The following is a 72,089-nucleotide window of genomic DNA, read 5'->3' as shown; positions in this document are numbered from 1 at the left end:
AATATGTCCAGTCGGCGTTTAAGGGTTAATTGCTCTTTTTTTTTTTTTTTTTTTTTTTTTTTGTTCAAACTGATTTTAATATGTTTTGAAGGTTTATAGGATTTTCCTTTGATAAACACGCCTTATTTTGCAGGATGTAAGATAATATTTGATACCCCTAGATGGATCTTACAATTACACTGGATACAGATCAATGTTTTTCATAACTATAGAGGTATCTGTAAGCGCTCGCTTATCCGGACTTCTCATTAGGGAAGTTCGAACAACAGACGGTGAGTCGTAAATACAGGATATTACCTGTACTAAAATAATAAAACAAGATATTTCTAATTTTACGGCGCGTACAGTCGGACTTTTATCACCACTACTTATAATAAACTTACGTATTAAAAAAAACGAAAACCTGCTCTGATTACTTGATACGGTCATGTGATGCATAGGGAAATTCCTTTTTAATTTTTTCAACATCGCTCTCCCTTTCCGCTGAAGTCGCTTAAATGGAATGTGCTTTGCTTTGAAAACTCGGCAGATTTAACTGACCCTGACCGTCTGACTGGATGACATAGTAACCAAGTATGCTTTAAGCACGATTTGTTTGTTTCTGAAAGGGCTACTGTTTACCTATTTCTTTTTGTAATAATTAGGATCCTTCTCTTTATTACCATCGACAACGTATTGTATGTTTTTAGCATTATGTTGCTGCTAGTTATGTATAAAACAACGAACATATGAATGACGAACTATAAAGAATTGAGCGATTACTATTAAAATAAGTTATCTCTACTGCGTTATCGTGTACTTGCTGTTGTTTACTTCATTCTTTGCTAAAATTTGAAATAGTGAGGGATCCTGGTCAGCGTATTTAGCCTAATGAAAGTTTTTTATAGACATATTATTCCTTGCAATCCAGCCGTATTTTTTAAAGTTAAGTTGAGTCATTGAGGTTAGATTTTTTTTTATATATATAACTAAAAAAAACTCAAGGCTAAAACTGCGATCGGGACTTTGCAAAGGAGCATTTATTGTCATGACCCGAAATAGTTACCTCTAATTTATCTAGATTTGTACGGGTGTTCCACTTGTTTTTGTGTGTTTTCTAATCACTACGGTGCCTAACGACCCTATCCATGCATCTGTATAAATACAGACGTCCACTGCGTAAACGCATATTCACGTTTAATATGATTTGTTACGTAAGGATTAATAATCACCCAAAATGATAAAGTTAACATAGTATATGATTATGATATTCAGTAGAACTTCGGAAAACAGACACTCAAAGATAAAAAAACTCGCAGTAGCGAAATCTCAATGATGTAGATAATTTCTGTAAAAAGGTAAGATTAAGAATGTCTCGTAACTTCAGCCATAGGAATAACGAAATTCGACCTGCAAAGGAAACACTCAAAGTTACTCCAAATGAATAAAAAATTGTACTTAGCTTGCTTTTGTGGGAAGTCACGGTGTTCCGATAACGACACACGGCCTTGGTCCTCCTTCTCTATTTAGCAGATGACCTGGTTTTTTGGCTTGAGTTTCCCCAGTGCGCGATGTTTGGATGATTCGAGCCCTTGTAGATCCGATGCTGCAGACGCGTTCGGTTTGTTTCTTGAAGTGCCGGAAACGCTCACTAACGATGTTTTCTTGAATTATTATAATGAGAAGACGAAGCTTGCGTTGCCGTAGTAAGGAAGGACACGTTCGGTTTTTGTTTCTTGAAGTTATTCACTAAACGATGATACTAAGTTGCTTGAAGAATCTGCTGCTTCTGTCGTCGTTGACTTCATGATTTATTATTCTGGTTTTACTTCGGAGAAATTGTAGAGTTCTTCTGTGACGCTTCCACCCCTTTTAGGCGCGTACAGTCGCTGCCACCACTTTTAGGGCTGTTGCCTTGTATGATAAGGCGCCCTATGAGGTAATGTTAGACTTGCGATAATCTTACGCTAAGTCGGTTGGTATTGCACTTCCATATTTATTGGAGTGTCTTGGGGTTTGTAGATCACTTACGAAGTCGGTATTATCTTCCTTGTTATTACGACGATGTGTTAAACTCATGATGATTCAGTGATTAGGTGAGGACCTAGTAGAAACCACGAAGTACAAAAATACTTATATTCTCTGAATTTACATGGTGAAGATCAGGTATGATTGTACAAGTCTTCTAATGACGATAGCTTGATCGCTTCTGCCAATGATGATGGCTAATTCTATTCTCTCTACATGATAAAGCTTAGGTAAAGAGGTACAGGTCTTCTAATGACGACAGCTAACTCTCTTCTCTCGTTCTACATCTCGGTAACAATTCATAAAGGAGCAGACAGTAGCTTGAACATACGAACATACAATCAGATGACATAGTTACATACGAACATACAATCAGATGACATAGTTACTAATCACGTAGGCCGCTTGAGCTATAGGTCACGGTGTTTGTCTCAAGCAGGAAGCTTGGACTAAAGTTTATAAACAATTGAATGAACACATGTGACGGCATGTTATCTTAGCCTACTTTTATTGTATACGTCATCTTTAGCGTCTCTAGTCTGATCACATTCCTGCAAGCAATCTGGTTGACCTCTTTAGTTTTAGTCTTTTATATATATGGACTAAATTTCCATATTTTTATTATGTAAACACTTACATATCTTCCTTATTATCATAACACACACAATTCACTGTCATATCACACACACAATGTTCACAGGGTACAGAGGTTCAACTGACACAATGTTGCGTCCAGTGGTTAGTTCCTAACTGTTCTTTTCTGAGATTTCAAGTGAAGTCTCAACCTATTCTTTCAATTTGGGCTCCTCTCTATTTTCTACTGGGATACACCCTACTTTTCCACGAGTGGTTTTTCCAACTTCCGGTGCTACCCCTGTACGAATCTTACTGGTTGCCGTAATCTATCGTAACCACGCACTGTATGTGTCAAAGTTCAGATTTTCCACTTTAATCATCACCTAATTGTTTTGGAGAAGGTGCTGGGTTTTATTGCTCTCTCTTTTTAAACAACTACGACTGCAATCTGTTTCTACCACTCTTTCTACCTTTCCTTCGCCTTCATCTACCATAATTCTACTAGTACATTTCCTAGCTAATTTTCCCTACATAAGTTTTCTTCTGCCTTAATGCTTTACACTGAGGCATCTTGCAGAGACAAGGACGGAGCCACCGACCTCATGACATCTGGGTTAAGATGGCACGACATCAAGAATGCAGAGCTCATAGCATAGTGCTTCCTATGTCTTGAGAGGGTTGGGGTAGTAGCTTGGTAGAGCCCCTAGAGTGAAGCGAACCATCCCGGTCCGAAACAGAGGCTTTAACCTTATGCAAGACCAACTGAACGTGCCCCGACAAAGGAAACTGAAGAGATGATTTGGGATCCTGTGTAGCTCCCACCAAGGTTTCCAAGCAAGAAGGAGTGTAAGACGACCGAGCCTGAGTCCTACTTTCCAAATTGTTAAACCCACGAATGAGATCAAAAACTTCCGAAAAGGAAGACAAAAACTCTTGCGCGTCTCCCTCCTCCTGCTCCGGCAACAGAGACCGACCACGAGAAGAATGTGTAGGCTCCTCTAAGGCACCTTCCCCACCAAAATTAATGGAAGAGTCGGCAGACAAACAGCCCAAAACCCCAACTAACCTGTCCGGGCTGGGTCCATGCGTCGGTTTCTGAAACGAACCCACTATAACACTAGGAACATTACTTACCCCAACAGATGACTCATTAACATGTCCGTGAATAGTCACGGGCGTGGCAGACGTACAAACGTGTAAACACTCGAGATCGAAGGAGAATCCCTTACAGTCAAATTCTTGGAAGCACCAGTGATAGAGGCAGGCAAACACTCCTGCTGCACCAACTCAGCGCTCACTACCTTCGACCTCTTGACAGGCGCCTTGAGATCCTTACAGCAACGAATAGGCCTTGGAGAAGGAGCGCTTGCATCATGTGCATGGGCAGGGGAGGTTGCAACATGCTCGTGAAGTGCATGGACGGGGGAGGTTGCAACACGCCTGTGATTCGAAGCAGAGGACTAAGCAGCCCTTGCAGACTGCACAAGGGAAGGTACACTAACACTTTCCAAAACGCCAACACTCTCAAGAACATGTCCGCGTTGTTCCTCCCTCATAGGCGAAGAAAAAGCAAAAAGTCCTTAGCCTTCCAACTCTTGATATGCCGACGTGGCATAGAGGGGGAAGAGGGAGAGGAAGACAGCACTGGTTTCTTATGTAAACTCTTTGCAGGAGGCAGGGACAAAGCAACACATTTCCTACCAGTCCTCCCAACCTAAAAGGCAGCCAACTTCACATCCAAAACAGAGTCCAACCTCTGAAGCACTGCCTGGCATATAACCTCAGACTGATGTGCCAGAGAAGGCTCCGATAACATGGAAGGGAGATGTAGTGAACTGGGCGGCAGGGATGACGTCACGGCTGAGAGAGGCGGAGCAGAGGAGACGACTGGGAGTGATGTCATCGATGGGAGTGATGTCACAAGTGGTGGTGACGTCACGGCTTCCCCTTGGTGTGAAGGGGAATCAGACGCCACTGCCGGAGGAATACACAACGACGGACCCCTTGAAATCATCAATGGGGCTGACGCCACGGTGTCTTTCCGACTCGAAGAAGAGGCAGCAGTCACTGGCAGAGCAATACAGGATGGCCGACCTCAGCTACCCACGAAGACGAGGCCGGGAGGAGGGGGGATGGCCTGGCCAGCCTGAGGAGGGGGGAAGCGAGCCTCCATAAAGTGTGCTAGCAACCCCTCCAAGGACGGGGGACCCCCTAGCCTGAGCGTCTTTCAAATCGCCGCCATCTTGGATACCTCAGACTCTGGAATAAAGGAGAATGATGAAAAAGCCTCCCCCTTCCCGGGAATCAAATTAACTCCCGAAGTTGATTGGGTGACATTACAAACATCAGCCTGGTGGCCTCCCGATACTTCCAGCGACGAATCAATGGAAGAAAAGGAAGGAGACACAGGAACAACGCTACTATGGGGGTTGAATACTGAGGAGACGAAGCATCAGGAAGAGGCCAAAAACCTTCCCAAGAAGGAAGAGTCGAAACACGTTGACGAGGCCAAGAAGGAGCAGAAGAAGCAATAATATCAGCCAAACACACAACAATAAACACAAGCGAAACGGGCAATGAACCGGGAAAAGGCCAAGAGAGGTTAACACGACTCTCGCCCAGGCGGTCAAAGAAAAGACTGATGCAATGGCGTAGGTGCATCATCCTTGACCACTCTTCACCCGAGCTACGGTTTTAGGACAGTTGCGTACTGGACATTTGCGTCCCGACGATTGTTGTTGACCTGGATATCTGTGTACCTGGACATTTGCGTCTGGGACATTTGCGTACCTCCAGTATTATTTTGACGTTACCTTTTTTTTTTTCTCTCTCTCTCTCTCTCTCTCTCTCTCTCTCAATTACACCTTACCTTCATTCTAAACAAGCTGAAAGGTAGTTACCAAAAATAATAATAATAATAAAAACCTTTCCTAAAGCAAAAGGGTTGTTACTATGAATTAAACACAAAAAGTTGCATTGGTAAACAGCTAAAGATAGGTACCATAAAAAAGCAATTCCAGTTCTCCCAGCGGTGTGTACCACTAACATCTATTGGAATTAGGTTTTCATACATTATTTCTTATTTCGGAAATCATGGCTAAGTTCCGGAAATCTAACACTGGTGGATAAATATTTGTAGACGAGGAAAATTACAGCTACCACTATCATAAGAAAAACTCTGATGAAACAAAAACATACTGGAGGTGTGTAGTGCGATCTTGTAAAGCAAGAATTCATACAGTGAACGATGCAGTTACGGCACACCACAATGAGCATTGTCATGGCTCCTCAGCTGCAGAAGTCAGAGCACAAGCAGCTTTGTCCCATTTGAAAACTTCTTCAGTGTCAACATATGAACCATCAAGAAGTCTTATCGGAGAAACGATCGCTAAAGAAGATGAGTATTCCATTTCAAAACTGCCATGTCTTTCATCAATGGGAAGAAATATACATTGATGGAGACAAAAGGCACATAATGCACCTCCAATCCCACGGCAAATAAATAATTTTGAGATTCCGGAATCCTACTGTTTTCTCGCGACTGGGGAAAAGTTCCTTGCGTTTGATTCTAACATAGATGACAAGAGCAGAATACTGATCTTTGCAACTGATAACGGCTTAGAAGATTTAGCAAATTCTCCTAACTGGGCAGCAGATGGCACTTTTAAAGTCAGTCCATCAGTATTTTATCAACTATATTGTATCCATACGCAAGAGGATACATTTAGTATTCCCAGAGTTTTTGCCCCCTCCTCCTGGGAAAGACAAAGGAAATATATATTTTGTCTTTTCACATATTTATTGCAACTTGAACCGCAACTTAATCCAAAATCTTTATTAACTGACTTTGAGATTGGAGCTCAGAAAGGTTTTATTGAAAAGTTTCCAGAAGCATCAATAAGTTCATGTCTCTTTCACTTATCTAAGTCTATTTTTAAAAAAAAATCTGTGACCTAGGATTCAGACAACGATACAAAGATGAAGCATTCAATTTAAAAATCAGATGTTTTTCTGCATTGTCATTTCTTCCTTTAAGTGATGTCATTGAAGGTTTCATTGACTTATCTGACGATACTGATTTACCATCAGAATTTATCGCATATTTTGAGATGACTTATATTGGCCAAGTAAGAGGAAGAGGAGGATTAAGGATGGAACCAGTTTTTGCTATACCGTCATGGAATGTTCGAGAAAGAGTTATTAACCAGTTGCCTAGATCTAATAATAGTTTAGAGGGATTGCATTAATGCCTTGCAATATTCTTTATCCTGTTAACACCCCTATATTTGGAAGTTAATTGAAACATTGAAAAAGGAGGAGGCCATTGCGTTAAAGAAAAAAAGCTACTTTCAACGAGAAATTCTTGCACGGCAAAAAAATAAAAACTGCCTAATGAAAGAATAACCGGGCAATTATTGGATAAATATTCTCCTGAAGACAAGATCAAGTTTTTGAAGGGGATAGCTCACAGTATTCATACATTTGAATTATTTTTTAAACTTGAAAATTTAAATTTTTTAACCTTAATTATTATTACTTTTTTGTTAAATTTGTAACATCTTTTTTTAAAACCAAAATAAATAAATTTGCAATTCCAACAAATCTATTTCGTTTAACCCTTTAATATTAGATGTTGATTACACTACTTTGCTTTTTTATATGTAGGGTAATAATAACTTTTGAAAAAAGTCATGGTACTCAAATGTCCAGGTACGCAACTGTCCAGGACGCAAATGTCCAGTAAACAACTGTCCAGCCACCCCGAGCTACACATGCGTTGCCAGATATCACACGATTCTTGCTTTCATCTGCTTTTTAACCAGATCCAGCTAGGCGCTAGAAATTATCCTATTGTTAAGACTGAAGGTTTGTTTGCGTATGAACAAAATAATAATAATCAGAATTATAATTATTAATATTATTATGGTATTACTTCATTATTATAATAATTACACATGTGCATACACATATTCATACAAATATTATAGCTAGCCCTAGTGTGTACCTTTGTCAGTAGAATATGTAGCAAGCTTATATATTACATATACATATAGAGGCAGTCCCCGATTATCGACAGGGGTTCCATTCCCAGGGGTGTGCTGATAAGCGACAACAGCCATTAACCAAAACTCTGTGATTTATGGCACCATAACGGCATCAATAACCAGTTATCAGTGTCATAAGCACCCTTATGGCACCTCTGTTAGGTATCTCATAGTGCCATAACTATTATTGGTGCCTTATGGCACCATAAGGTGGCAACATAAGGCGCCAATTACCTGAACTCAGCCCGTTATGGTGCCATAATTCGCCTATTTTATGGCACTAGACAAGCGCCATAAAACCAGTCGCCAATAACCGGGGACTGCCTCTATAATTACCTACGACTGTGGAGTTGGTGTGCTGTCAAAGTCCAGGATATATCATTAGTGCCACACTAAGCAATAAAGGTTGAGAACCTATGTTATAACTGGTGAAGATGGAAGTGAACTATATGAGAGAGCAAAACACAAGACTTGTGTTATCAGTACTGCTCTGAAATCCATGCCCTCCAGAATCCAATTAAGGGATTTTGACGTAAGGAAAAATCTATTTCTGGGCGATTGGCTCGTGTCGCCAGCGAAATATCCTTTAATCTATTATTTCTAGGGTAAATGTACTAACACATACCAGAGAATAAATAAATAAAGAAAAAGGTCAGTACAACTGACTCGCTCACCCTCCAAGAGGGTGTCGGTATGAACACTATGGCGAGTGAGACCACTACCACGAGCCAAATGCCAATAGAATTCTCCCACTACAAAATCCCCCAGAGGAGAGCCGACCACAGAGTGGGCAGCAACTACTACTACTCCATCCCATGCTCCCGACTGCTGCGCCTCTGGTGGCCATCCTGAAGTTAGCATACAATCTTGGGCGATGGGATGGGTAGGGCGGGATTTCGCTGGCGACACGAGCCAATAGCCCAGAAATAGATTTTTCCTTATGTCAAAATCCCTTTTCTGGGCTCAGCTCGTGTCGCTGCGCGAAATCGTACCAGAGAAATAGCACAAGATTGTAAACAGAAATCAACAAAACAAAAAGAGGTCTCAAATAAAAGGGGTAAAATAAAATAAAAGAATATAATTGCTAATAAGGATACCTATACACAATGATACAAAATAGAAATATGCTTAAATTAAACTTAATTCTAATAATATTTCTTAACTTAAGGTAATTTACATATATACAGGGTAACTATGGCATATATGGTACCAAAATGGTATCTGTGTAAAGATATGTATCGGAAATCCAGAGCAATTAACATAATAAGTTGAACAAAACAAACTCAACAATAATAATATATAAAGGAATGTATATAACTTAATATACAAAACCCGTAACCATTACAAATAAGATGTATCCCCTAGCATAAAAATAATCGGGGATGACAATCCGAAGAGATCAATATCCACAATCAATTGTGAGTGCCCCTAGCAAAAAAATAAGGGACACCCACACATCATCATAAAAGCAGCTAAGACACAAGGTAACCGTAGATGAACAAGGCAGGAATAGACGAACTGTTGGGTGAGGCAGGTAAAAGAAAGGAGGACTGGATCTTCTACTAAAGATTAGGTAGAGTCAGGGGAAACTATGTTACCCGCTGCTACTGCTGAAAATTTCAGAGCTTCCAAGGACTTTAAGTAATGACGTTTGAACACTGTCGGCGATTTCCATCCAGTATACTTTTTCAACTCATCGAAGATTTCATAGTTGGAAATAGTTAATTGAGGTGGCTACTGCCCTGACATCATGTGCTTTTGGAAAAGAGTCAGGATTGGCTTGTTTAATGAAGTACAGGATTTGTTGTCTGATGCCTTTAATAGATAAAGTACCACCTTTTTCTCTCTTAAAGAGAGGACCCGATGAGGATGAGGAGGTCCTAGACAGAAAGGCTCGTAAGGTTGAAACTGGGCAAAGAGATACATCTTGTGGAAGGGTAGTACCTTCCATGGTTCCCACCTCATCAAAGGATCTTCATTCTAGCTATAAACTACGTTCCGGAGAAAGTAGCACTTCCCCTGTGGGAAGGAACTGAATATGATCCGGATCTCTGGATAAAGCCGACAGTTCTGAAATTCTAGCTCCTGAGGCCAAGCTTAATAAAAATAGTTTTTCTTAAGAGCATTATAAACGAGCATGTGTCATTATCAGTTTCTGAAGCCAGCTTTAGAACATTGTTTAAGAACCATGATACTGACGTAGGCCTTACAGAAGGTCTAAGTCTAGCACACGCCTTGGGAATAGACGAGAAGTATGGAATCTGTCAAGTCTATGTTGAAACCAAATTGAAAAATCTTTTTCAAGGCTGACTTGTTTGTCGTAATCGTGCTAGCTGCTAAGCCTTTTTCAAATAAGGATCTGAAAAAGGATATAGCTGAATTGATTTGTCATGATCCTAATATCTGATTCTCTCAGGAAGGTTGCTAACTTTTTGACAGCAGCATCATACTGTCTCAAAGTTGAATCTCTTTTATCGATTCCAAGAAGAGAATATTTTGAGGGTCAATATTCGCATCCCTTTTCGCTGCAAACTTCATGAAATCCATCAAGTTAGGGTTTTGAGAATCCCTGAGGAAGCGAACACAGTCTTCGTTTGTACTGACTGGGAGAGCCTGACTGGGAATCCGAAGAGGGCGAAGACCCAGTTCCAGAATTAGAGGGTACCTAATTGCTCTTCGGCCAGTCTGGGGGCTACTAGAGCCACTTGACCCTTGAATGTCCTGAGTTTGTTCAATACCTTCATGAGAAGATTCACTGGAGGAAAGACATAAATCTTCTCCCAGTTGTTCCAGTCTAGAGCCAGGGCGTCCGTGGCATAGGCCAGAGGGTCCAGGTTGGGGCCACATAACATGGGAGTTTGTGGTTCGCTTGAGATGCGAAGAGATCCACTTGTAGACCTGGAACTCTCTGAAGAATCCATTGGAACGAACTGTTGTCCAGTGACCATCCGACTCTAGAGGTACTGATCGGGATAGAGCATCTGCTATGACGTTTCTCACTCCAGCTATATGGGTGGAGGAGAGATGCCAACTGAACTTGTCCGCCAGGGAGAAGATGGCTACCATGACATGATTTAGATGACGTGATTTGGAGCCTCCTCTGTTTATACAATGTACTACCACTGCACTGTCCAAGACTAGCTTTACATGGGAGTACTTTGGCGGACGTAACCTTTTCAGAGTCAAGAACACTGCCATTGCTTCCAGTACGTTTATATGGAACTGACGGAACTGAGGTGACCACGTTCCTTGAACTTTCTTGAACTGGGAATATCCTCCCCAACCGCTTAATGAAGCGTCTGTGTGGATGGTAATCCCTGGTGGAGGAAACTGAAGGGGCACTGATACCGACAAGTTCTTGACTTTCGCCCACGGCCGGAAGTCGATTCCGTAGAATCAGAGGGACTGAGGATAATTTGTCCCTGGACCTGACATTTGCTCGTGAGCGCCAGATTCTGGTTAGGTCTTTCAGTTTGGCTTTCATCAGGATGTTTTGTCACTGATGCAAACTGGAGTGAACCCAGGATCCTTTCCTGAGTTCTTCTTGACGCCAGTTTGTGACTCAGAAATGCTTGACTGACTTCGCTATTTCTTTCCTCTTGGTTGATGGAATCGACAGAGTATGGGAGGATAGATTCCATTGAATGCCCAGCCACTGAAAGTTTGACTCTGGAGTGAGTCTTGACTTGGTCCTGTTTATCTTGAAGCCTAGATATTCCAGGAACTGAATCACTTTCAGTGTTGCTCTGTTGCATTCCTCGACTGTTGAAGCCCAGATCAACCAATCGTCGAGATACGCTACTACCATAACCCCTTGCGATCTTAGTTGTTGAACTACTACTTCCGCCAGCTTCGTGAACACCCTGGGTGCTACGTTGAGCCCGAAAGGAACTACCTAGAAGGAGAATGTCTGGTCTCCTATCTTGAAGCCCAGATTACGGACGGAAGTGTCTTGCAATAGGGATATGATAGTAAGCGTCTGTAAGATCGATAGAGGTGGTGACGGCCCCACGGGAAGTAAGGTCCGCACCTGTGAGATCGTGAGCATCTTGAACTTGTCGCAGCGAATGGCTAAGTTTAAGCGGGACAAGTCTAAGATTACCCTTCTTTTTTGTGAGCCTTTCTTTGGCACGCTGAACAAGCGACCTTAAAATTTTAACCTGTTGACTCTCGCTATAGCTCCTTTCTGAAGGAGATCCTCCGCATACTCCGTCAATTCCTTGGAAGGAAGTTGGCGGAAAGGTGGCTGGATGGGGGTGGGCTCGCTAACCAGCTCCAACCCAGGCCTTTTGACACAATGCTCTGAGCCCACTTGCTGAAGTTCCACCGGTGGCGAAAGTGAAACAGCCTCCCTCCTACCTGAAAATCCTCATTGGTTTGGTAGCCTCCTCGGCCTCCCCTGAAATGCTTTCCCTCTTATTAAAGGGACCTCCCGATCCTCTCCCACGAAAGGATCGCTTACCTCTGCCTCCCTTACCCGAGCGGTCATACTTCTGGGAAGCTTGACCCTCGAAGACCTGATTGTAGGCTGGAGAGAGAGCGTAAGAGGTGGAGGGTTGAGGCTGAGGGGAGATAACATAAATCGGCTGCGATTGAGCCTTTGAGGTAGAAGTTGGGCTGTTTGCACCAACCGGGAAACAGCGGAACCTGCTGAGAAAAGCGTGGCTGTTTCTTCTGGTAGGGCTGGAAACGTCTGGGTTTCCTTTGAGCCTTACCCTTACCGGCTTGATCCTGTCGTCTCTTGGCCGTAAGACCCCAACGGTCTTTAAGGCTTTGGTTCAATCTCGTAGCCTCTGCCTGAACCTCCTTCACCATCGCTTCTGGGAAGAGGTCTGCTCCCCAGATGCTTGACGTAAGCAACTTATTCGGCTCGTGCCGAATTGTTGCTTCTTGTAGGACATGTTTCCTACAATTCGTCCTAGCAGTGGCGAACTCAAACATATCCGACTGCACCGTTTGAGTCAAAGATTTGGTAAGAAGCTTAAAGAGTGGCTCCGACCCATAGGCAATGGTAGCCACCTCGGTCATAGCCATGGAATTAATAGACCTGGCTAACCGCGATTTGGCATCGAATTCCGCCTGAATAAGGCTATCTGGAAGCCTAGGTAGCTTCTCACCAAACTGCTCCATAGCACAGTCTGGTTTGAGTTTGCCAGCTGAGAAGGTGTTGGGCAAATCTTCCCACAATTCACCGGCTGAAGGAAGTAAAGGAGACGTAGGATCTGCTTCCTTCAGCTGAGGCATGGAATCCCCCTTCTGGGCTGCTGGAATGGTGGTTGTCGCGATCTTTGTCAAGAAAGGGAGCGGGGTATCTCTTCCACCTCGTAAAGATCGTAAACGGACTCTTAAAAGGTTGGATTTTCGTGTTGGAACAATCCATGTCCTCTAGACACCTGAGCCATTCTCTCTGAGCCTGGTCTCGTGAATAGAGAACTGTCCTCTTTTGGTACCTTATCGTCCCGAGTCATGGCTGAGGCGGTGAGCCTGGCGTAGCCGATGAACGGAGGCTGAAGGTCTTCCGGGTAGAACTCGAAGTCTTCAATCCTCCGAGTTCCACATTCCGGGATAGAGATAAAGCCCGTCTTGGAAGGGGGTGGGCTTAGACGCTACTTCTCCAAGGGTTGTTCATTGAGAACGGAGGTAGAGAGTCATACGGGGGTAATTGGGCTCCCCCTGTGCTGAAAGGTGGAGAAGAGGCTAGTGGAGCTTGGCTCAGTCCGGCTATAATGTTGTCCTGAGAGGTGATCCTATCAGACAACCGGGAGATCATTTGTTCCATGCTGTTTTTCAGAGAACCAACCAGATCGCCCACTTGTTGCAACAGACCAGCGTTGGAGTCCAAAGCCGGAGCTGCTGCGGAGGTGGAAGGGTGGCTCTGAACCGGAACCAAAGGTAGCGGAACTGACGACTCCGCTGGAGTATAGGATCTCTCCCTGGCAGGATTTACTCCTAGAGGACTTAGAGCCGGACCAGAAGCTTTAGATCTTTCTGCTCCGGGATTTCTAGCCGGAGACTTACGAGAAGAAGACGACGGCCGACACCAGTCTTTTTAGACGACGACGACGTCTTCGTCAAGTTTTTCACTGCTTGACCTTTGACCTTGGGTCTAACGGAAGCGTCAGGAGAAGTATATAGTTCATTACCTGTAAAGCCTTGGAAGGATGGAGAGGTGCAGGGGTAGAAGATCCAGTTGCATCCAAGGGCATCCCTTGGGTGTCCAACGTACCTACCTCGACCAACAGGTCGTCTACACCTACCATAGGTTCAACATTATATCGAGCGTCGCGACTTCCGAGGAGATGTCTTGGCCTTGGTCCGTCAACGAGGCAGCCAGCTGTTGCTGGATGAAAGTGCGATAGTCGGGGCCGCCTCTGCTGGGTCGACGTAGCCTGTAGCCTTGCCTCCGGGGAAGATTAGTACCGCCAACTTCTTCTCAAGAATGTAGGGCATACCCTTGGCGGCGTTCTTCCCAAAACCGCCGACCCAGGCCCGCAGGGTTGCCAGTGCGTTATCCTCACAGCCGGAGCCTGGAAGAGAGGGTATTGATTAGATTTTAAGATTAAACTTAAACTAAAACCAATTTAAAAGCTTAACTTAAAATTATAGGGGCTACAAAACCCCATGAATTTTATCTTAAGTTAGGGAGATTAATGTAAAAACTTAAGCACTATAACAAATGAGGACCAGTTAACGGAGTTGGAATACTTACCCCGTCTAAGAGCTGGCTCACCAGATCATAACAGATGGTACACGTCTCGTGGTACCAGACCTGGATGTCCCCGTGCGGAGTCGCGCATGGAGCATGGGACCGGCAAACTTCATGTCCACATGGGTCTTGAAGTGTGGCGGCGCATCCCGGATGCTCACAGTTGGTGGTCTGTAAGTGAAAAGACACATGAGTATCTTAAAGACTATCATTACAGGCTAAAGGCAGAAGAACTCCGTTGCATGCCGGAGCTCGGAAAAATTTGGGCATAACCCCTCCCTTATCGCCTGAATAGGCTATAACCCCGGAGAGATCCGGTGAGACAGGTAAGGGAGGGGGGATGGTTTAAGGTAGCTTAAGATAAACTTACTAGTTTAACATAATAGATCTTAAACCTATAAAACTCGAACGTACCGGACTAAGTCCAGTGCGTGGCGGAGTGTCGTAACTCAGCGAGACGGAGTGGTTAGAAGGGACCAACTGTATCGCCCCGGTCCACCCTGCTGGGTGGACTAGCACCTTTCCGCTGGATGCCAGGTCTCCGGTAGTAAAGGAGCCCTAGTAAGGTGGGAAAGAGCGAGAGGACATACAGACTTGGGCTAGCAACGGAGCGACGGAGTAGCAACGGAGGGGGGAAAGGCCAGTCCCCCCCCACCTTACCATCCGCCGGACCGAGAAGCCGCCGGAGAGGTCGAATCCAGTCTGGGTCTGTCCCGTCCCTCTACTCCCTCCGCCTGGGGGAGAGAAAAGGCAGGCTCGGGTATGCGGAGCGAGGCATGGGCAGACCGACCCACCCCCCCGACTCTATGGAAGAGCGGGAGGGGGGGAAGGTGACTGGACAGGCGTCTGGCTGCGCCCCGTGATCACGTAGTGACCACGGGGTGGCGGTAAGTACAAAACAATGGACAACAAAGCCTAGAAACATAACCAGCTGATCAGAGAGATGCTATCGGGAAGCAACCGAACTGAAGAGCGGTAGCATATAGCCCTATGGGCCACAACCTAGGCTAAGCAAAGCCAGACGCCTAACTAACCTGAACAAATATCATATAAAATAATTCAAATGAATAATTATGAAAGAAAGAAAACAAAATAGTAGGAGAAAAAATCCAGGAGTGTACGACTAACCCGAAGGAAAGTCTACCACTCAAAGCTAGCCGAGGCCGATACCAAGAGCCGTGGCAGGGTCCTGGATGGAAGGAGCCTACATAAGGTAAAAGACATGCATGCATGACAAAACCGTGTAGACCGTACCCTAAACAAAGCGGATGATTTAAAATAGAGCGTACTTAAGTAAGGGGATGTTCTGGGTATGGGCGACCAAGAACGAACCCACCACGAGGCAGAACCATGCTGCCATGCTTCCGACCTAGAGTTCGTATTTATACCTAAAAAACGGCAAATACGGGCTCAGGGCCGGAAAAAACCAAATAGCAATAAACACTGAGTACTTAACTTAGCTGCTGCGATGGCTGCACGCTCCATGATAAAGAAATCCAAAGAAAAGGGCACAAAAACACAGAGTAAAAAAGGGCACGTGTGTATCGTGTGCGCTAACTGAAAAGGATGTCCACCAGAGGCGCAGCAGTCGGGAGCATAGGATGGAGTAGTAGTAGTTGCTGCCCACTCTGTGGGTCGGCTCTCCTCTTGGGGGATTTTGTAGTGGGAGAATTCTATTGGCATTTGGCTCGTGGTAGTGGTCTCCACTCGCCATAGTGTTCATACCGACACCCTCTTGGAGGGTGAGCGAGTCAGTTGTACTGACCTTTTTCTTTATTTATTTATTCTCTGGTATGTGTTAGTACATTTACCCTAGAAATAATAGATTAAAGGATATTTCGCGCAGCGACACGAGCTGAGCCCAGAAAACAATGCCATGAATTATTCTCCCTGGGGTGGTGTGACAGGCCAAAGCCATCTCCATTTCTATTCATCACTATCTCATTTGCATATGGGATTTCAGTAATTTCCCACACAGTACCACTTCTCACTTTATCCTGTCATATAACTCTGAATCTTTTTCTCATGCAGGCAAAATACTTTAGATACATAGGCACAATTTCATTGTCAAAATGATATTGTTATAATACAATAAAGTTTCATACATACTTACCTGGCAGATATATACATAGCTAAGACTCCGTCGTCCCCGACAGAAATTCAAATTTCGCGCCACTCGCTACAGGTAGGTCAGGTGATCTACCGGCCTGCCTGGCGGCAGGACTAGGAACCATTCCAGTTTTCTACTCATATATTTTCTCTTCCACCTGTCTCCTTGCGGGGAGGCTGGGTGGGTGCCCCTAATCGTATATATCTGTCCAGGTAAGTATGTATGAAACTTTGTATTATAACAATATCATTTTCATACAATCAACTTACCTGTCAGATATATACATAGCTGATTGGCACCCTTCGGTGGAGGGTAAGAGCAGCTATTACTGGAATAGACAGGTAAACAACATCTGTTGTAGGTATAAAATAAAAACCTTGGTTCCTACCTGATAGGTGGTAGACTTCGTGGGTGTTTGTCCCGTAGTCTGCATCACCTCAAGAAACTTTAGCGAGATATGTGATCTATGGCCAAGAATTCTTGTGGGTCTGCCGAAGGGGTCTTATCCACTTACTCGGCAGAGCACACAACCAATCCCGACCACCTGATCCTAACCACCATGTTAGTATTAATAATTGCTCCGAGTTATCCCCAACTCTTCGCAACAACCGTAACTCAAACCAAATTGCACACGCACACAATAATTTTTCAAAAAAAATATTCATCTATTAAAAGATATCACAAGAGTTCCTTACTGAACGGAAGTGACTGGCCGCTTGTGCGGTATCTGCACTTGTTCAGCAGAAAGTCTAGAACATATCTATTAGACTTAAGTAGTAAAAAAAAAAAATTAAGGATTGTTGTCAGCTCCTGTACCCAGGATTGTGCCCGCAGACACAAAAGGACCTAAGGAAAAACATTTTTCATAGGTCACACGCACGTCCTTCAAATAGTGAGAAGCAAACACAGAATTACATCTCCAATACGTCGCTTCCAAAATATTCTTCAGTGACATATTTCTCTGAAAAGAGAGAGACGTCGCCACTGCTCTCACTTCATGAGCTCTTACTCTCAGGAGTTTTAAAGAATCATCCGTGCAAGCCTTATGAGCGTCCGTAATTACGTTCCTGACAAAAAAGGCTAAGGCATTCTTAGACATAGGTCTTGATGGATCCTTCACTGAGCACCAAAGACCTTGTCTAGAACCTCCCAACTGTTCCTTTTTCTGTAAGTAAAACTTTAACGCCCTTACTGGGCAAAGAGACCTCTCCGGTTCCCTGCCGACGAGACCCGATAATCCTTTTACCTCGAAGTTTCTCGGCCAGGGATTCGAAGGATTTTCATTTTTCGCCAAGAATAATTCCTTGAAGGAACAGATGGCTGAATCTATATTGAACCCGACTTTGTCACTAAGGGCGTGCAGTTCACTAACTCTTTTCGCCGTCGCCAGTGACAAAAGAAATAAACATTTTCTCGTTATATCACGAAACGAGGCCAAATGTAGGGGTTCAAATCTCTCTGAAGCCAAGAACTTCAGCACTACGTCTAGATTCCAGTTAGGGGGAGAAGTAATCTTAGACTTCTTGGTCTCAAAAGACCTAATCAGATCATGTAGATCTTTATCGTTTCCCAAATCTAGGCCTCTATTCCTAAAGACGGCCGATAGCATACTCCTATAGCCCTTTATCGTGGCTACGGAGAGCTGCGATTCTTCTCTCAGAAATAACAGAAAATCAGCTATTTCTGTTACAGAGGTACTGGAGGAGGACAACTTCTTCGACTTACACCACCTTCTAAAAACTTCCCACTTGGATTGGTAAACCCGGATAGTGGAAGTTCTCCGGGCTCTAGCGATCGAGCTTGCTGCTTTGCTAGAAAAGCCTCTCGCTCTGACAAGTCTTTCGATAGTCGAAAGGCAGTCAGAGCGAGAGCGGGGAGGTTTTGATGAAACCTCTCGAAGTGTGGTTGTCTGAGAAGATCCTTCCTTTGTGGAAGGATCTGGGGAAGTCTACTATCCACTCCAGTACCTCTGGGAACCACTCTTGAGCTGGCCAAAAGGGGGCTATCAGGGTCATTCTTGTCCCTTTGAAGTCACAAACTTCCTGAGCACTTGCCCCAGAATCTTGAATGGGGGAAATGCGTAAACGTTACCTGAGACCAATCTAGCAGGAAGGCGTTCTACTGCTAGAGCTCTGGGATCTTCCACTACTGAACAGAAGACTTCCAGTCTCTTCGAGAGGAACGTGGCAAAGAGGTCGACATGAGGAGTCCCCCAAAGAGACCAGAGATTGCGGCAAACGTCTGAGTGGAGGGTCCATTCGGTATGAAGGACCTGGTTCCTCCTGCTCAGCCTGTCCGCTCTCACGTTCCTTACTCCCTGAACGAACCTCGTCAATAGAGAGATGTTCCTTTGCGATGTCCACAACAGCAGGTCTCTTGCGAGTTCGTAAAGGGCATACGAGTGAGTACCTCCTTGCTTCCGAATGTATGCCAGAGCGGTTGTATTGTCCGCATTCACTTGTACTATTTTGTTGCACACTAACGGTTCGAAGCTCTTTAGAGCTAGGTGTACAGCCAAACAGTTTCTTTGCAGTTTATGTGCCAGGACACTTGAAGAGCATTCCAAGTGCCTGACACTTCTCTCTTTCCCAAAGTTGCTCCCCAACCTTTTTTCCGACGCGTCGAAAACAATACAAGGTTTGGGCTCTGTATTTCCAGGGAAGTACCCTTGTTTTCCCTCAGTGGGAGTAACCACCATTCTAAATGACGTTTCATCAGATCTGGAATGGGAAAACTGTCCGGAGAGGAGTCCTGTCTTCATGTTCCACGAACTTCTGAGGAAGAACTGAAGAGGACGGAGATGAAGTCTTCCTAGATGAAAGAACTGTTCGAGCGAGGAAAGGGTCCCTAACAGGCTCAACCATTCCCTCGCCGAAGTACGTTCCTTCCTTATGAAGAGAGAGACTTTTTCTAAACCTCTCGCTAGTCTCTCTTGAGAAGGAAATACTCGAAAACCCCGAGAATCCATCCGAATCCCCAGATAGACCAAGTTCTGGCTGGGGATCAGTGGGACTTCTCGAGGTTCACGAGTAATCCTAATGTCCTTATCAGGTTTAGTGTCACAGTCAGGTCCTCCAAACACTGTTTCTCTGACTTTGCTCTGATAGCCAGTCGTCTAGGTATAGAGATATACTGATTCCTTTCAGATGAAGCCATCTCGCCACATTTTTCAAAAGGTTCGTGAAAACCTGAGGCGCCGTAGACAGGCCGAAACACAAGGCTCTGAATTGGAAGATCCTTCCCCCCGTCATGAAACGGAGGTACTTCTTCGACGAAGGATGGATCGGACGTGAAAATAGGCGTCCTGGAGATCCAGAGACACCATCCAATCCCCTTGGCGAAGAGCCGCAAGGACTGAAGCAGAGGTTTCCATGGAGAACTTCTGTTTCTGAACAAACTTGTTCAGAGCGCTGACATCCAGAACTGGTCTCCAGCCCCCCGAGGCTTTCGCAACCAAGAAAAGACGATTGTAAAACCCTGGGGAGCTTTGATCCAGCACTAGTTCTATAGCTCTCTTGTCCCACATCTGATCCACCATTTGTTGAAGAGTATCTTTCAACACAGGGTCCTTGTAATTGGCGGACAATTCCCTCGGAGTTGACGTCAGGGGGAGGATTGTCCAGGAAAGGAATGAGGTATCCCTTCTGAAGCACCGACATCGACCAAGCGTCTGTGTCGATGAGAGTCCAGGCTTCCGCAAATCCCCGGAGCCTGGCACCTACTGGTGTTTGGAGGAGCGCCACTTCACTTTCCCCTTTTAAAGGGGCGGAACGAGGCTCGACCTCTCTTCTCGGTCGTTTTCCTTTTAGCGGTAACTCTAGTGGGAGGGCCTCCTAGAAAGGGCCGAACAGGAGTAGACACCCCTTTCTTTTCTCCCACCATCACTGGTCTCTTCTTCCTGGAAGATTGCAGGAGAAGATCCTGTGTCGCTTTCTCCGTCAGAGATCGGGAAATATCCCTCACCAACTGTGAAGGGAACAGAAAATCAGACCTAGGGGCGAATAACAAAGCTGCTCTTTGGCGAATGTGATACTGCTTTCATCAAGAAAGCGCTAAAAACAGATCTCTTCTTCAAGAGACCTGCTCCAAATAAGGAAGAAACTTCCCCTGAGCCGTCCTGTACCGCCTTGTCAATACATGACAAAATTGCAAGGAGTACGTCCGGTTCTAGCCCGCCCTTCAGGGGCATGAGCTTCTTGGACATACCCAAAAGGGACCAATCTAGGAAGTTAAAGACTTCTAGAATGTGAAAAAGTCCCTTGAGGAGATGATCCAACTCTGAAAGACCCCAAGTAATCTTAGCAGTGTGAAGGCTATGTCTCCTGGATGCATCTACCAGACTGGAAAAGTCAGCTTCAGCTGAAAAGCTGGGAGTGTGAGACCCATATTCTCCCCAGTCTGGTACCAAATCCCTCTCTTGCCCGTAAGTCTAGCGGGAGGCATGCAAAACACTGTCCTTACTAGTTCTTTCTTAGTTAGCATCCAGCTATCCAGCGATTGCAGAGCTCTCTTCATAGAAATCGTCGGTCTCATCTTCAAGAAAGCCGACGATTTCGGCGTCTTAGAGCATGAAAAAAGTGAACGAGGCGAAGGAGGAGCAGCAGGGATCAATGCATCTCCGTATTCCTGGAGTAGGAGAGCTGTCAAAACTTTGTAGTTAGACAGTCCTTCTTTGCCGTGAGACTCGTCCTCTGAGTCCTCTTCCAAAATCGGATCAGAAGGAGAGGCCACTTCCCGTTCCGGGTCTTCCTGTTCAAAAACTCTCTCTACGGGAGACAAACTCCTAATAGGAGAGGGGCTAAGAGTGTGTAAAGAGCTCCTATGCTTGGCTGGCTCTTCGTACTTGGCTGGCTCTTCGCGCTTGGCTGGCGCCTCGCGCTTGGCTGGCGCCTCGCGCTGGCTGGCGCCTCTCGCCTGGCTGGCGTCTCGCGCTTGGCTGGAGGCTGGCGTCTCCGCGCCTGGCTGAACTCCTCGCGCTTGGCTGGCGCCTCGCGCCTGGCAGGATCCTCGCGCCTGGCAGGATCCTCGCGCCTGGCTGGCGTCTCGCGCCTGACTGACTCCTCGCGCCTGGTTGGAGTCTCGCGCCTTTCTGGTGCCACATCCTTGTATGTCAGATGCTTGTCTGGCGCCTCGCGCTTGGCTGAATCCTCACGCCTGGTTGTTACCTCGCGCTCGGCTGAAGCTGCTGGTCTGGCAGACGTATCCCATCTGGGAGTATCCTCGCGCCTGTAAAGCGTTTCTCGCTTGTCTGACGCTCTAATCCTAGAAGACGCTTCTCGTCTGTAGGACGCCTCGCGCTTGACTGGCGCGACGCGCTTGTCTGGCGAATCAAAATCGTCCAAAGAGTCTCTATCCGAGTAATTCTCAAAAGACTCACGTCCCACAGGAGCCTCACTCCTGGCGGGAGAAGGAAGACGAGTCTTCTTGACCGGCAGTCTCACGTCTTTCTTACGAGGAGGATCCTTAGAAAGGACTCCTACCAAGGCGGATAGCTGTTCCTGCACCGCCAAAATGATCCTCTTGGAAGCCTCTCCTGCGTCTTCCTTGAACGGGAGAGGGAGACCTCGAAGGAGTTTTGCCCACATCATGGGACGTCAAAACCCTCTTCGCCTTCTTGATGGAAGGAGGCGCTTCTTCCGAAAAGCGTTCTGGGCTTGAATCCAACACAGGATCTCTCCAGTGCCTTTTCAGGGGCTGAATCAGTCTGAATCCTTCCACCCTCGTTTAGGAGAGGGAGAAGCGGACGAAGAGAAGCACTCTCTGAGGACGCTTTTCCGATAGCGGTCCTGAGCAGTCTGTCTATATACAGCACCTGCTGAAGGGACGCCTGACCGGGGGGGAATTCTCCACAACCTCCGTACGGCTTTCGACTTTCCTTCTCCTCTGGGCTTGGGAGCTTGGAAGAGGTCTAGGCCTGGGAGCGTCGCAGAGACGGTCAGACGCCCCCTCCACAACACTGGGGACACTCACTTCACTATAATCACTTTCACAGTCCTTACCTTTCATGGTAGCCATTTTGGATCTCATCCTGTGAAGAGTAGCCTTCAGTTCAGCAATTTCCGAGGCCGAATCTGAATGTAAAGCCAGTGAGGGCCCTGATACAGAATCATAATTAAGAGAAGAGTTAGAATTATCCAAAGGCTCAATAGGCCTTGTACTACTACCCGCAATCTTAGATGTAGCCCTTCTGACTCTATCCCTTTCTAACTTCTTCAAGTAGAAGTTAGAGTTTTCCATTCCTCAACATTCAACCTCTCACACTCATGACAGGTGTTAGAAATAGAACAATCAAAACCCCTACATTTGCGACATACAGTGTGAGGATCAACCGAAGCTTTCGGTATCCTCACCTTGCAGCCTACATTCACACACATTCTCACACAAACACTTGAATCAGACATTCTTGAAGTAAAATCAAAAGCAAGTCCAAATCCAGTCCACAGTAGCGAATGCCAAAACAACGATCCAGGTAGTTGGATTGTCTAGAAAAGCGAATTCCAGTCAAGAGGTGGCAGCAACGATGTTGATACCACCGGCGACAGAAAATATATGAATAGAAAACGGGAATGGTTCCTAGTCCTGCCGCCCAGGGCAGGCCGGTAGATCACCTGACCTACCTGTAGCGAGTGGCGCGAAATTTGAATTTCTGTCGGGGACGACGGAGTCTTAGCTATGTATATATCTGACAGGTAAGTTGATTGTATGAAACCATAATTTATATGTATGGCAGTATAGACTTCAGTGATAGCAAGTCCTTCATAAAGTAAATAAAGTAAATACCTACCGCATATAATACGGAAACATTTAAATGCCTGTACATAACCAAGACTAGACTCCTGTATCACTCTCTGACAGTTTCCAAAATTATTTACGGAAAAAGTTACAAGGATTAGTCAACAGTGTACCTCCATTAATAACAAACCCCCTATTTGATAGGATCTCAATCATCCTACGCTTCACTGGTTATTCACTAATGCAAGGATCATTTTGATTTTTTAATGTGAATTTCGATAAAGCATAAAATCCTAAAAATTCTGAAAGAATTCTTACAGAACGATATCACCAGAAAACCCTAAATACACTTAGAAGCATAGACAACTGTAATAAAGCATACTCACGTCAAGAAAAGAACCTTATACAAATGACATCCAGACCATTCAGTAGAATTCCTCAAGATATGAAAAGAGAAAAATTTACATATTCAAGAAGACAAGGTGTCCAAAAATAAAAAAACAGCAGACACACAAAACACAATTCATTTAAGAAAAATATCAAAATATTTGTGGCCAGTGTAAGGACAATGTGACAGCTGATAGGAACAATGCTTAAAGACTACAAGTATTCATTAGACCTTGGATAAAAAGAATCCAAAAGGATAATGATGACCAATTCTTTTTTTTTTTTTTTTTTTTTGGGGGGGGGGGGGGGGGGGGGAGAGAGAGAGGAGTTAGGTTTGAAGATGTCTGAGCACCTTCACCAAAAGTTACCATCTTTTTAGCTGCTCCTGATTTTCCAACTACTATGTTTTTAATTCTATATTTCTCACTCATATATATATATATATTCTTTAATTTTCATTCTTTATAATAGTTTTCCAAGTAGTTTTTCACTTTTACTTAACTCATGACTCTTACAAATATGGCGGACAACAGCCTAGATATGAAATTGTAGGATGTTTTTCTCATATCTATTGTTTTGTTGACATTCCTTTTATAAATCTGACAACTTTGTTTAAACTTTAGTGTTGGCAGTGGGAGTTATGTGTTCTTTTAGGCAATGTTTCAGCTGAAGTATTGAGGTAATTACACAGTAAGATTATTTCTTGGCTAAAGACATGAACTGTATAGTTTTCTGACTGCTTATTACCTATAGTACCTATGTTTTATCAGTTTTTGAACTTTAGTAGCTACCCTACCTATTGCTGGTAAACTACCCCTGCATTCTTCATTTTTTGAATTGCAAGACCTACACACCTGGCCTTAAATACCCTAGAATATCCGCATCTACTTATAGGATAGGCTACTGTGAGGCATGGGGTCGGGGCCCATGCTGGTGACAAAAGCCAGCTTATCCTAGGCTAAAATCAACCAACAACCTCTTTTCACAGACTCTTATTGGTTCCTACCCATGAGGGTAGAAGGGTCTAGTCCCGCACCAATTAGCCCATGGTGGACTGCAGTTGTTGTTGTCGATTTTTTTGGGGGGAGGGGGTAAGAGATTATCCTAGTAAGCGAAGTTAACAGAGTGAGTGAAAAATGCCGGGAACAGGATCCAAAAGAGTGAGTGATAAACGATGGGAACAGGATCCACAAATGAAAACAAACCCAACCTTCCCCAGAATGTCAAGTCCTGACTAACCAGACCTGAACAAACTTTCCTAACCTAATTTAGGGTACCGTGCCCTGACCTGGCTGGGGGCTTCACCACCCTGGACTACCTAAAGTAACACTAAACATTGGAGACAATGGACTAACCTATTGCTGGGAGGTAATGTTGTTCTGCAAACTACCCAAATTAGTCCCGTTGCTCTAGAAATACCCAACCAATGAGAATGGTTAAAAACGATATACATGAAATAAAGCTCAAGATGTCAAATTATCCTAGCCGGAGAATTATGGACAGGCCTACACTGATGTGTGCATAATTAGCACACACTGACCCTGATAATAAAAACATAACCTAACTTAGGATAATAGGTCTGAGCAACCCTTTGGACCTTTGATTCCGCATTGAAATTTTGAGAAACATCTAAAAAGTTTCAGAAAATGCCACACAAATGGTAGGTATTGTTCATGAGGCCTCACGTATATATAAGTGGTAAAATCAGTGCAACATGTTTTAGGTAATTTGTATTTCCTTTACTAGAATACTGTTCTCTAGTGCAGATGCCTACTTCTGCCAGAGATTTATCTCTTTCAGATAGAGTTGTTCATGGTGGTAGGCTTCTATTTCCCAACATGTAATATGTAGTGGTTGTGACTTGGACCACCGACAGATGGTCTCGTTTGTCACTTATTCATAAGTTATATTTCAATAAAGTTCTTCCACATTCACAAGTGATCCCTGATCCCCTTTATCTGCCAAAAGCAATTAGATTCACTGAACAGCAGCACCAATATGCAGTAAATGTGCCTCGCTGGTGAACTTCTCAGTTCCAGAGGTCCTTTATTCCTCACAACATTGGACTGCTGAACAGTTTCCCAGAGGATGTTGTGCAATTGGAACTTCAGAAGTTCAAGTGAATATACAATGCATTACTAACCTGATACTGTTCTCATTGCATTTTAGTACATTTTTATGTATTACGTAATTTATTTTTGTCTTTTCAATAAGTAACATATGTTTCTGTATTTCCCTTTACCCTCCTCTTACTTCTTCCTAATGAACACCATATTCTCTGGAAGCCTGAATTTTAAGTCAATGGCCCCTGTTGGCTTATTCCTTATGAATAGATTTCATCTACTGTATAATAATAATACCCAACAACCCAGCCTGACCTAGAGCGCTCAGTCCCCAAAACCAGACCTAACCTAAATCCTACCTGGCTAGTTTTGCCTTGCCAATGGATCCCCACTCAACCTAAATTTACCTCCTTCTTGCCTTCCCCATCTGAGGATTGGTGGAAGCACAGAAGGCCCAGGAGGCAGATCTCCGCAAAATGCTAAGAAGTCTTGTCACAGCCATCACTTTACCACTATTCCATGACCATTCCCTGCTTGTACCCAGTCCCTGGTGTGTTCCAGAACACCTATGGGCATTGTAAAGAGAGGAGGACCAAGTTTGATATACTTCTCATGTTGGCGATTCTCTGGAACCAGGGAAAGAAGTGTGTGTAGTACTTCCTTGGTCAAGTTAATTCCTTAGAGCTAGTTTGGTATATGCTAGGCTGGGCTCATCATCAGTCCCTGAACCATAATGAGCATGGCCTCAATCATGCAGCAGAGTCAGCCTCTGTTCTGAGTATACACGTGTTCGTACGTGTTCATCTATGAACTGGTGATAGGATTCACTCTAAACACTTATCATGTAGTCTACTATGGCTTTTCCCTCTTATTGGTAGAAGGTCCTTCTTTGTCTGCTTTGGATTCTCTTCCCACTGAATCGATGCAAGCCGAGTTGGAGAGGCATTTTTGCAATGCCATCAGAATCAGATATAGGCTGAATGACTGCAGGGAATCACCCAGTGTCCCCAATGTCCCTTTCATTGAGTGCACCTCTCAGGTTTGCCCCATTGTTCTTTTGGCTACCATAGTTCCATTCATGTTGAGCATGATGTCTCACTTTTAAACTACTGCATTACAAATTATGATGAAAACTAATTTGTAATTACGTAGTATGTTAGTGAAGCTGAGGATTCAAAATATTTATGAAACAGCATACAATAAATAAAAATTGGAGTTTATAATGTATACCCAAGAACTCCAAAAATTTAGCTCAATAATCTTGTATTTCAGGTTCGTTCAGAATGTCACGGGCCAGTGTGGGTCGGTACAGGTGGTTGAGTGGGGCTTCTTTTGGACTGCTACTAGCTGATCTCATCTGTAATTCTCTCTTCCTTCTATTTTATCATGACACATTGATTACTCTCCTGATATACATGTAAGTATCTAGTACTGTATCTCCTTTTCTCTTTTTTTCATAGTGTACTACAGTATACTGCATGAACAAATTGATACCATATTCATATTTCACATATGTATACTTTTTGCCTACACTCAGGACACTGCATTTATGATAGACTACTGTATGAATTTATCATTATAAAAAGCTAGACAGTATTTGCTTTTTGATTAATACCAAACAAGACAGATTCTGTAGAAGCATTAGTTGTTCATACACGAAACAATCCTTCGGTCTTAACATTAGGATTTACTAGCGCCAAGCTGGAAACCGGTAGAATTAAAATTACACTTGTGAGATCCAGGGACTAATGGCATCTATACCAGGTCACGGGGCATGTATACCCAGAATGCCCACGGCTACCTGTGACCCACCAGTTATTTCCTACCGCCTTTAAGATAAGACGTGTTACTGTCTATCTGATTTAAAGCCGGTTTTTCAGTTTGCCCGTTCTTTATCCATTTCATTTTTTTTTTTTCATTCCTTTTCTTTCTTCAAGTGTGATCAGTGTGTGGTAAGAGTGTATACGTGGTATGATGGAGAATTTTGCCTCAACATCGGGAATCGTCTACCGTTTCGAAGAGGAGACAAAGGAAATGCCCAGGAGTCAGTGGCTTTTCCATGTTCTAGGTTTCCCCTAACTTCGGTGTCGACGGATCCTCATCCAACGTGTACGGTTACTAATCCGTATGTACGGTTACTAATCCGTGTTCTGTTTGTCGCGGTGGTCGGTGGAACAGTGGAAGAAGTTAATTCTATGGGAAAAGCCAATACAAAAGGAAGGGGTAACGCCATCTTTGGATGACCAAACCTTACCGGCTTCTTTTGTATCGGCAATAAACCAGGCTGCTCCATATGTTTCTCCACCTGCTTTTGATTTGTCTCATACCCCTTCGGTTTCTCCTAGCGGTTCTGTATCGGAAACGTCAGGAGGGGCCTTGGGTAATCTTATGAATAATTTGCACTCTCCTTTGTTCCCAGCAAGTAGAGGGGGAGATCCGCCATCTTTGTTCCAGGCTGCCTGGCTACTCAAGGTGCGCAATAGGTTAGATGGTACGTGGTCAGCGCTAGGCCTACCAGGCGTACCAACCTTGGATGGTCTGCTTGCGCATTATATGACGTCACGGTTCCAGCAGGGTCCGGCAGCGCTGAATGTTCCTCATCCCCGGGCTTGCAATTTATGGGAATTAATGCCGCGGCTTCACCATCCCACTCAGTGTTTACAGCAATGCAGAACGTGGGAGGTAGTTTGGCAGCAAACGTGCGGTTGCCAGCAGAAACCTCTCAGTCTCTCCCTACGAGAGGGATGATGTCACAACATACGTCACACTCCGATATGGCAGGCGTGATGACGTCACAGACCGATTCTCGGCCTTTTTCGCTGCACCCAGACGCTAATACGCCTTCTGACCCGTCAATGCAAACTGTAATGCAGAAATTACAGGATATAGAGAAGAGAATGAATAAGAGAGACAAAAAGTGTGATTCGCCTTCTTCGTCTTCTTCCTCTAGTTCGGCGTCATCGCTAAGTCCGATAACGTCACGGCGAGCGCCAGTCAAGCGTTGGAGGAGGATTCGGGAGTTCCTGGCGGATCCTCGGGCTAAGCAAGAGAAGAATCAATTCTTCCTCATCTTCAGACCAAGACTGTCATTTCCAAGTCAGCAAGAAGGTCGGAAAGTCAGTGGCTATTAAGCACAAGGTTGGCAGATGAAGCCGTTCGCAAGAATCCGAACAAGCGAGAGAGCTGACGGCCGGCGGGCTAGCGGCCGAGGCGGAGTTGCCAGTTCGGATCGCAAAAACTGCGATACCTCTGGTAAAATCGACGTTGGCGGCGAAAGGTGCAGCAGAGGATGGAATGCAGGTCCCAGTTTCACCCGTAAGGCCGTTCAAAATACGTACGAAGGACGATAACGCTCCTATTGAAAGTACGAAAAATAGAGAGTTGGCAACCTCGGCGGATACGTTCGTGGAAGGCAGTGTCCGTCTGGATAGAAGGTCGGGCAGGCCGGGCTCGCCGACGCTCGAAAACGATGCCAATACTAATAGAGACGAACTTATCTCTGTCTTAAGGGAGCCTTCATCTTGGAGATCTAGACGAGATTCTCGCTCTAGATCCGTGAGCAGAGAAAGAGTGAGACGTTCTCGTTCCCCTGCTGACTATCCGGGATCGAGCCAACAGCGGCCAGCAAAGATCAAAGAGACCGCGGCCGTAGGGGCAGGCGGCCGTGGAATTCCGGGCCGTCTGTCAGAAGATAGAGGCGAGACAACATCCCTTGTGACGGAGAATGGTACACTAGAGCCGGAGGAAGGAGAAAACCAAGAGTTTCTGGCCTCGTATGCAGAGGTGATTGATTTGATTCGTCAATTCAATAACCTTTCGGAGAAGACAGAAACACCGGCCAGTATGCTTCCTCCTGGAATTGACATGGCATTTGGACTAAAGAGGGATACCAAGGTGTCGTATGAATTGCCTTGTTCGAGGTCATGCGGAATCGTCTTGCAACACGTAAACGCAAAGATTGCAGGGAGGGATAATTCCTTAAGATCTAATAGATCATTTAAATTTATTCCCCCTCCAATGATAAAGCTAAGGAAATATTATACGACACCAAAGGTCCCTTTGCTGTCTAGACAAATGAACCCTAATGTTGTAAGGTTAAGGCCTGGATTAACCTTGGATCAGGTTAAAATGGAGTGCCCTTCGATGACGTACCAAGAGGCTGCTATGTTAGAAGCAACAGCTTCTTCTGTCTTTCAGGCTGCTTCTTGGTTAGACCTTTGGTCAACAGCAGTGGCGAAGATTGCATCTCGGAAGCAAAAAGAAAGGAAAGGAAAGTAGTGGATGAACCATTGTTCATTAGATTACTACAGTCAGGTTCCAAGGCGATTGCGTACCTGACAAACGTAAGTGCCAATGTTTGGGCAAATATCCTGCTAATGAGGAGAGATGCAGCGTTGGCTAGACTAAGCCGCAATGTGGATTTGGATTCCCTGTTAGCAATGAGGAATGGGGATATCTTGGAATCGCAACTGCTGTTGCCAGAGGTCATACTGGAAGAGGCGATAGATAGAAGAAGGATGGACACTAACGATAGGTTGGTGCAACAGGCAGTTAGGAAAACGTCTAACAGTCAAACTACTCCTTTGGAGGGAAAACAACAGCAGATGTCTCGAAAGAAGACAGTGAGACATAGCATCCCTAATAGAGTCACAAGACCCTCTTCCCCAAAGAGGATAACTCATCGGCCCTTTCACAATAGAAACAACAGAGGAAGGGGCAATAGGGGAAGAGGGAGAGGCTCAAGAAGATAGGATGGGCGCCTCCCATCACTCGGCCACACCAGTGGGGGGTTGCCTGGCAAATCACTGGAAGGTGTGGCAGGAACTAGGGGCAGAGCAGTGGGTGGTGGATGTTCTCAGGATCGGGTATTTGATCCCGTTCGAGGTAACCCCGCCCCTGACAGATCAACCATTACCCCACGTCACTTATGCCCACAAATCTCAGAAGGCCACTATTCTGCAGGACGAAGTGAAGAAGATGATGGAAAAAGGAGCTGTGCAACAAGTATGCAGTCCGACAAAAGGCTTCTACAGCAGGATTTTCCTGGTACCCAAAGCCAACGGGGAGTGGAGGACAGTAATAGACCTGTCAACACTGAATCTGTTTATAAGGAAAACCAGTTTCAAGATGGAAACTCCGAAAACGGTTCTACAAGCAGTCAGAATCGGAGACTTTATGCTGACAGTCGATCTAAAGGACGCATACTTTCAGATACCAGTCCATCAGTCTTCAAGGAAATTTCTCCGCTTCAGTCTTGCAGGAAAGCTTTCGAATTCAAGGTCCTGTGCTTCGGATTGACAACGTCTCCTCAGGTTTTTACAAGAGTGTTCACCCTCGTGTCGGCGTGGGCGCATGCTCAGGGGATCAGGCTAATAAGATATCTGGACGATTGGCTGGTGATAGCAAAGTCCAGGGAGAAATTACTCAGGGACAGGGCAGCCCTCCTGCAGCTTTGTCACAGCCTAGGTATTGTGGTGAATCAGGAGAAGTCGCAGTTGGATCCAAGTCAACGTTTGGAATATCTGGGAATGGTGATAGACACAACACAAGCCAAAGTATTCCCGACAGACCAAAGAGTAGAGAAATGCAAACAAGTGGTGAATGCCTTTCTGGGAAAGCAGACACAGCCAGCAAGACAGTGGCAGGTGGTGCTGGGAATCCTAACCTCCCTGGAGAAGCTAGTACCACAAGGAAAGGCTACACCTTCGGTCCCTACAATGGAGGATGAAGGAGTTTTGGTCACCAACAGTAGATCACCCGTACGAGCAAATTCCCTTGTCGGCAGAAGTGAGGAAAGACTTGCTGTGGTGGGTGAACGACGACAATCTGACAGTGGGTGTCCCCCTTCAACAATCCTCCCCAGACCTCTTGCTGTTCTCGGATGCGTCACCAGAAGGCTGGGGAGCCCATATGGAGGAGTTGATGGTGTCAGCAAAATGGAGTTGCAAGGACAGAGAACTCCATATAAACGTGCTGGAGTTGAAAGCAGCTTTTCTGGCTCTACAGGAATTCAGGGAGAGAGTAAAGGGACACTCAGTGGTATTGATGTCAGACAACACCACAGTAGTAGCTTATATAAACAAGCAAGGAGGCCTAGTTTCTCGGCAGTTACATGTGATGACAGTTCAACTTCACCAGTGGGCTATAGAGAACCTGGTAGACATCAAGGCCAGGTATATTCCGGGAAAAAGAAACATAGTGGCCGACAAGTTGAGCCGCAGGGATCAGATTCTGGGAACGGAGTGGTCCCTACCAACAGGTAGTGGACAGGATGCTCATGTTGTGGGAAGGACCGATCATAGACCTATTCGCAACCAGGCACAACAAAAAGTTGGAAGTGTATTGTTCAGTAGTCCCAGACACAGAGGCAGTAGCAGAAGATGCGCTACAACGCCCCTGGGACAATCTGGACGTGTACGCATTTCCTCCATTTTGTCTAATCCGTCAGGTTCTGAACAGGGTAATGCGGTCTCAGAACCTCAAGATGACCCTGGTAGCCCCGTTATGGCCGAAAGCAGAGTGGTTTCCAGACCTACTGGAACTCCTAGTAGATGTGCCAAGAGAGTTACCTACCATGGAGCAACCTTCTATGTCAGCCGCACGTGGAGAGGTACCACCAGTCGGTGAAGTCCCTATCGCTTCACGGGTGGAGACTGTCAAGTATCTCCTCCGAGCGCGAGGGTTTTCGCAGAAAGCAGCAACTCAGATGGCAGGTAATATCAGAAAATCATCTGCGACAGTATACCAAGGAAAGTGGTCAGCATACTGTGATTGGTGTCGTAGAGGGAACGTGTCTCCACTCGGTACCACTATTCAGCAGTTAGCAGACTTTCTGATATATCTCAGAACAGAAAAACATACGTCTGTATCTGCAGTGAAGGGGTACATGGCGGCTCTAGCCTCAGTCTTACGAATGAAAGGAGTGGACATATCGTCTTCATGGGAGTTGGCCATGCTGATGAGGAGCTTTGAACAGTCATGCCCACCAAAGGAGCTAAAAGCCCCAGATTGGGATCTGACCAAGGTACTGAGTAGTCTGACAAAACCCCCCTACGAACCACTAAGGCAGTCCACGGATAGGAGCCTGACCCTGAAGACAGTCTTCTTATTGGCCCTGGCTTCAACCAAAAGGGTGGGGGAGCTACATGGCCTCTCATATCTCATAAAGCACTCGAGAGGTTGGAGATCAATGGTATTTGAGTTTGTCCCAGAATTCGTGGCCAAGACCCAAAATCCAACAATAGTAGACGGCAGATTCGACTCCTTTACCATAACTTCCTTGGCAGACTTTGTGAGACAACGACAAAGCTGAGATGCTCCTGTGCCCCGTCAGGGCACTAAGGGAGTACTTAAAGAGAACAAGGCACCTCAGGCCGGGGTGCCGGAGGTTGTTCGTAAGTACAGGACGGAACAAGAAGGAAGTGTCCAAGAATACAATATCGTTTTGGCTAAGGGAGACGATCAGAGATGCTTATACGGCAGAAGACAGAGGGTCAGATAGCCAGGTGGGAGCTAGAGCTCATGACATCAGGGGCGTGAGTGCTTACCCTGGCATTTAAGAAGAACATGTCTGTGGATAAAATTCTGAAAGCTGGTGTGTGGAAATGCCAAACAACTTTCACCTCATTTTATTTGAAAGATGTTGCCCATAGATCCTTGGACACCTTTTCCTTGGGTCCAGTGGTGGCGGCCCAACAAGTGATATAGTTCATCCAGTGCCCCTGGCGGGTCAGTTTGCGTCTAGTCTAAGATGAAGGTATGAAAGTAGAATGAATGGGATGACTGGTCTTTTTTCTTTACTACTTTCTTCCTACTCCTTTAACTACGGGCAATATGAAGGAGAGTACCGTCATGTGCTGGAACGGACTAGATGCAGGTGAGGTGGTCAGCCATACTGTGAAGCTATCTTAGGTGATGATATACTTTCAGTAGCAACACACCCCTCTGGATAATAGGGAAAAAGAGGGGTGAGGTGGATCCAGTTGCAAGGGACAAGAGTAAACAGTAGAATGGTATCTACAACCAGTGGGGGAAAACCAATAGATCCGCTTATATCTTTGGTCCTAGGTTCATTGTCCATTCTCTTAGAATTTCCCTATATATTCGGAAATGGATAAGGTGGCAAACTCCCAGTCAGTTGTAGAGACTTACCTCCCTCCAATAGTAAGTCTATCCTAATGTTAAGACCGAAGGTTTGTTTCGTGTATGAACAAATACCAAATTTGTATTTTTCATAACTAACAAACCTGAGGTCTTAACAGTTAAAGGCCCACCTCGAACCACCCCTCTAGCAGTCTAAACTGGGTTAGAAATATAATGGTGGGTCACAGGTAGCCGTGGGCATTCTGGGTATACATGCCCCGTGACCTGGTATAGATGCCATTAGTCCCTGGATCTCACAAGTGTAATTTTAATTCTACCGGTTTCCAGCTTGGCGCTAGTAAATCCTAATGTTAAGACCTCAGGTTTGTTAGTTATGAAAAATACAAATTAGTTACAAATTTGGTATTTTATCATGTAAGCAACACCCTTACTTATAAAAGTATAGTATGTATTCTGTCACTTATTATTAACCATCATTTCATTTTGACCTATAGACAATCATACTAAATTTTTTATTCAGAAAATTTCACACTAATGCTTGGCCTTTATGAATTGGCTATATATATCATACTCTTTTCTAGCTAAAGCAATCCCCATCTCTTTCTAAGGTTTTTATATACACCATGCTGATTAACTTACTGGTTCTCCTGCTCTTTTAGTAAATTGTTTTCTATGCGTTCCTGATGGTCGTTGGATTTGTTTCTTTTTCATTTTTCAAAATTTTATACTCTCTAGATTTCCTATGATGCCGTATTGTCAAGAGTTCCTCTGCTTCAGCATTTTTCACTTAGTTATTTTCCTTACTCGATAGATTTACAGAGTGCATAAACATGACAGCCTCCTTAGTTCCATTATTTCTTTATTTTCACTTTAATTTCTCTTTTGTTTTTCTTATTAGTTTTTGTTTGTTCTTCCATTTAGTTTTCTAAGCATTTTCTTTCTTTCCTCTGCTGTGAATCATTACCATTCTTTCTTGAAATGGCCACGGCCATGAGATAGGGAACGTGGACTATGGTCACCACTGTTCGCTGGGCTGTCGTTTCTTGAGGCATGGTCACGGCCGTTTACTGGGCTGTCATTCCTTGAGGAACAGTCACGGCTGTGTGCTGAACTGACTTGCTGTGAAGAATGGTTACTGCCAAGAGAGCGAGTGTGTGGATAATCATGATTGCGTGTTGGGCTGTTGTGACAGGAAAGATGGCCACGGCCATGTGACCGAGTCATGAACGTGTGAGCAAGAGTGCCACTCACTATCCCTCCCAGGAGAATGTGAACTTGAAAGAGAGTGATTAAGGTCTCTGTCCTGTGAAAGTTGCTTCACCATCGACTTCTTAACTGGAACATTAACATCCTTCCTACGGACTTGTTGGACATTCGATACCTTTTCTGTGTACCTAGTAGGTTGAGAAACTGGTTCTAAGGCAGGAGACACACGGACGTGCTTGGATGGCCACGTAGGTATCAGGAGAAGGAGAAGAGGAGCAAAGGTCCAAAGAATGCCTGCAAAACTTTTTCCTAGAAAGACAATGAAATACTTCTTCCTCTAATGTATGACAAGGATGGGCAAAACAGAAGATAAAGAGAAGGACAAAGAAGAGGCAGAAGACAAAGACAAGGAAGGCAATCTATGACATCTCTTCTTGGCTATCAGAAGCTCAACACGGCCATACTTCTTGAAAAACACACTTTCAACTCTATCTCTATCAAAAAGAGCCTGGATGAGAGTCAGAGGGAGCAGACTTAAGAGACTTAAGGGAGGACGTCGATGGACCCTGCTTGGAAGGAGACTGTGATTGCCTCATTCCTTCTGCTAATGCGGGGACTCCACATACAACTTACAGCAAATGGAAAAATAACAAAACTGAACATCTTTAATTTAATACAATCTAATCGTAATTATATGAGTAAATATTATTAATTTATCAATTCCTATCCCTAGAGAGAAAATACTCCCTTACAAGAAATACCAACAATATCAACTTGTTCTCTTTGGAGTATCTGGACTATAAAAGCCCAATCTATCAGGTGGTTTCACTACCCGACCAGATCTGTGTAAAAGAACTGGTTCTGGTAATATTACATCCTAAAATTAGAATCCTTTGGGGAGTTAGCTTCTGCATGTACAGCTCATCAGTGCTACCCTCAAGACACCTTCCTCTCAACATTATCTGTAATTACATCACTTGAATTACAAGGTAAAAATAATCCACAAGATTCAGCATACCTGTGATCAACAACACATAATCTTCTGAACTAACGGTAAATCTTGGCATCAATTGGTTCCCATGTTTTTTCCATAATACATTTCCAAAATCCTTAAGTTGCACTTTATAATTGCAAATACCCAGAACTTCAGTGATTTTACCTTCTACCCAAGTATTTCTACCACCATAATTTCTATTTAGATTGTTCAAATTTACACTAATTTTTCAGTTCTTTTTCCCTCTTTTCCTGAGGTTTTATACTTTCAATCAATCCTCTGAAATTTCTACCAACATCAATTCAGCTGGAGATTTCCTTGTGGAAGAATGTGCATTTCTTCTGTAATTATACAAAAACACACACATTCTTGTATTTATATCTCCTTCCCTAAATTTACTATAACCCTCTTTGAAAGTTTTAACTGGTCTTTCAGCTAAATCATTAGAAGAGGGTTATAAGGAGCAGGCGTAAGCATTTTAAGAGACCGTTCCAAACTTAAACAAAAATTTCCCTTGCACGAGGGGGTCTGGAATCTAACCTCACATAAGCTTGGGGTATTATATATGATAATCCTGAGTGTCCCCATGGAAGATTTCTAGATTTAACACTGTTACCCACTAATCCTAATGAGGATCTTAATGCACCTAAGAAACGGAAGTGCACACATTTTTTGTCCAGGGTGGGAAGGACACAATTGAGGCGGACTGTATATGGCAGTGGGAAGGACGCAACTGGGGCTGAGTTATGGGAGGTGCTGTGCTGCACTTGAACATAAATCATGACACATTAAAAAGTATGCAGTCCTTTTAAAACAGTACCAAGTAGCAAGGCATGAGCAGATAGACCAGGGATTTCTTATCATGGTCAAGCCAACACTTGAAACCCATGGAGCCACTAAGACTGTTTAACATGTCATGCGACATCACATTGTACTGCCTCAATGATACCATAAGAAAATAGGATGACTTGGCAAAACAAGGACACCTATATGTTACTAGTACTGGTTTCCAAGATTTTTCTCTTTTGTGATACAAAACTGAAGACGAGGAGTCTGCTCAATATTCTCACATCTGGTTGCTATATCCTATACATATTCTTTTCCATGGGTTCTGAGATATTCATTTAAGCAACTAATTTCAAGATATAGTTTGTAAGAAAAATTTTTTTGTTGAGGTGGTGATTTGGAAAAGCTTTATTTTTCTTTTAGAGTAATTTTTCTGTATGCAATCTTTCAAAAACTAATGATACAGCATAAATAGTAACAAATCATGATATTATTAAATATACTCTACTTATGACTAGGGAATCTAATAAACATAAGCCTAATGAGTCCATTAAGTAAACTATCCTGAAGTTATCAGCTAAATATTTAATTCTTAAGTTTATGTTTTTTTTTATTACAGAATTCAAGATGTAAGCCTGGTTTTTTCTCTCATCTTATTCTTTTTGGCCTTGTTCTCAACATCTCTCTCCCAGGTATGTAACATTGAAATTATAACCTCACCTTCCTTAACCAGACTACTGTCACATATAGACCTTAGAGATGACCTAAAGGAATTATTGTTTATTGAGAGGTCAAAATTATGAAGTAATGAGGTAACTTTGTGTTTTTGAATTTGTATCAAAAGACTGTTGATGGAAATGTGTGATATTGTAAATTTATTCTGTTTAAACTGAACCTCAAATCCAAAATACTGGCATATGGCACTTCATATATGCATTGATACAAAATAACAACCCATCATTCTAAACCTGCTTTTTTATGCTGGTAGAGGAAAGCCACATTAGTGAAAAGCATTACTGCATTATTTGAGTAGTGTAATTACCAACAGAGAATGCACACACTCAATCATTAAACAACCACACTTATATTTCATCTTTAGGTAAAAGGATCTATGATAGCTTTACATTATAGCCTGCTACCAAGCAGAGTTCCAATATCATTTGGCTGCAGATTTTCTGCCAGTAGTGTACTGTAGTATATAATTTTCACTAATCTTGTCTCCAGTTTATGGGTACCTATTCATATTACTACATAATGGTATTGTTTTCTCTAGTTCTTACGTATTTTTTGGCATAGATGAAGCCAGTGTACTGACAGTTTCATTTGTAGACACCTCTCACTCTCATGATATGCCATGAAAACTGAACAATCTTGGGAGAACTACTTCTCACCATATAGGTTTTTTACTTTGGGGAATTTGGAAATTTTTTTGGACTATGCACATTTTTAACTGATGTTTGTTAATACTTTTGTTTTGTAATGACTTGGTCACTTAGATTTGTTATGGTTTCCCAGGTAGATTTTTACCCACTGGAAAAAAGTCAAGGAGCTGGATATATATGCATATTTTTCTTTTAATAGATACAGTAATATAGGCAGTCCCTGGTTATCAGCGGACTCAGTTAATGGTGATCCGGTTTTATGGCTCTTAATTGCCGATTTATGATGCCACATCGGGCCAAGATTCTGTATCAGCTCCATAAGGTACTGATAATAGTTATGGTGCCATAGCATACCTAACAGAGGCACCATTAACCAGTTATTGGTGCCATTAACCGAAACTCAGTGCCATAAATCAGGGTTTCGGTTAATGGTGGTATGTATTCGCTTATCAGCAACCCGCCGAGAATGGAAACTCTGCCGATAACCAGGAACTTCCTGTAAAATATATGTGTATATGTTATATATAAAGTGTATTTGTGTAACAATGATATTGTTAGTATACAATAAAGTTTTGTACATACTTACCTGGCAGATATATACTTAGCTTAGGTCTCTGACGTCACGACAGAAAATTCAAAACTCGCGGCACACGCTACAGGTAGGTCAGGTGATCTACCTTACCCGCCGCTGGGTGGCGGGTGTAAGAACCAGTCCCCCTTTCTTGTCAGATTTTTTCTTCCACCTGTCTCCTGAGGGGAGGCTGGGTGGGCCATCAATCGTATATATCTGCCAGGTAAGTATGTACAAAACTTTATTGTATACTAACAATATTATTTTTGTACATGAACTTCCCTGCCAGATATATACTTAGCTGATTGACACCCTTGGTGGAGGGAAAGAGACAAATACTCACTAGAAAGTGGGGACAACATATGTTAAAGGAATAAAATATATACCCTTGGTTCTTACCTGATTTAGGCAGAAGACTTCATAGTTACTGTCTATTAGTCTGCATTGCCTAAAGAGTTTCAGCGAGGGCGTGACCTATAGCTGAAGAACTCTTTGGGTCTACCAATGGGAACGGAGTCCACTTACTTGGCAGAATCCAAACAGGGTCTGGTCAATGGGGATCAACCCACTTACATGACAGAGCCTATCACTACCAAATGCAAGGAGCCTCAAGCACAACCGATCACCTAACCAAATACAAATATTAGTATACGAAAGAAGGAGCTGCCTCCTGCAACCTCCTTCGTACAACCAAAAAACTCAATACTAAAAACTAACAGGGAAAAAGATTAAAAAGGATGTGTTTCAGCTCCCTGCCCCAGCACTGAATCCGCCGATACGTAAGGGCCTAGCCCAAAGCACTTTTCATACGTCCTTTAGGTAGTGATTGGAGAAGACTGATTCACACCTCCAAAAAGTGGCCTTCATGAGGTTTTGCAATGACATATTCTTCTTGAAAGCCAAAGACATCGCAACGGCTCTTACTTCGTGTGCCTTGACTTTCAGAAGACTAAACTGTTCCAGATTGCACGATGTGTGGGCTTCTCTAATAACATTCCTGATAAAGAATGAGAGAGCATTTTTAGATAAGGGCCTACTGGGGTCCCTTACGGAGCACCAGAGACTTCTTGCATTAGCTCCCAGTCTTCTCTTCCTCTGTAGATAAAATTTAAGGCTTCTCACTGGGCAAAGTAATCTCTCCTCTTCTGTCCCAACTAAGGAGGATAAGCTTTTAATTTCGAAGCTCCTGGGCCACGGTGAAGAAGGGTTTTCATTCTTGGCTAGGAAAGCCGGAAGAAAAGAGCAAACCGCGGAGCCTCCTTGGAAACCTACTTCACCCTCTAGAGCCTGCAGCTCGCTGACTCTCTTCGCTGAGGCCAACGCACAGAGAAAAAGAGTCTTCATCGAGAGGTCTCTGAACGAAGCTGTATGGGGAGGTTCGAATCTTGAGGACCTCAGGAAGAGCAGTACGATATCTAGATTCCAGCTAGGGACTAAGCAAGAGGTTCTTTTGACCGTTTCAAACGATTTGATTAAGTCATGGAGGTCCTTATCTTCGGATATGTTCAATCCTCTGTGACGAAAAACTGAAGAAAGCATGCTCCTGTAGCCCTTGATGGTAGATACTACTAACCCGCATTTCTCTCTCAGGAAGAGAAGGAAATCTGCTATCTGAGTCACAGAGGTACTGGAGGAGGAAACTTTATGAGTCCTGCACCAACGTCGAAAAACATCTCGCTTCGACTGGTAGACTCTGGTGGTGGAAGGTCTACGTGCATTGGCAATAGCCCTTGCAGACTTTGCCGAAAATCCCTTAGCTCTGACGAGACTCTTGATAGTCTGAATCCAGTCAGACTGAGAGCGGGGAGGTTCTTGTGAAACCTGTCAAAGTGGGGCTGTTTGAGCAGATCGACTCTTAGTGGTAGGGATCTTGGAACATCCACTAACCATTCCAGTACCTCTGTGAACCAGTCGTGGGCGGGCCAGAACGGAGCTATCAAGGTCATCCTGGCTCCTTCTGAATCTGCGAACTTCCTTAGCGTTTCCCCTAGAATCTTGAAAGGCGGGAACGCGTAAAGATCCAGGTTTTTCCAATCCATCAGGAATGCATCTATTGACACTGCTCTTGGGTCCACAATAGGGGAGCAGTATAGATCTATCCTTGCATTCCTGGAGGTCGCAAAGAGGTCGAGATGGGGCCTGCCCCACGTATTCCACAGCTCCTGGCATACGTCCGAGTGCAGAGTCCACTCTGAGGGAAGGACTTGATTCCTTCTGCTTAGCAGATCCGCTCTGACGTTTCTTTCTCCCTGAACAAACCTGGTGAGGAGACTTATCTTCCTTTCCTCCGACCACAGGAGGAGCAATCTCGCTGTCTCGTACAGGGAGAAAGAGCGAGTCCCCCCCTGTTTCCGAATGCAAGCCCGGGCTGTGGTGTTGTCCGAGTTGATCTGAACTGACTTTCCCTTCACGAGGGGTTCGAAGGCTTTTAGAGCGAACCAAATCGCCGTCAGCTCCTTCCTGTTGATGTGCCAGGACACCTGATCCCCCAACCAGGTGCCTGACACTTCTCTCGACCCGAGAGTAGCTCCCCAACCTATGTCCGACGCGTCTGCATATAACACTAGGTTGGGGTTCTGAACGTGCAAGGAAAGGCCTTCCTTGAACAGGAGAGGGTTTAGCCACCAACGGAGATCCTCCTTTATCACTTGCGAGATCTTGAACGCAAAGTCTAGACCCTGAGATCTTCGGTTCCAGTTCCTCGTCAGGAAGAACTGAAGGGGTCTGAGGTGCAACCTCCCTAGAGAAATGAATTGCTCCAGCGAGGAGAGTGTCCCCAACAGACTCATCCACTCCCTCGCTGTGCATACATCTTTCTCTAGAACTTCGGGTTATCCTCTCTGGGGAAGGATACGCCCGAAAAGCCTGAGAAGCCATCCGAATCCCCAGATAGATATGATCTTGACTGGGGATTAGTTGTGACTTCTCGAAATTCACTAGCAAACCCAGAGAAGCTGCTAGATTCAACGTTAAGCGTAGGTCCTCCAGACATTTCTCCTTCGACTTGGCCCTGATTAACCAATGGTCCAAGTAGAGGGAAATCCTCACTCCCTCGAGATGAAGCCACTGAGCAATGTTCTTCATTAGCCCTGTGAAGACTTGGGGGGCTGTGGAAAGGCCGAAGCATAGGGCCCTGAACTGAAAGACGTTCCCTCCCCACATGAATCTTAGAAATTTGCGTGACGAAGGATGGATCGGCACGTGGAAGTAAGCATCCTGAAGGTCCAGTGACACCATCCAGTCTCCGGGACGAAGAGCTGCTAAGACTGATGAAGTCGTCTCCATAGCGAACTTCCTCTTCTTCACAAAGACGTTCAGGGCGCTTACGTCCAGAACCGGCCTCCATCCTCCTGAGTTCTTGGGAACAAGGAACAGACGGTTGTAGAAACCCGCTGACAGAGGGTCCTCTACCATCTCTATTGCCTCTTTCTCCAACATCAGCTCTACCGCTAGAGCGAGGGCTTGATTCATGAGTGGGTTTTTGTATTTGGCCACCAGCTCCCTTGGTGTGGTGGTCAAAGGTGGCCTTGAGATAAAAGGAATGAGGTATCCCCTCTTGATGATAGCGAGGGACCAGTTGTCCGCCCCCTTTTGTGCCCAGACGTCCGCAAAATTCAGAAGTCTGGCACCTACAGTCGTCTGGAGGACACGAGAACTATTTCTTGGCCCTAATAGACCAAGAGAAGGTCCTTCCTCTTCTAGGTGGTCTCGAACCTCTGGAGGAAGAAGTGCGGGACGAAGGGCCTCCTCGAAAGGGTTCCTGCCTGCTCTGATTGTCCTTCTTTGTTTTCTGCTGGAACGAAGGTTTCGGGATCCTAGCTGAACGAGCCAGCATATCTTGCGTCGCTTTTGCTGATAACGAGCTTGAAATGTCGTTAATTATCTTCTTCGGGAAGAGCTGTGGCGAAAGTTGAGAGTAAAGCAAGGAAGCTCTCTGTGCATGAGAAACTGCCTTGGTAAGAAAGGAGCAGAAAACTGCCCTTTTCTTTACTACTCCTGCCCCAAAAAGTGAAGCTATCTCCCCGGATCCATCTCTCACTGCCTTGTCCATACAAGACAGCACTGCGTGAAGGTCTTCAGGTGAAAGAGTCTTGGTCTTGGGTCCTCAGCCATGACTCCAAGGGTCCAGTCAAGAAAGTTAAAAACTTCTAAGACCTGGAACATTCCCTTCAGAAGGTGATCTAACTCTCTCATACCCCACGTCGTCTTCGCAGAGTTAAGCGCTGAGCGACGTGCGGAATCAACCAACGAAGAGAAGTCCGAGTCTGCCGAAGAGGGAAGAGTCAGACCCAAGGGCTCTCCTGATTCGTACCAGAAACCCATCTTTCCCGTAAGTTTGGACGGGGGAAAAGAAAAAACTGTCTTCCCTTTCTCCTCCTTCGAGACCAACCAATCGTCGAAGTTCTTGAGCGCCTTCTTCATCGACACTGTCGGTTTCATCTTAACGACTGAAGACTTCTTTGTTGTATTAGTGGTCGAAAATAAGGACGGTGGTGAAGGAGGAGCAACGGCCGAAAGCGACTCCCCAAAATCTTGCAAGAGGAGGTCGGTCAGTCTCTTGTACGACGACACTGAAGCATCCTTAGGCAAATCTTCCTCCGAATCTCTAAGATACTCTTCAGATGAATGACGTTTAGAAGATCTACTGCAAAGAGGAGAGCTTTCCTCGGCGAGCGCCTACTGGGAGAATGTCCACTGAGAGAGCGCCTACATGGAGAGCGCCCACTTGGAAAGCGCTTACAGGGAGAACGCTTACAGGGAGAACGCCTACTGAGAGAGCGCCTACTGAGAGAGCGCCTACTTGGAGAGCGCCTACTAGGAGAGCTCCTACCTGGAGAGTGCCTACTAGGAGAGCGCCTACTAGGAGAGCGCCTACTATGAGAGCGCCTAGGCCCTAGAGGGAGAGCGTCCTACTAGTAGAAGCTCGCCTGTCAGAATCAAAGTCCAAGTCCACAGAAGAGCGCCTGGACAAGGGAGAGCGCCTATCCAGCTCTCTGCGCCTGCTAGGCTCTTGGCGCCTACCAGCCTCCATACGCCTGCCAGGCTCTTGGCACCTGTCAGACTCCAAACCCCTACCAGGCTCTTGGCGCCTGCCACGGGGAGAAAAAACTTCCACGGAAGAGTCCCTGTCAGAAGCATGGCGCTTACAAGGCTCTGTGTGCCTATCCAATCGGGAGTGATCAAAAGGAGAGGAATGTCTCCCATGGCGCTTACTAAGCTCTTGGCGCCTACAGACTTCTGTGCGTTCGACCACGGGCGAACGGAAACCTGGCGAAGGAAGTGCCACTGGAGAACAGCGCCTACTAGGCTCCGAGCGCCCTTCAAAAGGAGAGCGGCTACCAGGCGAAGAACTCCTCCTTCGCTCCTGACGAGTACGAGGCTCTTGACGCCTGTCAACCTCTTGACGCTTGACCGAAGAAGCGCGAAAATCCTGAGGAGAGAGCCTGTCAGGATCCTTGCGGCTGACATTCTCAATACGCTTGTTGGTGAGAGAGGAGAGCCTACTCGGAGAGCGATCCCGAACTTCTTCTGACGTCCTACTACGAGGCTCGAAAACTTCTCTAGCGGGAGGGGAGCGAGCAGAAGAGAGGTTCCTAGACTTCTTCACCGGAAGCGAGGCGTCCTTCCGACGATGAGAAGACCTGGCAATAGAATCAGCTAAAGCCGCAATCTGCGCCTGCAGACCCGCCAAAACTGCGCGCAGGAAATCTCTTGAACTCCTCTACAGGAGACGAAGTCCGAGACCGAAGAGGAGAAGCGTAAACCGCAGAATTCTTGGCTCTCTTTCATTCCACTTCAGGCTCTTCCGCGAAGGATTCGGGGCTGGAAGGAAGGGCGCAAGGAACTTTCCAGGGCCTCTTGAGAGGGCGAGACGACTCGAGGCGCTCCATCTACGCTTAGGAGAAGGCGACGAAGATGACGAGAAACACTGGCGCAATACTTCTTTCTTGGCACAATCCAAGGCAGCCTGGGAACGAGCAACAGGATCTGCCGAGGGGACGCCTGACCGGTGGGGGTTCTCCCTAACCTTCCTGCGGCTTTCGACTTTCCTCCTCCACTGGGTCTGGGAGTCTGGAAGAGGTCTAGGCCTGGAAGCGTTAGTGAGCTGGTTAGACGCACCCTCCACTGCACTAGGGGCACTGCACTGATCACTTGCACTGTCACTCTTACCTTGTAGAGAGCGAGCAAAACTCTCCTTACTCCTGATCGAGGCTCTCCCGGAAGCAACTCCCGAAAACGAATCTTCGGGTTCAAAGCTGGGCGCAGGGGCTGAAACAAGAGAAGGTACTACTTCTGCTACAGGGTTCTCAACGTCCACTTCACTCGCTCTCGATCTACTAGAGCTCCTTGAAGAAGCCTTACGCGCCCTATCCTTCTCCAACTTCCTTAAATAAGAAGATAGAGCCTTCCATCCATCTTCATCCAAACTCTCGCACTCTTTACAAGGGTTAACAAAAGAGCATTCATTACCTCTACACACCATACATACGGAGTGAGGATCCAAAGCAGCCTTTGGAAGCCTCACTTTACAACCACTCACTGAACAAACCCTAAAAAGAGCAGGTTTCTTAACCTCAGAATTATCCATGATTATTAATTCAAAGAAATATCCAAAAGAAAATCCAAATAAACAATCCAAAGAGCGTATGCCAAGCCAACAGACAAAGGGTACTTCACCAAAATCCAAATCGTTGGCAACGGGAAAGAATCTAACTATCGGAGGACTGAACAACAGGTGTTGTCCAGCCGGCAACAGAAAAAAATCTGACAAGAAATGGGGACTGGTTCTTACACCCGCCACCCAGCGGCAGGTAAGGTAGATTACCTGACCTACCTATAGCGTGTGCCGCGAGTTTTGAATTTTCTGTTGTGACGTTAGAGACTTAAGCTAAGTATATATCTGGCAGGGAAGTTCATGTACAAAATTTATAATTGTGAACTTATTTTGAATTCTATAATTTTTTCTTTTATAAATGTAATTGCATTCATTTCCTGACCTTTGTTGTACCGTTTATCATTGTTGGAGGGTTCATTTACAAATTTTACACGTAAATGTAGATGTGAATTTTAGGTAAAATGTAAAAGTCACATTTCTGTTCACTTGCTTATATTGTAAATTTCAAGGAATGTTTCTTGTATGACACCATGCGTAGTTTTAGTGTAAAAATCAGCCCTCTAACTGTTAGTTTCAAATTAATTTGAAAATGTTACATAAAAAATATAAATGCAAATTTTAGGTAAAATATAGAAATCAAGAAAGCACATTTATATTCAGTTTGATTACATTGTAAATTTCAGGGCATATTTCTTCTATGACAAACAAGTTTTAGTGCAAAAGTCAACCTTCTAGCCATTAAAAGTTTCAAATTCATTTGCAAACATTACATAAAAATAGACTTAAATGCAAATTTTTGTGGTACAACGTAGAAATCAAGAAATCACATTTTTATTCACTTCATTACATTGTAAATTTCTGGGCATATTTCTTGTATGACATAATAGTTTTAATGCAAAAATCTCAGTATTCTAACTGTCAAATTTTCAAATTCATTTGCAAACATTACATAAAAATAGAAAATGTGAATTTTAGGTGCAATGTAGAAATCAAGAAATCACATTTCTGTTCACTTTATTACATTATAAATTTCAGGGAATATTTTTTATATTCCAAAATAGTTTTAGTGTAAAAATCAGCCTTCTAACTGGCAGTGTCTTGTAGTTATTATAAAATACGTAATCTTTTATTAACCCTCTTACGCCGATTGGACGTATTAAACGTCGAGTCAAAATGTCTCCCGTATGCCGATTGGACGTATCATACGTCGGCTCAAAAAAGTTTTTTTAAAAATTCGCGGAAAAAAATACTTATAGGCCTACCAGCCGAAAACTTTTGAATCACGCACCTTGGGGGATGCTGGGAGTTCACGGATCAAGGCGTTGTTTTGTTTACAATCGCTACGCAGGCGCGCAAGCGCGAATTTCTTTCTTATCGCACTAAAAAGTATCAGTGACATCTCGGAAATTATTTCGTCACTTTGACATAATATTGCACCATTTTAAATTATCCTTTACATGAAGTATTATATATGAAAATGTGCGCAATTTCATGCACAATACAACTAAAATACTCATGATTGTAGCTTTTATCAGTTTGAAATATTTTCATATAAATAACGATAAGTGCAAAAATTTCAACCTCGGTCAACTTTGACTCTACAGAAATGGTCGAGAAAACGCAATTGTAAGCTAAAATTCTTACATTATAGTAATATTCAATCATTCGCCTTCATTTTGCAACAAATTGGACGTCTCTAGCACAATATTTCGATTTATGGTGAATTTATGAAAAAACTTTTTCCTTACGTTCGTGCGATAACTTCCGATAAATTTTTTCGTGCGATTGTCCTAATGTTTGCACCCTTTTAAATTTGCCGTTACATAAAGTTTTATATATGGAAATGTGCGAAATTTCATGCACAATACAACAAAAAACAACCCATGGTTGTAGCTTTTATCAGTTTTGAAATATTTTTATATAAATAACGTTAAGTGCAAATATTTCAACTTTCGGTCAACTTTGACTCTACCGAATGGTCGAAAAACGCAATTGTAAGCTAAAAATCTTATATTCTAGTAATATTCAATCATTTTACCTTCATTTTTTGCAACGACTTGGAAGTCTCTAGGCACATATTTCGCTTTATGGTAAATTTATGAAAAATAAAAACAAAAAAAAAAAAAAAAACATTACGTTCGCGCGGTAACTTCCGAAAAAAATCAGAATTTTTTTGTGCGATTGTCGAAATGTTTGCACCATTTAAAATTAGCTGTTACATAAAGTTTTATATATGAAAATGTGCGTAATTTCATGTAGAATACAACTAAAAATGATGGAAGGTTTGTAGCTTTTCTCTTTTTTTCGAAATATTTGCATATAAATCACGATAAATAGAAAAAAAACCACGTCGGTCAAATTTGACTCTACCGAAATAGTTGAAAAACGCAATTGTAAGCTAAAACTCTTACGGCCTAGTAATATTCTGTCATTTTTCTTCATTTTGAAAAAAACAAATTTGAAGTCTCTAAAACAAATATTGTGATTTATGGTGAATTTTTGAAAAATATATTTACCTTCACTCCGCGCGCCGATTCGCGGCGCAAGTCTCCGAAATACGTACATGGCATTATCCTAATATTTGCTCCTTTTCATATTAGCCTTTATATAGAGTTTCATATATCAAAATGTGCGCAAATTCATGAAGAATACAATAAAAAATAATTGAAGGTTTGTAGCTTTTTCCATCTTCGAAATATGTCCATATAAAAAAATATATATATTAAAATTTCGACATTCGGTCAAATTTAACTCGTCCGAAATGGTCGAAATCTGCAATTCTAATCTAAAACTCTTACAGTATCGTAATATTCAATCATTTGTCTTAATTTTGAAACAAATTGGAAGTCTCTAGAACATTATTTAGAATTACGGTGAATTTTTGAAAATAACATTTTTTTACGTCCGCTCGTTACGAATTCGTACATCATTTTGTGATAATATTTTTCCGGTGTTGCTTTTTATTGTTTTACAATGTATTATATATCAAAATGATCGCAATTTAGTGTAAAATACAACGCAAAAAAAAGTAACTGGTTAGCTTTGACCGTTTTCTGCACAGCGTGATTTGAATACAATTATGTATGAATTTTTTTTTCGCTACCATATATCGCATTATTTACATATGATAATGATATTATTTTTCATTTCTGATGGTTGCAATCTAAACTTCAGGCAATGACAAAAAAAGGAGCCAAAAAATGAACTCTTAATCTTCAAAAGTACGCGCGCTGTAATTTTTTGAAAAAATTATTTTTTCCACTTCCGCGCTCACTCCAAACCAGGCCCGGCATACGGGAGACGTTTTGATTTTTAGGGCTCCGGCGTAAGAGGGTTAAAAACAATGGCAGAATTCACAGAATTGATTTTATACAAAAATTCTTTCAATTCTCCTTATGATTTGTCTTTCTGGCACGTATTACTAAGCAGCTGTCCAATATTCATCATGCTGTAGGTCGTCAACAGAATTTCGGGCTGGTGTTTATCAAAGTGACGGGGTATCAGGGATAGGCTTTGGGTTGGCATCGGGTATTTAGGTGTGTCTCATAGGTCGGGAACAGGCCATAGTGGTCAGGGGTTGATCGGGTATTTCTAACATTTTTTCTTCTTTTCTGGTTTTTCCTATAGGCATCTATATGTTTCAGCCACCTCATTTGGCCATCATCGGGACAGGGTCGCTAGGTGCATTGATATGTTTCAGATGGATTCACGCTATTTATTGCTTTCAAGTGGCTTGAGGAGTCTGGTACCTGACTTTTCATTTGGCAATACCTGTGGCATCAAGAGCAATGTCATCAGGGGGGCGGCTTCTGATTGGCTGCCCTCTTCGTGGGCAGAGCCTCATCCTTATCGGTGATGGTGGAGGTCCTGTCGAAGGGCATGCTACTAGGTCGTCCTCAGGATGAGAGCTAATGCTTTTATCATCCTCAGGATCCCTCTGGTGTAATGGTCATTGTGAGGTATTGTCTGCTGCTCTCCTAACGGCAGTGGGGAAGAGGAAGGTCTCCTGTGTGACATTCATACTGGGCTTCTCCCTCCCGATGTGCAGCACTTCTAAGATTGCAAACGACGTAGATCGGGTGCTTGGTCAATAATCTTAAAGTTACCGACAATGTCACAGCGGCAGATTCTTTTATCATGTGCAGTCCTTGCATGGTTGAATATTGTTCCTTCCTGCATGTAACAGATCTTCTGGGAGAAGCACATTAACATCATCCTGATGTAAGTTCTGAGGCATCCTCAGATTGGGAACATATATCTGTAGATGACGTTCATCTTCTTCAAGGGATCCTGCAATGGTGCGGGGTTATTCTTTATAATAAGGCTGCATGTCTTCTTACTTTTATAGAATATGACCAAGTTGATCTGTTTGCTATTGTCAGTCAGGGAAACGTGGTTCTTGATTATTTCCTGTAGGGCTCGCTTGTCTTCTTTATATCACTGATGGAGGTTCCCTTGATCAACTTGATCATATTCTATCAGAGTAAGAAGACATGCATCTTTATAATAAGGATAACCCTGCACAGTCGCAGGATCCTTTGAAGAAGATGAACGTCATCTACTGATATACGTGACCAATCTGAGGATGTCTTGGAACTTAACATCGGGATGATGGCAATGCAGCTCTCTAAGAGGATCTCCTGTCACACGCAGGAAGGAAGGATATTTAATTGTGCAAGGGCTGCAAATGATAAAAGAATCCGCCGATGCGACATCGTCAGTAACTTTGAGATTATCGACCAAGCACCCGATCTACATCATTTGCGAATCTTAGAAGCACTGCACATAGGGAGGGAGAAGCCCAGTATGAACGTCACACAAGAGACCTTCCTCCTCCCCACCGCTGTCAGGAGGGCAGTAGACAATGCTTCACAACAACCATTGCAACAGAGGGATCCTGAGGATGATAGAAGCATTAGCTCTCATCCTGAGGGATCCCTATTAACCCTGAGGGTGATCGAAGCTCAGGCTCCCTTCCTGAGGACAACCTAGTAGCACGCCCTTTGATGGGACCTCCACCATCACCGACAAGGATGAGGCTCCGCTTACGAAGAGGGCAGCCAATCAGAAGCTGCCCCCAATGACATTACTCATGATGCCACAGGTATTGCCCAATGAAAAGTTAGGTATCAGACTCCTCAAGCCACTAGAATGCAATAAATAGAGCAAATCTATCCAAAACATATCATTGCACTTAGCGATCCCGTCCTGATGATGGCCAAACGAGGTGGCTGAAACATGTAGATGCCTATAGGAAAATCCACAAAAGAAGAAAAACTTAAGAAATACCATTATCGACCCAATGACTACGGCCTGTTCCCGAACTACGAGACACCTAAATACCTGTTGCCGACCCCCAGACTGTCCCTGATACCCCGTCGCCTTTGATAACACCATCCCAAAATTTTGTTGATGACCTACAGCATGATGAATATTGGACATCATGATTTTTTCAAATGGAAAAAATATTAACTTAGAACTCTAATATCTAACTAATTCTCTGTGCAAAATTTCATGAGTTGAAGAATAAGCAGCAAAACTTTGAAGCAAATCCCCTCAATCATACGAAAGGTATAAGCACTTACCACTTTAAAATGGGGACTTATGGCATAGGCACACCCCCTAACCAGGCCAATGAATTAAAACTTAACTACCATATACTCAGCTTAAATAAATGAGATAGAGTACTGATTGCTGTGGCCATAAAAAAACTGTATAAGTAAATTCAAGTTTTTAAAAATACCAGCCTGTTACTTGACTTGATCTTTTCTTGGTTCCTCTGATTTGATAAGACTAAAGAAGTTAAACCTTTTGGCAGGTGAAAAGTTTTCAAATTTACTGCCTTGCTTTTCTTGTAACCAATTATTTAACAGCGTCTTTACCCAAGAGTCCAACATGTTATGCATTTGTAAAAGTAATGGGTTTCTTTTCATGAAGTATAAAATCATCTTCAAACTTCATCCATGTCATTCATGCAGTCTTTAGTTAATTTTATTGTATGTTTCTAGGCTGGATTGGTTGGAGAACTGGTGCATAAATTCCAGTGGTGCATTATTGTAGCAGTCATGTACCTAGGTCTTTCTCTAGGGTTCCATTCTTGGTCTTTGGAACAGCAGTGGCAGAAGCCCAAGGTTTATATTTGGGCACCTGGGATGGTTGCACTTTTCACAGTACAAAGAGTTAGTAAGTGTCCTTAGAATAAGATACTGATAGAAGAATAGTTAAGTAGAGATGATATCATGCTTAGTAGATGATGGTTATACTGAAAAAATAAGTCATTGCACAAAGAGCTTGTCTGTACTGAGATCAGAGCTTGTATCCAGCATATATTGACTGACTTCTTGTGTATCTCTCATGCTCCAATAAACTGATCTTTAGTTAAGACTTATTCCTTTGTTATTATCTGTTTTCAGTATATCTATGACACATCATGAAGCTATTGCTTTTAAGCAAAATGCTATGGTTGTAATTCCCTAGTACATACTTACTTTTAGTATAAGAGCAGTACCAGCTTTCATATATTTTACTCACTGGCAGTACACTGTACTGTTTCCCTTTCCTTTTACATTGGATAAACTCACCCTGTAAGTTATTATAGGCTGCATACGCAGTTGAAATCACTAGAAATTTCCATTAGTACATAACTTCAAACAGGTTTGTTGGAACAGATTTTATTGATAAACTAAGTGAGCATAAATTAAAATATTTTAAATGATAAAAATATGAACGGCTACAAAATCTGTCTTAACAACAAAAGCAATGATACTGTGCTTGGTATTTAACCTACACAGAAGAGTAACAAAAAAAAAAAAGCATGACATGATTTCAGAGTGTGGTTGAGATGTATGCACTAGATTTGTTTGCATTGATTATTATTTACTTGAAACTTACTGAAACATTCATTTTATTTGAAACTTACTGAAACATTCATACAGCTATAAGCTCTGAGCTGCAGGCTAACTCAAGAGTCTGAGAAAACAAAGAAAATATGACAAATTTTAAAATCAATTTGTATTTTTCATAGCTAACAAACCTGAGGTCTTAACAATAGGATAATCTTCTCACACCAGCTGGAAACTGGTTAAAAACAATCAAAGGTGTAAAGCAAGGAATCTGTGGCATCTGGCAACTCCTGCGTATACAAGGTGGAATCTAGTCATCGACCAAGCACAATATCTCGTGACGCATTAGTCTTTCCCACAACCCAGCAAAAGAGAGAGAGAAGGGGGCGGCTAGAGGTGGGCAGTAAAGTTAAGACCTCAGGTTTGTTAGCTATGAAAAATAAAAAATAATTTAAAATTTGTCATTTGTTCTATGTGGAACAAACCCTCAGTCTTAACAATAGAATAGACTTACACTTGGAGGGCAGTACAAGTATCCTAATCAGCTGGGAGGTAACCCACCTGACCACCCTTCCTAGAAGAACAAGTTCTAAGGAAGGGGTCTTATGCCTGTGAGAGAATTGACAATTGAATATATAAAAAACTCAGCTGTTTGCATTAAAATATGTACAATGATACATGGGCAGATTCATTCCATTCCAGGAACAAAAGAAAACTCTGTTCAAGTAACAAACCATATATGAGGGCCTCAGAACCAGAGAGTCGTATATGCCACTTTTTAAAAAATGAGTAAATTGGCCTCAAAGTTTATCATTCATTACTCTGGTTCTAAGAAAGATATCGATTTAAACTAGTTTCATATGAAAGCTATACTCTTTATAAGTTTTTTGTGAAAATTTGAAAAAAAATTGTTGGGTGCGCTTGCGCGCTAGCATTCAAAATGTCTGCCAAACTCCCATTTTTTTTTAATATTTGAGTCATAACAAGCACTTAAACCATAATTGAATGTGTTAAACGATAATAAAGTGTTATCATATTGTTGTAATAATGATGATGATATTAATAAGAGTAATAGTAATAATACTGGTAATAATAATGATAATAATACTATTAATAATAATATTGATAAGTAATAATAGTGTGCTGAAAAGACGATACATTTTTGTGATAAGAAACCGAGTATTGCTAATGATAATAATGATAATAATAATAGTAATAATAATAACAATGGGAATAATAATAATAATGATAATGATGATAATAATAGTAATAATAATAATGATGATAGTACAATAATATTAGTACTAATAATGACACTGATGATGATAACCTTTCATCATCATAATACATCGATACTTATAATCAATCACAAGAAAATACTATAATAGAATAGTAATAATAATGATAATAATAATAATGATAATAATAATAATGATAGAAATAATAATATTATGATGGTTTAATAATGATGTTGACGATGATAACCTTGAATCACCATGATGTTTAACCATCAATAATACACAATAATATTATTATCATATTTTTTTTTTACTACTACTACTACTACTACTACTAGGGCCCCATCCTTTAATAGAAGCTGCAATGTGAAGGGGACTTAACTCGATCAGATTGCAGTCTGTTAGCTCCAAACATCGCTACCAGCTGTGACCCTCATCCACTACTACTACTACTACTACTAGTACTACGACTATTATTACTGCCAGAGGAAGACATAATGTACTCAAATAAAGAGTAATTTAGACAAAAAATACATCACAACCAACAACGGAATCAATCGTAATCTCCCGCTATGATCACTGAAGTGAGATGTAAACATTGGCGGGAGATTGTAAGCTGCGCGGTGATTGGTCGATGCTTACACGCGCCTTATGGGGAAAAACGCTCATTGGCCTAGAATTCGCTACCCGCGAAGTGACGCGCGCTCTCATTGGCTTAATCAGCGCTAGTGATATGCGTCTATCTGGTCCTCATGAACCGTCCGAGCGGCTGCCAGCACCGCTCGAAGTCATGTTCTTTCCTGTAGCTAAAATCGATAATTCTGACTGTCCCAGTAGGAATTTCGACCGTATGTAAATGGTGGAATGGCCTAGAAATGCCTCAAATACACAGAGAAAAGGTTGCCAAATCTACCAGTATGCATAACCACTTCCAAAACCATGGAAGTTCATATACGACTTTCTGGTTCTGGGGCCCTCATATAAGCCACAGGGGTTTGCTACCTCCTCACTCCCCTTGCTAGAGAGAGGAGCTCTTGCTACTGACTAGCACATCTGAGTACTGTATAGTCACAATGCAAAACCCACCACCAGTATAACCACCCTACTCACCTGTATCAGACCAGTTCCAGCCTATGACTGTCTATTCTTCGATCCGCCTGTAGGAAGAAGAAAGGAACAAAGAGAAAGAAAGAGACCAGCCAACTCACTCATTCTATATTCCACACAATCATCTAAAGTAAGATACAAATCGCCTGCCAAGGGCACCGGGTGAATTACACAACTTGTTTGGCAGCCACCACTGGACCCAAGGAAAAAGTGTCCAAAGACCAGTGGGCAACGTCCTTCAGGTAAAAGGAAGTGAACGTGGACTGGCGCATTCAAGAATCAGAGTTCAAAATTCTATGAACAGACAAGTTTTTCTTAAATGCCAGAGAAGAACTTAAACCTCTGATGTCATGTGCTCTAGCCTGCACAGACTCAGTGTCATCTCTTGCAACCAGAATGAAATAGTGTTCTTGGACACTTCCCTTCTGGACCCACCAATGCTAACAAAAAGTACATAGCACCTAGGTCTCAGGTGACGAGTCCTTTTCAAATACTAGCATCGTAGTGCTCTAATGGGACAAAGCAAGAGCTCTTGCGGAACATTGCCCACAAAGTCGTTCACTGAGAGAATGGAAAACGAGGCATATCTATCATCATGCTCAGAAGGATTCTTGGTCTTACCCACGAATTCCAGGATAAATTTGAAAGCCACAGTCCCCCATCCACTGGTGTGATTAACATCATAACTCAGGCCATGAATCTCCCAAACTCTTCAAAACTTCAAGAAAATGGGCCGACAAAGCAACCAGCTTGGAAGGAGAGCAAAAGTGACCACTCTCCAAGACAGTCAAAGAAAGACTAACACATCACAAGATACTGTCCTTGGTCAATGACCAGTTTCCACCTTGTATACGCAGGAGTTGCCAGATGCCACAGATTCCTTGCTTTACAATCTTTGATTGTTTTTAACCAGTTCCCAGCTGGCACAAGAGGATTATCCTACTGTTATGACCAAGGGTTTGTTCTTCATATGAACAAAGAAGGGTTGTTCTTATATTGGTAAAGCATGTGCCACAGAAGATTGCTGAACCAAATGTAGTGATTAGTCTATTATAATATTACAAAAGCATAGAAGTACAAGAATAGGAGAGATGCAGATAAGAACAGGAAACATTTTGTTAAAGTACTGTATGTACAGAATTGTGGAGTAATTTACCTTAAATCTGCCATGACCTTTGAACTTGCAGCATTTGTATTACCAATAAATAATTGTGAGTATGCCATACAAGCCAAACCCCAAAGTGTGGAAAATATAACTTGGCACTAATAATACTTGTTTAATAAGGTTCTTAATTTCAAGCCACAGCATACAACAAACTTTCTATAAAAATCTTTAAAAGAATTTCAGGTTTTTTCCACAGACACGTATCCATTTAATAAATTTTTATGAAATTGAACAGACTCTTTAGGACACTGGAATGAGTTAGAATTATTGTATAATGATAATAGCCTGAAGAATATGAAAAACATTACAAGATTTCATGTGATTAATTACTCCTGCACTTTCTTTTCAGTGGGTGGCGTACATTATTACTTGTATAAGCGAGCTATCTTACAGCTGTCTAACAAGGAATTTTATGCAAAATTGCCTATTGGTAGCTTCAAATATTAAGGTGAGATTTCTTTTCGTCTCTTGAATGTCGGGGAGCCAAACTTTTTCTCACTTAATAGATATTAGTACTAATTTAAGTTCTATCACTTGTTTATTCCATCTTTTGGAGTCTCTTTACTTTACAGTATTTCAGTTATTACTTTACATAATTACAGTTTTTAGTGAATAGTTCTTAGTCTGTCATTTGATATGGCATCAGATGACTTGCCAGTTGCAGGTTTACACATAGTGCATTCCCTTTACTGAAAAAGCAATTGGAGGAATTACCAAATGCAGTTCTTAAGTAGTTCTTTGTTTTGCTTGCATTGGAAATGCTATCAGAGGACCTGTTATTCTATATTGCATTCATATGGGAGATATAATTTTCATGTATGAAGAAAATATTTGTTCAAAGGTGCATTGTATCAGAAGAAGAAAATTCATACATGAAGCAGGAATGAAAAATAGGTTGATTTTAGAAAAAGCAGGAGTTCCAAAAATCTAATATTTGCGCTAAGAAATATTATGAAGGTATAAGATTTTAAAATCCCTTCCTAAAGGTTTATATCAATTATTAAAAAGCATTCTAGTCTCTGCAGAGTAATATTATGGAACACCATCATTAGGGTACAGCATTCCTTTTAAGGGGGCCGGCCAGCTAATGCCATTTTTTAAGGATAGGACTTTGACATTCATACCAATTAATGAGGTGACTAGGGAAATATCCAAACTGCATGTGATTTTCACCTCTGACCTTCGGTTTTGTGACGCCAAGGAGATTTATCCCGAAAATAACCATTTTTCAAATTCTATCTCCTCCCTTGATACTTAATATTAAGATCTGGGATTACTACCATATATAGACCTGATGTAGACCTCCAATCACATGAAGAATTTTTTACTTAAATTAATTTTTTTTGCCAGATATGAATTTTTTCATTATGGTAAAAAAATAAACCCTATAAATCATGAAAAAAATTTCAGAAAAAAAAAAATGAGAAAAAACGGCTTCATTTGATTATTCCATAATACCTTTCTAAGTTATAAACCAGATTTCAAAGCTATAGCTTTAAAATTAAGGGAGAAGATAGAATTTGAAGGTCAATGAGTATAGTTCTGAGATACAGGCGTTCAAAGTTTTTCTTTGTATTTTTACAAAGACAATGTTAATAAATCATGATTATTAGGAATTTTATATTTCTTTTTGGGTATTTATAAACCAAAACTATGTTATTTATCATAATTTAATTATAAATGAAGATCCCTTTGCTCTTAGATCGTAGCCTGGGGCACTGCGTCAGGCAAGACGGGGCACTCCTTCCTACGCAACTCTCTCTCTCTCTCTCCTTCACTAACTCAGCTTATTAGAGGGAATTTTCTTCTTCTGTATGTTAGCAAGATGTTTTCCTTGTCTTTTCCTCTTTTGCATGTGAAATCATTGCCAAAACAAAGATAAACAAATGTAAAAGCAAGAGAATGTCAGAGGTGAAACTCGAACATGTACCCTTTACGTATCATGTTTCTGCTTGCACTGAAGGGTGGTAAGCTGAGAGAGAACCTTCCCTCCTGCAACTCATGGAATCTCTACAGATGCCATTGCTCACAATTTGTTTGACAATAATTATAAACATTTACGATAACAGAAGAAACATTGCATTTTTTTGTACGGATCAAAGTTTTTGGCTTATTGAGTTACGTTTACTAATTACCCTGTAACTACGAAAGTAAGATGAATTTTGACTAAATATTTTATACACATTCTCCATTGCCATACGATGGTCCTTGAATTTTATCATGACTTTGCATTTTTTGCCTTATATGTACCCCCCTGTATAGGGGTACTGGCCAGCCCCCGAAAATATGCAAACCTAATAGAAAGAATCCTTGAATATCAAAGGCAAAATTAATTTAAAGCATCTTGTCACATAAATTTGTTGTAAATACGTAGTGAGGTGCTACAGGGGAATGTTATGTCACCTATGCCATTTTACCATTCTCATGGATTTTAGAGCAAAAAGTTTGGTTGGAGATGGAAGAAAAGACTGAAGGTTTGGAGTGGGGTACAATGATAAAAATTTGACTGACTTAGAATAGCAGATAATGCTGTTTTAATCATAAAACACCACAAGATTTACAAAGTTAGCTTAAAAGACTGCATTATATACCTAGATAGGTAGATAGAAAAGGAAAAATATAAAGGACAAAGGATTCCCAACGGAATGAAATCACAAATGGCAAAAGGATTAATTTGGTCAAGTCTTTCAGGTATTCAGATCAATGATCTCCAATGGGCAGGCTTAATAAGATTTAAATATGAAATAATATGTTTACACAAGGTGAATATACAGGCAGGCCCCCAGTTACTGAAAGGGGTTCCGTTCCTGGGGACTTGACGGTAACTGAAAATCATCACTACCTGAATTTTAGAGGTCAATGGGCGCCACAGTTCACCTCATGGTGCCCTAGACTGGTTAACAATACAGCGGTCACCAACCAGTGGTCCATGGACCACTGGTGGTCCTGGTCCATGAAAAAATTGTGATGGTCCACAGAAAAATTGGGACACTAGTACTTAATTTTTATAAAATTGTTTTCTTCATTCTCTTCAGGCAACCCTGATACAAATTGCACAGAAGACAGTGAGCCCAGTGTTACCAGTTTGGCATTTTTAATGCTATATTTAACATTTTAGGGCAATTTAGCATTACAAGTTTTGATCCAGGATTTAGCAGAAAAAAAACAGCATTAACTAACTAACACCACTATCAATTGCAATAAATTAAACATTATAAATAAGAATTTATCATAATGTAGTGTACACAAATCCATAACCATATCAAACAAGTATTGTATTCTTACTGCTTCAAAGTACAAAATACGTTTCAAACCATTTGGGTTTGAGTTTTAGTCTGGCACAGTCAACGTCCCTGCTTTAGTAAGAATCAGACAGCAGTGAATAAATATCACACTAAAATGTGTAATACTCAAGTAAACTTGAAATTTTCAATTTTTTTAAAATAATTAAACTATAACTTTGTTATATTTAATAGGACAGTAAATAGGTGCATTTCATATCAATAAAATAAAAGTTCTCTGATTATTATTATTAAATAAATATATTTAGTAGCTTTTTTTTAAATTCATATTATTGGTCTGCAAAATTAAAAATTATACATTTAGTGGTCCATGAAGTTCGAAAGGTTGGCGACCACTGCCTTAGACAGAGTCATGGCCAGATATTTTGCCCTAATATGTTATAACTCTAATGAAAAAGTGGAATTTCATTTGCCTAATCATTTATTAATACTACTATGGTTTGCATGGTAATTTAAAAATTTGTAAATGTCAGATTCAATGAAGTTACAGGTAAATCTTGGCCTAGAATGGAAGAGAGAGAAAAAAGTCAACTTACAGGTAAATCTTGGCCCAGAATGGAAGAGAGAGAGAGAGAGAGAGAGAGAGAGAGAGAGAGAGAGAGAGAGAGAGAGAGAGTAATCTTTTTCAGAATACTAACGTTTCCTCCATCTCTTTATTTATCATATCTTTTAGTTATCGGCAGGAGTTCCATTCTCTGTGGGATGCTGATCGAGAAAACTGCAGTTAATCGAAACTTAGAGATTTACAGCGCTGAGTTTCAGTTGGCGCCCCTGTTAGGTATTTTATGGTCCCATAACTCTATTATCGGCACCTTATGGCGCCAATAACCAAAACTCAACCTATTATGGCGCCATATTTCGCTGATTTTATGGTGCTAGACAAGCACCATAAAACTGGATCGCCATTAACCAAGTCCAGCGATAACCGGGGACTGCCTATAGTATTGCTAAATTCAAGCTGCTTTGTAGCTGAAGCTGAGAAAACAATGTTCACACTGCTACTGACTATAAATTATCATGCATCAGTAACATGGAATAAACTGGATTGGATATAGAATTGGATGTAAATTCATTTAGGCCTAGGACCTATGAGGTCATTCAGCGCTTAAACAGAAATTGCAGTAAAAGTTTTGAAAGGTGTAAAAGGAGGAAAACCTAGCAGTTGCACTACAAAAGAATTGTTAGGAGAGGATGGAAAGTAAGATGGAAGAAAGAGAATATGAAAGGTGGTACAGTAAAAGAAAGAAAAACGGGATGCAACTAGGGGCCGATAGCACACTGCAAAGGGCCTTGATTAATGCTACGGATGAAGCTGGACTGAAAATAATAGTAGAGAAAAGGGATTTTGACGAAGGAAAAATCTATTTCTGGGTGATTGGCTCATGTCGCCCTATGAAAGGATCCTTAATATCATTCTTTCTAGGTAAAATTAATCTAAAATTACCAGAGAAAAACAAAATTAAGAAAAATGTCAGTAAAACTGACTAGCTCACTCTTAAAAAGAAGTGTCGGTATGGTAATAGGGGCGAGTGTGGAACACTACCACGAGACAATAACCAATTAGAACTTCCAATCAGAATCCCCCCAAGAGAGAGCTGATACCAACGGGCGATGCAGTCGCTACTACTAACTACTAGAGGACGCCACGGACAGCAGCGCCCCTAGCGGACATCCTTAATAAAAAACATCTTGTCCTGCAAGGGGGGGAAAACAATAAGTGGGGGGGTTTCATAGGGCGACACGAGCCAATCACCCAGAAATAGATTTTTCCTTCGTCAAAATCCCTTTTCTGGGCTCAGCTCGTGTCGGCCTATGAAAGAGTACCAGAGAAACAGACAAGATGGGAAAAAAGGAACAATGAAAAACAGTGTAAAATGATGGATATAATGTAAGTAAATCAATTACAGCATACAAACTAAGCACTTAAACTAACTAACTTATACTAAACAGTAAAATAACAGAATGTTAGTAATCTTAAAGTACTTAAATGGTAATTACAGTAAATTACAGTGATGCATGTAATATAAACTAAAAGGGATTTACTTGAAATTATTTACAAAATATACAAACACACTGTGTCCTACCCTAGCATAAAAATAAGGGTAGGTACACTGAAGTACATTATTAGTACAATTGTGGTAAATATACAAAACACATTGTGTCCTACCCTAGCATAAAAAATAAGGGTAGGTACACTGAAGTACACTATCAGTACAAGTGTGGATGTCCCTAGCAAAAAAAATAAGGGACAATCCACTATATGATTCCACGGCTAAGGCTAGGATATCCGAGTAGCATGGCGATAGGGTGAGGCATGTTGGAAGCTGTAGGTAGAAAGGAGACCTGGATCTATACTACGACTACTATACAGTATCAGGGGAAACAATGTTTCCCGCTGCTACTGCTTGAAAACTTTAAAGATTCCAAGGACTTTAGATAGTGGCGTTTAAAGACTGTCGGGGATTTCCATCCAGTATACTTTTTAAGATCCTCAAAGTTCATATGTTGAAAATAATTAATTGAGGTGGCTACTCCCCTGATATCATGTGCTTTTGGAAATGACTCAGGATTGGCTTGTTTAATGAAGTAAAGGATTTGTTGCCTAATACCTTTTACTGACAAAGTACCACCTTTTTCTCTCATGAAGAGAGCACCTGAGGATCTTGAAGAAGTACGAGATAGAAAGGCTCTAAGAGTTGATACTGGGCAGAGAGAAGGATCCTGGGGAAGTGGGATAACTTTCCAAGGGGCCCACCTTGCCAGAGGATCCTCATTTTGGCTAAAAAGCTACGATCCGGAGCAAGTAGAACTTCTCCTGATGGGAGGTAATTCCACATGACCCGCATCCCTGGATAGAGCCGACAGTTCTGAAATTCTAGCTCCTGAGGCTAAGCTTAATAAGAATAATGTCTTCCTCAGGAGCATTATGAATGTACAAGATGAGTTGTCAGTATCTGAAGCTAGTTTGAGGACATCATTTAAGAACCATGAAACTGTAGTAGGCCTTTGGGAAGGTCTAAGTCTAGCACAGGCTTTAGGGATAGACGTAAAATAAGATTCAGTCAGATCTATCTGAAAACCTACTTGAAAGATTTTCTTCAAAGCCGATTTATGAGTGGTAATAGTGCTAGCTGCTAAACCTTTTTCAAAAAAACAAGGATCTGAAAAAGGATATAGCCAGATTAACTGTCATGGTTGTAGTGTTCGATTCTTTCAAGAAAAGATGCTAATTTTTTAACAGCTGAGTCATATTGTCTAATGGTTGACTCTCTCTTATCTGATTTCTAGGAAGAGAATATTCTGTGGATCAATATTAGCATCTTTATTAGCCGCAAACTTCATGAAGTCCATAAAGTTAGGGTCTGGAGAATTCCTGAGGAAGCGAACACAGTCCTCATTTGTACTGATTGTGATAGCTTGGGATTGGGGATCCGTTGAGGTCGGAGACCCAATTCCAGAAGAAGAGGATACCAGTTGCTCTTGGCCAGTCCGGTGCAATCAGAGCTACTATCCCTTTGAAAGACCTTAGTTTGCTTAGGACTTTCAAGAGAAGATTCACTGGAGGAAAAACATAAATTCTCCTCCACTGATTCCAGTCCAACGACAGGGCGTCCGTGGCATAAGCCAGAAGGTCCAGGTTGGGGGCCACATAGCAAGGGAGCTTGTGGTTCGCTTGTGAGGCGAAGAGATCCACTTGGAGACCTGGGACTCTCAGGCTTACCCACTGGAATGACCCGTCGTCTAGAGACCATTCTGATTCCAGAGGAACTGACCGGGACAGGGCGTCTGCTATCACATTCCTTACTCCTGCCAGGTGAGTGGCAGATAGATGCCATTTGTGTTTGTTTGCTAAGGCAAAGATGGCTATCATGACATGATTGACATGCTTGGACTTGGACCCTCCTCTGTTGATGCAATGAACTACCACTGCACTGTCCAAAACTAGCCTTAGATGAGACTTCTTCGGGGGAAGCAGTCTCTTCAAGGTAAGAAATACTGCCATTGCTTCCAACACGTTTATGTGGAGCTGGCGAAATTGAACTGACCAAGTCCCCTGAACCTGTTTGAACTGAGAGTATCCCCCCCACCCAGGACAGGGAGGCGTCCGTGGTGAATGGTTAACACTGGAAGGGGATATTGAAGGGGTACTTTCTTGGCTAAGTTCTTTACTTTTGACCAAGGACGGAGTTGATTGCGGAGGATCTGTGGGATCACTGACAACTTGTCTCGATATTTGGAGTTTGCTCTTGATCGCCAAATTCGATTTAAATCTTTCAGCCTTGCCTTCAGGAGGATATCTGTTACCGAAGCAAACTGGAGGGACCCTAGGATTCTTTCCTGGTTTCTCCTTGACGTTTGTTTGCATTTGAGAAATTGCCTGACAGATTTTGCTATTTCCTTCCGTTTGGCCACTGGAATTGACAGATTGTGGGAAGACAAATCCCATTGGATTCCTAGCCACTGAAAACGAGACTCTGGAGTGAGTCTGGATTTCGTTTTGTTTATCTGGAACCCCAGATGTTCCAGAAAGCAAACTACCTTTTTGGTGGCTTTGAGACATTCCTCGACTGTTGGTGCCCAGATCAACCAATCGTCGAGGTATGCTGCTACCATGATTCCCTGAGCTCTCAATTGATGTACAACCACTTCTGCTATTTTGTGAATACCCTGGGGGCTACATTCAGACCGAAGGGCATCACTTTGAATGAGAATGTTTGATTTCCTAGCCTGAATCCTAGGAATGGGCGGAAGTGCCTGGCTATAGGGATATGATAGTATGCGTCTGTAAGATCGATGGAGCATGTGACGGCTCCACGCGGAAGTAAGGTCCTTACTTGCGAGAGGGTAAGCATCTTGAACTTGTCGCAACGAATGAAAGAGTTTAGCTTTGACAAGTCTAAGATTACCCTTCTTTTTGTTGAGCCTTTCTTTGGCACGCTGAATAAGCGACCTTGAAATTTTAGATGCTTGACTCTCGCAATAGCTCCTTTCTGAAGGAGCGTTCTTTCCGCGTAATCTGTCAATTCCTCTGATGGTATCTGGTGGAATGATTTGATTGGAGGAGGCTCTTTGATCCAACTCCAACCCAATCCTTTGGACACTATGCTCTGTGCCCAATTGCTGAACCCCCACCTGTGGCGGAAGAGGAACAGCCTCCCTCCTACCTGGGGAGCCTCATTGTTGATGGGCGGGTTGACCACCACGCCCCCCTCTGAACTGCCTGCTCCTTGTTGCCCTTCCTGCGCCACGCTGACGAAAGTAACCTCTCGCCCTACCTCTTGGTTGTTTTGTAACCCTTGAGCCTCATATGAAGGGTTGAAGGCTGGCGAGATTGCGTAGGAGGTGGACGGCTGAGATTGAGGGGACAACAGGAGGATAGGCTGGTTCTGCTTCGAACTAGCAGGTTGTCCTTGTTGGGTAACTGGGACAGCTTGCACAAATTGCTGCTGTTGCTGGTGTTTTCTGATACGGCTGGAACCTCTTACCAGCCTTCTTTTGCTTCTTACCAGCAGTGGGGACGGATTCTTGTTTCCTCTTCGAGGAAATACCCCACCTAGCTCTAAGGCTCTGGTTGAGCTAGCAAGCTTCGTGGTGCACTTCGTTGACAGCGGACTCTGGGAAGAGATCCGCTCCCCACATGCTAGAAGCCAAGAGTCTATTCGGCTCGTGCCTAATAGTACACTCTTGTAGAACATGCTTCCGGCAATTCCTCCTAGCCTGGAAGAAGTCGAAAGCGTCAGAAAGTACCGTCTGGAACTGAGATTTTGCCAAAATCTTGAACAGCGGTTCCGTAGCGTAAGAAAGAGCAGCCATTTCCGTGATTATAAGGGAATTGAGGGACCTACCAAACCTGGTTCGCGCATCAAACTCTGCCTGGATTAGGGAATCCGGCAGCCTCGGTAGCTTCTCGCCGAACTGGTCCATGGCGCAGTCCGGTTTGAGCTTACCAAGCGTGAATGTAGCTGGTAAGTTCTCCCACAATTCTCCGAAAGCCGGGAAGAGCGGAGAAGTAGACTCCGCCTCCCTCAACTGTGGGATGGGCTCATCCTTGAGGACTGCCTGAAGGGACTTCTCTACTAATTTCGTAGCGAACGGAAGAGAAACTTCCTCTTCCGTCGCGAAAATAGTAAAGGGACTCTTGTAGGCCTGGAGTTTAGTGTTCGTACACTCCCAGTCCTCAAGGCAGTGAACCCATTCCCGCTGGGCATGATCTCTACTATACAGGACAGACTCTCTAGAGATCTTGTCTTCCCTAGTCAGAGCCGTTACAGTCAGCCTAGCATAACCGATGAAAGGCTGCGTCAGACCCGGAGGGTAAAACTCGAAGTCCTCAATCCTCCGAGTTCCACACTCCGGGATAGAGATCATCCCATCCTTGAAGGAGCGTAGGCAGGTACTCTCATGGGTTCTCCATGGAGAAAGCTGGCAGAGAGTCGTATGGCGGGAGTTGGAGAATGCCAGTGCTTGGCACTGGGGAAACTGGAAGAGGAGCCTGAGATAGCCCGGCTACTCGGTCCTCATTCTCCCTAACTCTGTTAGAGAGATCTTGAATCGACTGGCCTGATTGAGACAGAGTGCTCGACAATTGTGCGAACATCTGCTCGAATCTCGTCCCCAGGGCGGAGACTTGCGAGCCAACCAGCTCGCCCACCTGTTGCATCACACTGCTGAGAAAGCAGAGGATCAAAGGTGCTAGGCCCTGCTCCTCCTACCGGCGTAGCCGGAGAGTGGAAGCGGAGGAGGCGGGAGAAGGCACTGGCTCGGCGGGAGCGCGGGCCTTCTCCTTAGAAGCCTTGCTTCTAGAGCTCTTTGAGTGAGAAGAGCTCGGCTTCGCTTTCACCGCGTCGGCGTAGGAAGTCGAAGACTTCCTAGCCGAAGAAGACGAAGACGACTTCCTAGAAGTTGTCTTAGCCAAAGTCTTCGGTTCTCTCTGTCCCTTCACCTTTGGGGGTACAGAGAGAGCGGGAGAGCGGGTAGGAATCTCAGATCCCACAAAGCCTTGGAAAGAAGCACTCAAAGAGGGTACAGGAGAAGATCCAGGAGCACCAAGGAAAGACCTTGGGCGCCCGACACACCTACCTCAACCAACAAATCCTCCACCCCTACCGCCATGGGTTCGATGTTAAGGTCCAGGGCAGCAACGTCCGGGACCGACTCCTGGGCAGCTACGACCCCAAAGGATTGCTGGAGGTCTTGCTGGATGGAGGCTATCAGAGGGGCCGCGGACAGGGGTCACATATCCAGTCGACTTGCCCGCAGGGAAGATCTGGACGGCCAGCTTCTTATCAAGAATATAAGGCTGGCCTTTGGCAGCGTTCTTCCCGAAGCCGCCCACCACCACGCTTTCAGGGTGGCGAGGGCGACTTCCCTCACACCAGTAGCCTGAAAGAAAAGCGAGATGAGCTTCTAGTGGTGGCACGGGGTTAACAAACTTATGATTAAGAGTTGTTAGTAAATGATAATGAAGCCTATAATGGACTTACCCCATCTCCCAGCTGACCGACCAGGTCGTAGCAGATGGCGCAGGCTTCTGGGTGCCAGACGATCATCCCGTTGAAAGACGTGGGCAGGGGGGCCAGGGGGCGTGAGACCTACACTCATCGTGGCCGCAGGGGTCGAACAGCGTCGCGTTACACGCTGGGACCTGGCAGTTGGTAGCCTGTAAGTGGAAAGATACATGAGTACCAGGTACACACTTACAGTCTAACAGATGCTCCGCTGGTGCCGGAGCGATAAAGTTAGATTAAACCAGAGCCCCGCCAAAATACGTGTGGTAACCAGGTTGGTTGCGTGCCCTAGGCTATAGCTCCGCTGATGGCGGAGACGCAAAGGGAAACCAACCAGGAGTGGTGGTAAAAGGAAACCACGACGTAAAATGGCGGGTATGGTAGAAATATAATAATAACATTACACAATTCATTGTAAAATTAGGGTATATCCTTAAAATAATTATAATAATAATAATACAAACCTCTCTCCACCCGTCTACTAGAAGAGTGCACGGGTAAGAAGCAAGCTCCCTTCCGGTAGCGGGGGAGAGATGTAAGGATATAGTAGGCAAGCAACCGACCACTAGTAGTGCCCACCCCGCCCGCTAGCGGAGCCAGTAATCTATAACCAAAGGTGCCCCGGCTGCGACGGAAGGCTCCTTTCGTTATAGCGAGGGAGGTGGCTGAGCAACTGGGGAGGGGGGGAGGAGAAGGTCTCGGCGTAACACGGCGGGAGAGAGAGAGAGGGATGGCCTACTCCTCCCCGCCTCACCGACTACCCGCTCCGGAGACCCGGTAACCTCATGATGGTCGCCCTATACCCCCTGCTGGGAGGAACCCCTGGTCACTTCAGAGAGGGAGAGAGAGAAGGCGACTGAGGTTGTCATGACAACCAAGGGGTCCCCCAGCCCCTCCCTATACCAGAGAGGGAGGGCAGGGGCAGGGTAAGGTGCGATGGAACACGTGACCGCAAGTGGCCAAGGCCGCGAGCAACACAACCGTGAGAGGGCCACGTGAACCAGACTGTACCAATACAAGGAACAAGCACCTAGGCTAGCCTAACACCCTAAATATAATAAATAAATACATCGAAAAGATGGAAAAGACACTTTTAGTAAAAGAAAAAGAAGCCCAGGAGGAGGCAGACTGTTCCAAGAAACAGAAGCCTACTCGGAGCCAGCGATAGCCGATGAAGAGCAAGAGCCGGGATGCTGGGCCGGAATAAATAATAATAGCCCTCAAATACCAACTAAAAGACATGGTAGGAGGGCTAAACTAGCTAAAAACTCGATGTAAAAAAACAAAATGAACGCAATATAGTAAGCCCATAAGTATAAGAAGTCCAGTATGGAGGACCGGGAATTCTTAACGAGGCAGCATGGCGCCACCACGAGGCAACCGGGGAACCGTATATGACCTATTAAGAGGAAAATACTGGTACCCGGAAGACAAAATTGAGGTAAAACATTACTTATGAGTTACTTAACTTAGCCGTAGCAATAGCAGAGCGTTCCATGATGGTAGAAAAGGATAATCCCGAAAATAACACAGCACAAGGAAAAATGCGTCTTGACGCTAGCGCTAAAAAATTAAGGATGTTCGCTAGGGGCGCTGCTGTCCGTGGCGTCCTCTAGTAGTAGTAGTAGCGACTGCATCGCCCGTTGTATCAGCTCTCTCTTGGGGGGATTCTGATTGGGGGAAGTTCTAATAAAAAAAAAAAAAACTGCTGCCATCTATAACAAAATAAAAATAAATCTAGTTCACAAGAGGCCATATTTAAGTCATATTTTGACTTTAAAACACTTCATACAACAAAATATAGCATTGTCCCATATGAATAGAGTTCCTACAGATTAATTTATGCTAAATAGAAGCAAGAAAATCACTAATTAAGTTAAATGCAGCCAAATAAACTTACCTCCTTTAGCCGATTTTTCCAAACCAAAACATGATCGCTATGGCGCCATCTGTTAGTGAAAAAAAAATAGCAATCTAGTTTCACATCAAGACACATTTAAGTTATATTTCGACTTTAAAACACTCCACATAATGAAACATAACCTTGTCCCATATAAACAGAGTTTCTAGAGATTATTTTATGCTAAATAGAAGCAAGAAAATTGCTCTGAATTGAGTTAAATGCAGTGAAATAAACTTACCTCTGTCAGCTGATTTTCCCAAACCAAAACATGATCGGTTTGTTTGTATTCTATAATACAATAATAATTAAAGGATACATACAGTATTACTGGATACAGCAAAGTACATAAAGGATAACTTTTTAAAAGAGCGCCAAGGAAAAGATGCATATTTATGTTTGTATTTTATGAGGCAGTCTCGGCACATAGGCTAGGCCACTGATAACCAGACAATGGTGTTATTAACCCTACAGAGGGTAAAACCCAGTTATGCATATATTGAACAAGCACTGTAAAACCAAAACGCCGGTAACCAATACCAATGGTTACTGGGGGCTGCCTGTACATAAAAGAATGATTACTATGCATTAGTTTAGTATGATGTATCTACTTAATGAACACTATAAGTATAATTAGGTATATCTTTTATCAATTTTTTATTATCTAAATGCACATTACTTCTTTTGGCTTACTATTTATTTCTTACATTTGGGCATTTTGTTCTTTGAGAGGGAGAGCTTGCCTATCAAGTTAACCTTTTTGGATCACTTATAATTAACTGATATGTAATCAACAATCAAACCCCATGGTCACTTATAATGTGCTGATGCATCAATTTGGTGATTATTAAAATCTTCATTTTGACCCTTTGATTTACTGTTTGCCCATTTTTTTAACAGACCAAAATAAAGAACAAGTATTAGCATGAATAATAATTTCAGACAGCATTCACAGTAAAATATTGTTCTGTAACAGACATGACTTATTGCCAGATCTTATCTTCCTAGTTGTGCAGATGTTTTTTGAACTACAGTACTAATCTTACACTATCCTTTAATTGTCAAACACAACAGTGACAGAACAAGTCACTGTATGACCTTTCAAACTCATTTCATCCAATCATTTTCACCTATTTGCTACCTTCCACATCAGATACACAAGGCTAAAACTCTTAAATGAATCAGACTTGAAGCAATTCTACATATTCAAGTAGGTTGCGAAAATGAAAGATATAAGACACTTTAACCTTTTAACAAATAGATATCCAATTGGAGAGCCAATATCTACTTTAATTTCCATTCCATTTAAGATCTAAAGTTATTTGGCTATCTAACTCGGTTATTTATTTAATATGACCAAATAAGAGTCCAAAAAAATTGTTTTGTACTTACAAACTACACTTGTATTACTACACACATAGGTCTCACCTTCCTCTCCTCTGATTGTATGTAACTTTAGGCTGTCTAAAATTGACTGGTAGCCCATGGTCCAAGACAGTCAGGAATCAAGAACCTGTACACTGATGTCTAAGGAGTCAATCATCCTTATAACAGGATGATATCCAAGACATGATTACAGTTACAACAGGACTTCCAAGCAAGCAGACCATATTTCAAAGCAGTTTATATAGATTGAATTTTACAGAGAACCATCTGAAATATGTGGCAAGATGTTAGGCAACACTACAGTGCATGAGAATGTAGGAGGATGCCAGATCAGAAAGCCGATATGAATTGGTGTTGACAAAATGTTGGGTTGAAGAGAGGTTTATCAATGTTTGCGCTATGAACAGTATGTAGTTGAGGGATACCTTCAGCAAAGATGGACGTATTTCCCTAAAAATGGTTATATTTCACCCTAGACAATGTAAGACAGTTACAAAGGATGCCCCTGGTGGATCTCTTCATAAACATCACAAATCAAAATCTTCCAGCGCACTGTGTACTCCCATTTTATAGCAAGATGGAAGATACACAGATTTTTACACAAAAAGTTTTGAGTATTTTGCCATCCCAACCCCCGCTTTCTGTCATTAATGTCTTATAATCCAGAGAACTTAAGTTACCCTCAATTTCACCATTGTGACCCCAGCAAAAGTGGACTGCCAACTTGCTGTTTCTTCCAGCAGAAGTATCAAGATTTCTATCAACCCTCTCTAAGTTTCTTTCAGCCAGTTACTAGACAGCATCCATGTTCAGAAGGTATCAAATGATCTCTGCAACAGGGACATTTTTTTTGCAGAACAGATTTTCCTACACTCTTTACCAAAAAAGACTTTATTAAGAATTTCATGAGATATACCTGTATACCTTTTCTGGCAGACCTTCAACTTAGGGACTGACTCTAGATTTGTGTATAGATTTCTAATGGAACAAGATGAACTCTTAAGGAAACCTACTCCCAAGAATATTATCTTACAGCCTGTTGTTATTTTTGGCTTGAATAAAAAAACTCCACTGCAATTGCTTGTAGTTTAAGTAACTACTGTTATACCAAAAACTAGTGTTTGGATGTCAAGTTTACTTTATACCAAAAACTAGTGTTTGGATGTCAAGTTTACTTTATACCAAAAGCTAGTGTTTGGATGTTAAGTTTACTTTATACTACTAGAGTCATGGTGATAAAATCACTGGTTTTAGTGGTTAATGATTCTGTAACATAAGACAATGGTAATAGTAACTATTTTACTAATGCTGCCTTTTTGTTTTATAACTAAGTAGCTCAAGTCATTTAAAGTTATAAGTGAGTTCTACAGAATTAACTTTTGCAATTAAAAAATTAATTACTGTATTGTTCAATTGTTAAATCATTAAAGGCTTTTTAAAAACATTGTATGTAATATATTTGCAGAGATATTTAGGGAGCAATTTCTGCACTGGACCTGACTGGAAGCTGGTGATGCAGCATATGTGCATACTGTATATGACATTACAGTACAAGTCATTTTGACCAACCTGAATAAGTATTAAATACTACCAATGTATTTCTAAAAAATTGTTAGCTAAGCTATATTTACGAGGCAAATTGGAATTGCCATTACCCTACATCATGTAAAAAATATTTGCAGACTACTCACTATTTCTGTGTTACACCCTAAATGATTCCAAAAGATAATGTTAAAAGTATACATCAGGGAACTATGGAACTATGTATATATATATGTATTTATAGTCATGTATATAATAAGTTTATTCATAACTAAGAACTGGCACACTTGCACATATACATATGTATTTATATACTACGTATCTTATTTTTAATTCAATCTAGTATTAAATCATTGTGTAAATGTTATGCATTATTTTAATTTTGTATTCTCATCACTTCAACTAAAAGCATTCAGTTGAAATTGTGATAATAAAGGTGTATGAAAACCTATTTGTTTAATATTACAAGATCCCCTTAGAAACTGGAAATATGACAAATTTTTAATCAATCTGTATTTTTTATAGCTTACAAACCTTCAGTACACCACTAAATAATTGGCAGGTACTCCAAGTACAATGTACCCCCTCGCCCCCATTTTCCATTCGACTCAAAACCTTGTAACAAGATGAGAGGATAGTAGAGGAACAGAAACCCCCCTATGCTTCCTCTCCCAACACCATGCCAGCCACGTGCAGAAATTTTCAAACACAATTTCTTTGTCTTTAATTCAGTGTGATGCAAAGATTGACCTACACTTCCAAAATCAAAATGATTGCAAAATAGTTTTGAGCGACATATTATGACGAAAAGCAAG

General features: G+C 42.8%; 1 protein-coding gene across 2 annotated transcripts; it reads left to right on the top strand.

Annotated features, from left to right (window-relative positions):
• Nucleotides 1-24,005: 24,005 nt before the first annotated feature.
• Nucleotides 24,006-71,715, top strand: LOC135200171 (transmembrane protein 138-like). Of its 2 annotated transcripts, XM_064228531.1 has the most exons (6): nucleotides 24,100-24,242; nucleotides 26,899-27,043; nucleotides 37,335-37,407; nucleotides 51,293-51,467; nucleotides 55,986-56,084; nucleotides 71,200-71,715. In XM_064228531.1, the coding sequence occupies exons 2-5, from the start codon at nucleotides 26,910-26,912 to the stop codon at nucleotides 56,081-56,083; spliced, it is 480 nt and encodes a 159-aa protein (XP_064084601.1). In that variant the 5' UTR covers nucleotides 24,100-24,242; nucleotides 26,899-26,909; the 3' UTR covers nucleotide 56,084; nucleotides 71,200-71,715. The 2 variants fall into 2 exon arrangements, with proteins under 2 accessions (XP_064084602.1, XP_064084601.1); XM_064228532.1 differs by lacking the exon at nucleotides 51,293-51,467 and having other exon boundaries at nucleotides 24,006-24,242; nucleotides 71,198-71,715.
• Nucleotides 71,716-72,089: the final 374 nt, after the last annotated feature.

The sequence above is a fragment of the Macrobrachium nipponense genome, chromosome 26 (genome assembly GCF_015104395.2).
Source record: "Macrobrachium nipponense isolate FS-2020 chromosome 26, ASM1510439v2, whole genome shotgun sequence".
NCBI lineage: Eukaryota > Metazoa > Arthropoda > Malacostraca > Decapoda > Palaemonidae > Macrobrachium > Macrobrachium nipponense.
The sequence above is the reverse complement of the archived record's forward strand: the minus strand, read 5'-3'. Positions and strand labels throughout refer to the sequence as shown.

Excerpts from the sequence above, each read along its gene's own strand:
- LOC135200171 (XM_064228531.1), top strand. The coding sequence starts at position 26,910 with ATGTCACGGGCCAGTGTGGGTCGGTACAGGTGGTTGAGTGGGGCTTCT. Across the intron at positions 27,044-37,334 it reads ATTACTCTCCTGATATACAT|AATTCAAGATGTAAGCCTGG; the intron begins GTAAGTATCTAG and ends TTTTTATTACAG. Across the intron at positions 37,408-51,292 it reads TCTCAACATCTCTCTCCCAG|GCTGGATTGGTTGGAGAACT; the intron begins GTATGTAACATT and ends GTATGTTTCTAG.